The sequence below is a fragment of the Peromyscus maniculatus genome, chromosome 21 (assembly GCF_049852395.1).
Source record: "Peromyscus maniculatus bairdii isolate BWxNUB_F1_BW_parent chromosome 21, HU_Pman_BW_mat_3.1, whole genome shotgun sequence".
Taxonomy (NCBI): domain Eukaryota; kingdom Metazoa; phylum Chordata; class Mammalia; order Rodentia; family Cricetidae; genus Peromyscus; species Peromyscus maniculatus.
The window spans coordinates 41,075,870-41,141,922 of NC_134872.1; the positions used below are offsets into that span (position 1 = coordinate 41,075,870).

Sequence of the window (66,053 nt, forward strand, 5' to 3'; positions counted from 1 at the left end):
CATAATCTATGAGTTGCTTGAAAACTCTAAGGACGCTTCCAACCCCTCACTGGGAAATGTTACTGGTACTTACAATAATAGTTTTTTACTTCTTCCAAGCATTGCTGTAGAGCAGATTAATGATTGAACCACTACCCTTAGAAAGAATTTAGACATGCAGATTATTAGTAAAGTTAGATTAAGATGTTTTTGTTAATGGCTTTGATGTAGAAAATCTTGGGGAACAATTTAAAGTTTAGAAAGGCACACTTTTAATAGCTGAGAGAAGGACTTGTTGAAGTTAAAAAAAAAAAAAGAACAAAGGCAGCGCAGTTATTACTAGCTGACAGGCCTTTCTTGCTAGGATATGTTGATAACCAAAGGCAATTCCTTGTACCCATTTCAGGCCTCCGCTTCCTGATATGACTTAATAAAAAAAATTGGTTGATGAGTGGGTATGTACCCTGAGGATTTAAAATAAAAATGAATTATTGTTTTTCAGATTTTAGATTTGTAATTGTTTTAAGATTTTTCTAGCCAGGCGGTGGTGGCACATGCCTTTAATCCCAGCACTCGGGAGGCAGAGCCAGGAGGATCTCTGTGAGTTCGAGGCCAGCCTGGGCTACCAAGTGAGTCCCAGGAAAGGCACAAAGCTACACAGAGAAACCCTGTCTCGAAAAACCAAAAAAAAAAAAAAAAAGATTTTTCTTATAAGACTACCTTTTGAGATAAATAATAAAATAATTGTTCCTTTCTTTGTAACCACAAAATGCAGCCTGCTAGCACAAGAAATAGCTGAGAAAAATATCTTGCTAGCTTATACTTTGTTGATCTATAACAGGTTACTTGGACATGAGTGCATGTGGGTATTTGGGGATAATTTTTACCTGAAATATGTAAAACAGTTAAGCATATAAGGGTGTTGGGGAACATGCTGTTATTTACTTGAATTTACTGTTATCATTCACTTGAAAAATAGAATGTAACCACATTATAATTTTATAAGTCTTGAAAGATTTTGCTGGGGTATGTGGTGGTATTGTGTTCCCCAAAATATTGTGCACCCTAATAAACTTATCTGGGGTCAGAGAACAGGGCAGCCACAATTTTTTTGTGTGGTTTTTCGAGACAGGGTTTCTCTATGTAGCTTTGCGCCTTTCCTGGAACTCGCTTTGGAGACCAGGCTGGCCTCAAACTCACAGAGATCCGCCTGCCTCTGCCTCCTGAGTGCTGGGATTAAAGGCGTGCACCACCACCGACCAGCTTAGACAGCCACAATATTAAACATAGAGGTTAGGCAGTGGTAGCACATGCCTTTAATCCTAGTATTCCAGAGGCAGAAATCCATGTGTTCAAGGATACAGCCAAACATGGTGACACACACCTTTAATATCAAAAAGTGGGCCTTTAATCCCAGGGAGTGATGGTAGAAGGCAGAAAGATATATAAGGCGTGAAGACCAGAAACAAGAAGCATTTGGCTGTTAAGCTTTTAGGTTTTGAGCAGCACAGTTCAGCTGAGAGCTATTCAGATATGAGGACTCAGAGGCTTCCAGTCTGAGGAAACAGGATCAGCTGAGGAACTGGTAAGGTGAGGAAGCTGTGGCCTGTTCTGTCTCTCTGATCTTCCAGCATTCACCCCAATAACTGGCCTCAGGTTTGATTTTATTAATAAGAACTTTGAAGATTCCTGCTACAGGGGTATATAAGCTATAAAGGAAAAATAAAGTTATTTAGAAGGGAGACTTCAGGAAAGAGACAGAAGAGATACATCAGGAAAGAGGTAAAGGAAGAAATAAAGAAGATAGAGAGATCCTGACATGCTATGTGTGTGTGCATGTGTGTGTTTTCCAGCCTCAGAGAATTAAGTTTTATTCCCTCAGATAAAAAAGTCAGCTGAGTGGTTAGTATGCCAACTCTTAGGGGTTAGTGTATCGTAGGGGTTTAGCAAGTAGTTGTAATTAGTTTTTCATAGAGACGTTTATCCTAGAGAAGAGGATAAGTCTAACAAAATAACTAGTGAAAAATGGGGTGCAACTTTATGAGAATTAGTCCCTATGAAAACAAGGAATTCACTGCCCTGTGTACATTAGCTATGACATTTCTCTAATTCTGAAAGCCATCTAATTATGTTTAATGAAGCTGGAGGTTAACTTACTGTCAGAACCTGAGTACAGGTAAATGTTATCAAATTCTGCCTTTCTTGTCTGTTAAATGTTTATATACTATTCCACCTTAGAATGTGTCTTACAGCTATCCATCTCAGAATTTTTACCTTTCTTCATCATTGTTTTAGTATTGGTGATATTTTTCTTCATTATAAAAAATAGTTAGAGGACCAACCAACTAGAGGACATTTCATCAGGTACTTGCCATCAAGCCCTGAGTTTAATCATGCAGATCCACTTGGTAGAAGGAGAGAACCTAGAAACTTCTCTGACCTGCACATCTGGGTTATGGCATGCACACAAACTCAAAAATAAAGGAATGTAATTTTCAAAAATCAAGTTACAATAGAGTAGATTACATAATGTGGGATCAAAGAATATTCATGAATGGAGTTAGATAAGATTCCATCTCAGGGCCTGGAAGATGACCCAGTGAGTAAGCATGTTTTAAGTAAGCATGAGTAAGCATAAGCATGAACTCTAGAGTTCAAATCGATGGAACTTATACAAAAAGCTGGTCATGTGTATCTATAAATGTGATATTGGGGCAAGGGCAAGAAGCACAAAGATCCATAGAGTTTGCTGGTCACCAGCCTAGCTCCAGTCTCACTGAAATGCTTTGCCTCAGGGGAAGAAGGTAGAGAGAGTGGTAGAATAAGTTTCCCAATGTCCTCCTCTCACCCCAACTTGAATACACAAGTACTCCCCCACCACATACACTCACATTCCCCTGACACACATATATACATGCAAAAAAAATATTCCATACAATTCCAAGGGTTTATGACCCTAAGTCATAAAGTGCTAGTGAGTTATAGGTACTTTTTTGTAGCTGAAAATTTTCCTGGTCTCACCGGGCACCAAGGTCCCAAAGCCATTTATAAAATGCTTGTGTCCCACCTGGTCCTGCAACTGCTCAGACTGAAGTAAACACACACAGGCTAATATTACTTTTAAACTACGGTGATGGCAGGCTTCTTGTTCTTATATCTTAAATTAACCCATTTATATAAATCTATACTTTGCCACGTGGCTTGTGGCTTACAGGTACTTTACATCTTGCTTCTCATGGTGGCAGCTGGTAGTGTCTCCTCTGCTCTGTTTTTTTCCTTCCTCCTCTCTAGTTAGAATGTCCCGCCTAAACCTATTCTGCCTCACCATTGGCCAAACAGCTTTATTTATCAACCAATCGGAGAACACATATTCACAGCATACAGAAAGACATTTCCCATCACTTTTTTAAAAACTATTAACAGGCAAAGGGGTTTAATATACACAACTTTTGATAGCATTTCTCAGAATCTCTTGACTGTCCACATTTTGGGCAATGAGCTCTTCCACCTTTATTTTTTTTCTTTATTAAGAAATTTTTATTTATTTTACATTATGAGTACTTTTATTAAGTCATTAGAAGGGTTTCTCAAAGCATAACATGGAAGGAAGTATCTGTCCTCTATATCTATCTGAGTAGATCTTACTATCTAGTTAAACCTTGACTCCATTGCTTGTGTTGTATCAGTAATGATTTTCAGGAGGTGAAAAGCACTAGTGGGTGCAGATTGGGGGTTTGGGACCACATATTTATTCATTTGTATTCAAATACAAAATAATAGTGTTATCCCATTTCTATTTGTTAAATGTGAGCAAGCTTCATTACCACTCTACCTACCCTTTTAGCAACACTGATCATACTTTCCTGAATTACAGATTTATTGTCAAAATGAGTTAAATGTAACTTGAAAGAAAATATACAAATAATTGTTATTTTGAAATTACTAAATATTTGTATGGTGAAGGAAAAACTCTTATCAGTTAATTTTTTAAAGATTTATATATATATAATTTTTTAAAGATATATATATATATATATATATATATATATATATATATATATATATATATATATATATATATGCCTACACATCAGAAGAGGGCATCAGATCTCACTACAGGTTGTGAGCCACTGTGTGGTTGCTGGGAATTGAACTAAGGACCTCTGGAAAAGCAGCCAGTGCTCTTAACTTCTGAGACATCTCTCCAGCCCATCAATTAAAATTTGGTTATTTTGAAAACAACAATGTATTTAACATAGAATTACTTAGATACATGCTACGTTATTTATACAATTCATAATACTGAACATAGTATTTTGTTATTCTTCAGTGGCTTTTTTTTTTTTGAGACAGGGTTTCTCTGTGTAACCCTGGCTATCTTGGAACTCTTTTTGTAGACCAGGCTGGCCTCTAATTCTCAGAGATTCCCTGGCCTCTGCCCCCAAGCCCTGGGATTAAAGGTATGTGCTACCACTACACAGGCAGTGGCTTAAATTTGTTGGATATTTTCCCTTCAGACTCCCTCTACTGTCTAGCTTTGGAAGCATTATTAGGTTAAGATTTGTTTCTGTAGTTCCTACAGGGATGAGCAGATTCTAAAGTAAGGCACGACCACTTTTTTTTTGGCTTCACTTTTGCTTTTAACACAGATATTATAAGGACTGACTCCAATGTGGAACTTGAGTATTGGAGATCTAAAGTCTATTCTTCAATCTCCTACTTCAAGAATGCTTTCTTCATGCCAGGGTCTAGGAGGTTGGAAATGACTTTGACCTCATCAACTTTAGTCACAACTGACTTAAATATTTTGCTCTAATAACAAAAAGATGTATGCTTAAATGACTAATGTTGAATGTCCTTTGAAGAGGAGTTTGTATATGACAAGATTTGAATAGCTGAATAATAACTAAGACAATCAAAGACTCTTTTGCAGTGTGGTCAAGTTTATTACCTCTCAGACAACTTTGCTCATTGCCAGAAGTCAGGGACATTACAGCTTTTAAGTCAGATACTTGTCTAGAAACTTGGGACAACTAAGTTGTATATGCAAAGGCACATCTACCACTGGCTGCTCTTCCAAAGGACCTGAGTTCAATTTCTAGCACCATCATGGCAGTTTACAACTGTCTATAACTCCAGTTCCAGGGGATCTGACACTCTCATACAGACATACATGCAGGGAAAAATCCCAGTGTATACTAAATAAATAAATAAATCTTTTTAAAAAAAAAAAGGTTTTGTGCCACTTATTATAATTACCTGCTTGAAAGTCAGTTTCTATTTAAAATAGAATATCAGGGCTGGAGAGATGTCTCAGAGGTTTAGGCTAAGGCTATTCCACATGGCACTCACAACCATTTTTCTCTGGTGATCTAATGCCTTTTTCTGGCTTCTTTTGGGCATTGTACTCAAGTGGTACACAGACAAACATGCAAGCAAATCACTCATACACATAAAATAAATTTTAAAAATTTAAATGTCAGAAAAATTTTAAATAAAACTAATTTAAATTTAAATTTTTAAAAATGTCAGAATATCCAGGAGGAGATATTTAATCCTAACATTCTGGCCATTCAGCTGCCAGAACATCAACTAAAACTGGACGTGCCCTTTGTTAGTATTAAAGTTTCCATTGACAATGAAAGTCTATCATCTGGGCATCTCAGACCATCATATGTATTAACATTTTAATTCTTTTTTATATACTTAGGGTATTAAAGATGACTTCTATGCATCACTTTGAGAAATTTGAAAATGAGGAGAAAAAAATGAGGATTTTAAAAGGAAGACAAAGAACTCAAAGACAAAGTGTATAATTCTATAAGTAAAATTTGTATGTTTTCTTTAGCCATACATAAGTAAAAATGGTAATATTTGTACATTATGCTAAAATTTAACATTTAGCTTTTATTTCTGTTCATGTAAACTGTCTGCTTTTATCTTAAAAGCTTAATTTAAAATGACAGTAGAATCCTCCTTTTCCCTAGTTACCAGTATTCCCTGGGTTTGGAGACTTAATTTAGGAATACTTGTGGAAGAGACTGAAGAGACAAAACCCCATAATGGGATTTGGTACATGCAGTTGATAGCTTGCTAATTCTTCTATCAATTGTGAATGTTGGTGTGAACTGGAACATTGAAATTTTGTACCATCCCTGTTTGTGTTCATCTAGTCACTTAATGGATTCTTTAGTAACTCAGCTTCAGTGAGAACTTATGTTTTGTTCTACTGAGATTGAAGGATCACAGATTTTTGGGCTTCCCTTTGATTCACTTCTAGCATGCCATAGAGTTTGTCATCCTTTATAAGTGTAGTTATACCTTCTCTTCTTTACACTGCTATTAGTCATTGTCACTCTCAAAAGTCATATATTTTTTCTAGAAAAGGGGAAAATGCAATAGAAAATGTTAGCTAAATAGCTGCAAGATTCCTAATAGCTTTTCCTTGCCAGGCAGACCCAATATGAAATTGTAACCAGTTGGGCTATATTTTCATGCTATTGTATGTTGCAATAATAATTCAAACAATTTAAACATATATAAATTAGAATTTAATAAAATCTCTCTGTGTCAGATTTTTCTTTCTTAGTCTAACTTTTAAGGTTTTTTCTTGAAGTCATTGAAAGTAGTTTTAATTGTGTTTGTGAAGCTGAAAATGACTTGAAGCAGTTAAAGCTTAGTGGGTGTTGAGGAGACCAAAGTTGCAAGGCTGGGCTCTATATTAATCTGAGATGAGCTTTACTGGGTTTTATAGTGCATACTGCATTTAGTTTTGGCCATGCATTGGCAGATCAAAATGGAGCATGAGGAGAGTTTGGACAGCTCAGTATACTGCATTCTCTCACTATGTAGTTTGTATGTCGGTATATGAGTATGAATGCTGAGGTCAGAGGTGCCCCATCCCCTGGAGCTAGAGTTATAGACAAATGAGTCACCAGTATGTGTGCTAGGAACCAAACTTGGGTTTCTGAAAGAGCAGCAAGTCCTCTTAACCACTAAGCCATCTCTCCAACTACTAGGTGGAGTGAGGGCACAGGTGAACTCACCTAGGAGGACTATGGACTAATTCTGCTGCCTCAGGATCATGGTGAATGTGTTCTCATTCTCAGGAAGCTCAACCAAGTCTACATTCTCCTCCAGGGATCTGTATACACTGCTGGTGTCCATGCCCGAGAGGTACAAAGAAGTGACTCACTTTCTCCTCAGCTGGCTTCCAAAAAGGGGCAGTTCTGCATTCTGGGGACCTTGCAGGGATCATTTAGATGTCAGGATGGTGAGGGGTGATTGCTGATGGTGTGTATGGGCAGAGCTCAGAGACACTGATATACTCTATGGTATGGTGCACAGCACAGCCCATCACAGAGATGCACCTGCTTGGATGCTCATGGTATTAGAGAAGGGCCACCTGTTTACCAATCTATTATCTGTCTGTCTGTCTATCTTATTTCTCTCTCTCTCTCTCTCTCTCTCTCTCTCTCTCTCTCTCTCTCTTCTATCTATCTACCTATCTATCATCATCTATATATCTATCATTTTTTGATTTATCTTTCATCTGTTGGTTTAATTACCATTTATCATCATCTATCAACATATCAACCTATCATCTACATATCAGTCTATGAGCTATGCATCATATTTTGATCTACCTATTGCTCTGTCAATAATCTGTCAATCATCTAGCTCTCTACATATCACCTATATGTCTAACATCTTTTCATCTATCCATTGATCTATCATTTATATATCATTTATCAATCTACATATCATCTATGTATTGATATATCTACTATCATCTATCTACTATCTATATATCATCTATCTATCATCTGTCTATCATATATTGATATATCTATGAACCTACCATCTATCTATCTACATCTGCTATCATCTATCAATCATTACCTATTATTGGTATATTATCTACTCTCTATTTATATTTGTTATGTGTCATTTAACAATACATGTTTCATCTTTCAATCCACATATCATTCATCAGTCTATGTTCATTGTCCTCAGAGGAATTCAGCCAAGTGAGAGTAAGTCCAACTGGAAAATATGTGGGAAATTAATGGCCACCTTAGTGAACTGCATAGCCTTCTTTTGATTTTATTTTTTAATTCCTGAACATGGAGTTGAACAAAGGTTTATCCAGTGTTCATGTTGCAGTAGATCTCAGGTCTCATAGGCACATAATTGTAAGCAAGCAGGGAAATTTGTGTGTAGAGCCTGTCAATACCGTTGATGGGTGAATGGTTGGATAGATGGGTGGCTAGATAGATGATAACTTGTGAGACCAAAATGAGCCATTTTAGAAATAAGACCAAAATGCTTTCACCCAAAAACTAAGGCCTAAGATTTCTCCTTCTAGGAATAGGTCAGTCCAGATTCCAGAAACCAGGAAGTGTAAAAGTACAGAGTCACAAGGTAGTCACGAGATAATGACTGCTGGACTATGGAATGTCCTCTCCCTGGTTTCCAGGGTAATTGACCACAGAAATGCCCCCACCTGAGGGCAGCCAATGAGAAATGGTGGCGGGCAACCACTCCCTTAGAAGTGATTTCTAGAGCTCCCAGCCTGCCCCCGACTTCCCTTCTGGACCAGAGGTGAGTACCCGGGTCCAACCCGGACCCCATCCCTGGGCACCAGCCACTCCGAGAAGACCTGCCCAACTTGGCACCAGGTTCTGGCCACCGGGCAGCTCCCCTTCTAGCCCCACCGGGAGGGATCCCCTTTTCCAAGCCCCCCGGCAGCCCCTGCAATCTCCGCGCCCTGCCCCCACGCACATCTGCCCGAGACCACAGCCACTTCCTGAGACTTAGAGACCGGCCCCCAGCTCCCAGCCTGCCCCCGACTTCCCTTCTGGACCAGAGGTGAGTACCCGGGTCCAACCCGGACCCCATCCCTGGGCACCAGCCACTCCGCGAAGACCTGCCCAACTTGGCACCAGGTTCTGGCCACCAGACAGCTCCCCTTCTAGAACCACCGGGAGGGATGCCCTTTTCCAAGCCCCCTGGCAGCCCCTGCAATCTCCGCGCCCTGCCCCCACGCCCATCTGCCTGAGACCACAGCCACTTCCTGAGACTTAGAGACCGGCCCCCAGCTCCCAGCCTGTCCCTGACTGCCATTCTGGACCAGAGCCTGCCCCGGACATCCCTCCTGGACCAGAGAGTTGGACAAGAGAACTCCCTTTTGGACAAGAGAGAGAGTCTTCCTGAATCTGTCAGCTCTTTGTGAAACAAGTACACTGATAAGACCAAGAAGGAACCACAAGGAGATGGGCAGACGTCAAGGTAGAAGTACATACAACAAAATGAAGAGCAATACAGCATCACCAGAACCTAGCCCGCCTCCAACATCTAGACCTGAACATCAAAAATTGGAAGAAGCAGAAGAAAGTAGCCTTATGAGTAACTTCATGAAGAAGGTAGAGGCTTGTGTAGAGGAAAAGACAAGAAAATTGGAAGAACGCTGTAAACAACTAGAGGAAAGGGCAAACAAATTAGAAGAAAACAATAAAGCCCTCCAAGAAAACAATAAAGCCCTCCAAGAAAACAATAAAGCCCTCCAAGAAAACAATAAATTCCTGGAAGAAAACAATAAAGTCCTGCAAGAAAACAATAAAGCACTGAAAGAAAATCATGAAAAAGTAATGAAACAAACAAAGGAAACAGTCCAAGAACTGAAAAGGGAAATTGAAAAAATAAAGAAGACAAAAACAGAGGGAATGCTGGAAATAGAAAACCTGAGTAAAAGATCAGGAACTTCAGATGCAAGTATAACCAACAGAATGCAAGAGATGGAAGAGAGGATTTCTGGCATTGAAGACACAGTAGAAGAAATAGTTTCATCAGTCGAAGGAAACACTAAAGCCAACAAAGTCATGAACCAAAATGTCCAAGAAATTTGGGACACCATGAAAAGACCAAACCTATGAATTATAGGGATAGAAGAAGGTGAATAATACCAACTCAAAGGCACAGAAAATATATTCAACAAAATTATAGAAGAAAACTTTCCCAACTTAAAGAAGGAAATGCCTATGAAGATACAAGAAGCCTATAGAACACCAAACAGACTAGACCCCCCAAAAAGTCCCCTCGACACATAATAATTAAACAACTGAATGTACAGAATAAAGAAAGAATATTAAGAGCAGCCAAGGAAAAAGGCCAAGTGACCTATAAAGGTAAACCCATCAGAATAACACCCGACTTCTCAATGGAGACTTTGAAAGCCAGAAGGACCTGGACAGATGTAATGCAGACACTAAGAGACCATGGATGCCAGCCAAGACTAATATACCCAGCAAAACTTTCAATCATCATAGACGGAAGGAACAAGACATTCGAAGACAAAGCCAGATTTAAATAATACCTATCCACAAACCCAGCCCTACAGAAAGCACTAGAAGGAAAATTCCAACCGAGGGAAGTCAGATACACACTTGAAAACACAGGCAATAGATAAAGCCACAACAGTAAACCCCAAAGAAGAGAAGTACACACACACTACCACCAAAAATAACAGGGATGAACAATCACTGGTCATTAATATCCCTTAATATCAACAGACTTAATTCACCTATAAAAAGACATAGACTTACAGAATGGATACGAAAGCAGGACCCATCTTTCTGCTGCATACAAGAAACACATCTCAAATTCAAAGACAGACACTACCTAAGAATAAAAGGCTGGGAAAAGACTTTCCAATCAAATGGTCTTAAGAAACAAGCAGGGGTAGCCATCCTGATATCCAACAAAATAGACTTCAAACTAAAATCAATCAAAAGAGATCAAGAAGGACATTACATCCTCGTCACAGGAAAGATCGACCAAGATGAAGTTTCAATTCTGAACATATATGCCCCAAACACAAGGGCACCCACATATGTAAAAGAAACATTACTAAAGCTTAAACCACATATAAAACCCCACACATTAATAGTGGGAGATCTCAACACCCCACTTTCACCACTGGACAGATCTCCCAAATCGAAACTTAACAGAGAAATAAAGGACTTAACTGATGTCATGACCCAATTGGACCTAATAGATATCTACAGAACATTCCATCCTAACAAGAAAGAATATACTTTCTTCTCAGCACCCCATGGAACTTTCTCTAAAATCGACCACATACTTGGCCACAAAGCAAATCTCAACAGATACAAAACAATCAGAATAACCTCCTGTGTCCTATCAGACCACCATGGTTTAAAGCTAGATTTCAACAACAACAAAAACTACAGAAAACCTACAATCTCATGGGAACTGAATAATGCTCAACTGAATCACCACTGGGTTAAGGAAGAAATAAAGAAAGAAATTAAAGACTTCCTAGAGATCAATGAAAATGAAGACACCACATACCCAAACTTATGGGACACTATGAAAGCAGTGTTAAGAGGGAAATTCATAGCACTAAATGCCCACATAAAGAAGTTGGAGAAATCCCACACTAGTGAATTAACAGCACATCTGAAAGCTCTAGAACAAGAAGAAGCAAAGTCTCCCAGGAAGTATAGACGCCAGGAAATTATCAAAGTGAGAGGTGAAATTAATAAATTAGAAACTAAGAGAATAATACAAAAAATTAATGAAACAAAGAGTTGGTTCTTTGAGAAAATCAACAAGATAGACAAGCCCTTATCCAACCTAACCAAAAGACAGAGAGAGAAAATCCAAATCAACAAAATCAGAAATGAAAAGGGGGACATAACAACAGACATTGAGGAAATCCAGAGAATTATAAGGTCATATTTCAAAAACCTCTACTCCACAAAACTGGAAAACCTAAAAGAAATGGACATTTTTCTGGATAGATACCACATACCTAAGTTAAATCAAGACCAGATAAACTATTTAAATAGTCCAATAACCCCTAAGGAAATAGAAACAGTCATTAAAGGTCTCCCAACCAAAAAAAGCCCAGGACCAGATGGTTTCAGCGCAGAATTCTACCAGATCTTCAAAGAAGAGTTAATACCAATACTCTCTAAATTGTTCCACATAATAGAAACAGAAGGAACATTACCAAACTCCTTCTATGAGGCTACAATTACCCTGATTCCTAAACCAAACAAGGATGCAACAAAGAAAGAGAACTACAGACCGATCTCCCTCATGAACATTGATGCGAAAATACTCAATAAAATACTGGCAAACAGACTCCAAGAACACATCAGAACAATTATCCACCATGATCAAGTAGGCTTCATCCCAGGGATGCAAGGGTGGTTCAACATACGAAAGTCCATCAATGTAATACACCATATAAACAAACTCAAAGAAAAAAACCACATGATCATCTCACTAGATGCAGAAAAGGCATTTGACAAAATCCAACACCCCTTCATGATAAAAGTCTTGGAGCGATCAGGAATACAGGGAGCATTCCTAAACATAATAAAGGCAATATATAGCAAACCAACAGCCAACATCAAATTAAATGGAGAGAAACTCAAAGCAATTCCACTAAAATCAGGAACGAGACAAGGCTGTCCACTCTCCCCATACTTATTCAATATAGTACTTGAAGTTCTAGCCAGAGCAATAAGACGACATAAGGAGATTAAGGGGATTCAAATTGGAAAGGAAGAAGTCAAGCTTTCCCTATTTGCAGACGACATGATAGTATACTTGAGTGACCTCAAAGATTCCACCCAGGAATTGATAAAGCTTATAAACACCTTCAGCAACATAGCAGGATACAAGATCAACTCAAAAAAATCAGTAGCCCTCCTATATACAATGGACAAAGAAGATGAGAAGGCAATTAGAGATACATCACCCTTTACAATAGCCAAAAAATGACATAAAATACCTTGGGGTAACACTAACCAAGCAAGTGAAGGACCTATATGACAAGAACTTTAAGTCCCTGAAAAAAGAAATTGAAGAAGATCTCAGAAAATGGAAAGATCTCCCATGCTCATGGATAGGCAGGGTTAACATAGTAAAAATGGCAATCTTACCAAAAGCAATTTACAGATTCAATGCAATCCCCATCAAAATACCAACACAATTCTTCACAGACCTGGAAAGAACAATACTCAACTTCATATGGAAAAACAAAAAACCCAGGATAGCTAAAAGAAACCTGTACAATAAAACAACTTCTGGAGGCATCACAATCCCCGACTTCAAGCTCTACTATAGAGCTACAGTAATAAAAACAGCCTGGTATTGGCATAAAAACCGACATGTGGACCAATGGAATCGAATTGAAGACCCTGACATTAACCCACACACCTATGGACATATAATTTTTGACAAAGAAGCCAAAAGTGTACAATGGAAAAAAGAAAGCATCTTCAACAAATGGTGGTGGCATAACTGGATATCAGCGTGTAGAAGGCTGCAAATAGATCCATATCTGTCACCATACACAAAACTTAAGTCCAAGTGGATCAAAGACCTCAACATAAATCCAGCTACTCTGAACCTGCTAGAAGAGAAAGTAGGAAATAGTCTTGAACGTATTGGCATAGGAGATCACTTCCTAAATATAACACCAGTAGCGCAGACACTGAGACAAACAATCAATCAATGGGACCTCTTGAAACTGAGAAGCTTTTGTAGAGCAAAGGATACGGTCAACAAGGCAAAGCGACAGCCTACAGAATGGGAAAAGATCTTCACCAACCCCACAGGTGACAGAGGACTGATATCCAGAATATATAAGGAACCCAAGAAATTAGACATCAAAAGGACCAACAGTCCAATTGAGAAATGGGCTTTAGAACTAAACAGAGAATTCTCAACAGAGGAATCCCAAATGGCTGAAAGACATTTAAGGAATTGCTCAACTTCCCTAATCATCAGGGAAATGCAAATCAAGACAACTCTGAGATACCATCTTACGCCTGTCAGAGTGGCTAAGATCAAAAACACTGAAGACACTTTATGCTGGAGAGGATGTGGAACTAGGGGAACTCTCCTCCACTGCTGGTGGGAATGCAAGCTTGTACAACCACTTTGGAAATCAATATGGCGCTTTCTTAGAAAATTGGGAATCAATCTCCCCCAGGATCCAGCTATACCACTCCTGGGCATATACCCAAGAAATGCTCAATCATACCACAAGAGCACTTGCTCAGCTATGTTCATATCAGCATTGTTTGTAATAGCCAAAACCTAGAAACAATCTAGATGCCCTTCAACTGAAGAATGGATAAATAAATTGTGGCACATATACACAATGGAATACTACTCAGCAGAGAAAAACAATGACATCATGAGGTTTGCAGGCAAATGGATGGATCTAGAAAAAATCATCCTGAGTGAGGTAACCCAGACTCAGAAAGATAAATATGGTATGTACTCACTCATAGGAAGATGCTAGATGTGGAACAAGGATGACTGGACTGCTACTCACATCACCAGTGAGGCTACCTGGAAAACGGGACCCCCAAAAAAAGACACGGAGAAATGGACAAGATCTACATGAACAGCCTGGTCATGAGTGGGAACAATGAAGGGCGACAGTCGAGGGAAAGAGAGTGGGAGATCCTAGCTGGATCAAGAAAAGAGAGGGAGAACAAGAAATAGGAGACCATGGTAAATGAAGACCACATGAGAAGGTGAGAAGGGGAGGAAGCAGAGAGCTAGGGAGGCCCACGGAGATCCACAAAGATACCCCCGCAAAAGACTGCTGGCAATGGTCGCGAGACGGCAGGAACTGACCTACTCTGGTGATGGGATGGCCAGACACCCAGATAGTGGTGCCATAAACCCCATGCAAGGACTGAGGAATCTGAAGGCAGACATCCACGGCTGGGCCCCTGGTGGAGCACTGGGAGTCTAATTAGTGAGAAAGAAGAGGGTTTATATGAGCGAGAATTGTTGAAGCCAAGGTTGGATAAAGCACTGGGACAAATAACCAAATGAATGGAAGCACAGGATCTATGAACCAAAGGCTGAGGGGCCCCCAACTGGATCAGGCCCCCTGAACGGGTGAGACAGTCATTTGGCTTGATCTGTTTGGGAGGCAGCTGTGCATTGGTGCCAGGTCCTGGGCTCGTTGCATGAGTTGGCTGTTTGAATCCTGGGACTTATGCAGGGACACTTGGCTCGGTCTGGAAGGGGGGAATGGACCTGCCTGGACTGAGTCTACCAGGTCAACCCCGGTCCTCAGGGGAGACCTTGATCTGGAGGAGATGGGAATGGGGGGAGGGCTGGGGAGAGGGGTGGGCGAGAGGGGGAGAACAGGGGAATCTGTGGCTATTATGTTGAACTGAATGGTGTTGTAAAATAATAATAATAATAATAATAATAAAGAAATTGTTCAAAAAAAAAAAAAAGAAGTGATTTCTAAAAGTCCCTAAAAGCGAGCCAATCAGAATTGTACCCATACCAGCACCCCTAAATGATGTAACCTTGTGATTTTTCCCTTTAAAAACTGAGCTTGCAGACAGGCTGGCACTTCCTCCAGACTCCACTCCATTGGATGTATTGGACAAAGTCCCTGCCTAGGCTTGAATATCCAGAATTAAACCTTGCTTTTGCATTCCAGCATGCTTGTCTTTGGTGGTCTCTCTGGGGGTCGCGATCTAGGCACAACAAACTTATTGGGTTTTTTTTGTTTTGTTTTGTTTTTACACTTTTGGCTCTTTACTTTTTTGGGGAGCCCACCATCCAGCTCCCAAATAAATCACAAGGAGGCTTATTCTTACTTATAAATGCCCAGCCTTAGCTTTGCTTATTGCTAGCCAGCTTTTCTTAACTTAAATTATCCCATCTACCTTTAACCTCTGGGCTTTTATCTTTCTCTATATCCGTATACCTTTCTTTACTTCTTGCTCCATGGCTTGCTGTATAACTATGTGGCTGGACCCTGGAGTCCTCTTCCTCTCACTCCTAGAACTTTTCTTTCCAGATTTCTCCTTCTATTTATTCTCTCTGCTTGACAGCCCTTTCTAGCCTTTCTCCTGCCTTGCTATTGGACGTTCAGCTCTTTATTAGACTAGTCAGGTATTTTAGACAGGTAAAATAACACAGCTTCACAGAGTTAAACAAATGCAACATAAAAAAAATGCAACACATCTTTGCATCATTAAACAAATGTTCCACAGCATAAACAAATTTAACCCATCTGAAAATAATATTCCACAACAATAACGTTTGGTTTTTCTCAGTGGTATACAGGTTGGCTGCACTCCTGGATTGCCATGGCCTGTTTTGGGTCCCCTTGGTATGTCTGTTGGTGGTCTCTTCTTGTGGGGCTACAAGAATATATCATAGAGATTCAGCTGTGTATTAAAGCTAAACTTTGACTGGCCAAGGGTCTGTCAAAAGGCAAGCCATGTATTATGAATATTTGGTGTTACCCAGCCTGTCTTCTGCTGTCTTTCAGCTGTCTTCTGCTATGAAATCCTTGCATGCCCAGTCCAATTAGTAACAGTTCAGATCCCCTGACCTGATGAACCTACTAAGTTACTAACTGCCCTGCTGAGTTTAGGAGACAAGCTGGCAGGAGACACCTAATTTTTTTTCCTGTGCTAAAGAAGCTCAGACCATCCTCTGGCCTTGAGGAAGCTTAGTGGTTCTCCAGAGCACTTTGACTGAGAACAAAAGAAGTTTTTTACATATCAAGGTGAGAGATAAAACATTCCTGAGGAGGCAAGGAACTACATGCCCAAAGAAGGAAAAGGCAGGTATTTTCTGTAGATGGAGAGAACAGCAGAACAGCATGGAGAAGAGAAAAGAGAACTAGACGGGGTGCCCTCCTCTGTATACATAATAGATAAATAAATCTTTAAAAAAAAAAAAAAAGAACTGAAGAGCAACAAACTGAAATAGGGAAGAACTAGATTGAAGGGCTAGAAGAGAATACTAAAGGAATGAGATGGGAGATGAGGAAGAGCCAGATGGAAAAGAACAAGATGAGGAAGAGCCAGATGAGAGAGAAGGAGATGGGAGAGGAGCTGATAGGGGAAAGAACTAGATGGATGAGAACCTAGAAGAGACAGAACTAGATGAAGGAATTAAGATAGAACCTAGAGGGGACAGTAGATAAATATAGAGAGAAATTAGGCAAGAAAGGAGCTAGACATGACAGCAGAATAGAAGCTGTGTAGAGAGAAAACTATCACAGAATAATAAAGTGTATGAACTAAGGAGTTTTGTGTACATAGATTTATTTCTTTTTATCAAAGATTAATTATCAGCTGGTTGTAGATTCTTCCCAGACCCTGGGAGGGGACTATCGAGGGGCTGGACCCCCTTACTCCCCGATATTCCCTCTACACTACCTGAATGGCTATTCTCTAAGATTTAGCTGCTTCTGTTGATTTTTTCCTTCAGAATTATTTTATTAAATCACAAATGTAGAATAGCTTCCTAACTCTATACATGCACTTAAAATTTTTAAAGGAAAAATGCTATGTCTTATTACACCATGATTCTGACTAATAGCTTTTCAAAACTTTTGAGAGAAATCTTTAAAAAGGTTCCACATGACATTTGAAACTTACAAATTTAACATTATCAAAGAAGAAATGTTTCTACACTCTGAAAAAAGACCACTAGGAAGAAATAACAATTAAACAGATAAGAAACTCTTTCAAAGGTATTTCTTTACAATCCTTCTTCCACAGTGGGGCAATGTTATTAAATAATCCAACCCAAATGGCTCTCTATATCTGCTCTAGAGTCTTCTGCCATATCACTTCGTATTTATGCATGGCTGAGATAAAAGTTCCCTTTACATTGTTATTTTGATAACCCAAAGCTGTTCTGTTACCTCTGGGTTCTCATCCTCTCCTATTTATACAATAAAGCCCACGGTAAGTAGGAAGAAGCTCAGTATCAGCTCCTCCCACCATAGTTTCCTTCATTATATGATCCTCCCATATTCCTGCTACCACCAAAGTTTCCACTCTTTATTATGCTATAGTTAGAAGGTTGCTGGTTATAATTTCCAAAATCATTGTAATTTTTACATCCATAATTTCCTCCTCCACCTCCATAGTCTGGGCCTGGGCTTGCACCACTGCCCCACAAAGGGCACTGACAAGGCCTTGTCCAAAATGTTGCCAAAGGGTCACTGGTCAGCTGACTGTCCTAATGTCCCAAGTGACATAGGAACGGCAGACGAAGACCACCCTCTGGCTGACTTTCTAGGCTTGGCCTACAGCGAGGACTGACACTGCCTGGTTCCCACCCCAGCCACTCCCATCTCACACAGGGAACCAAGGGTAATAATAAAAGTAAATGGGCACCCCATCTCGTTCCTTTTGGACACCGGAGCTACCTACTCTGTCCTGAGAGAGTTTTGAGAGCCCACCTCTCCTGCTCGTCTCCCTATTGTTGGGCTTGGGGGACAGCCTTACCTACCTCATCAGACACCACCATTAATTGCATTTTCAGTGGCATCCCTCTCACACACACATTCTTAGTGGTGCCAAGCTGCCCTGTAACTTTAATAGGAAGGAATCTTCTAGCTAAGGTAGGAGCATCCATTTCTTTTGTTCCATACATTCACCTCATCCCAGATGTGCCAGCAGCTCCCCTCCTCCTTCTCCTAGCCACTCACTCTACTGACTCTAACAGTTCTTTTCCCCTGCCAGCCTCTCAGGTAGACCCAAAAGTCTGGGATACCCAAAACCCTTCCATTGCTAGACACCATCAGCCTATTATTATCCAGCTACAAAATCTTACCAGATATATCACCCAAGCTCAGTACCCTCTCTCACTCCAGAGCCTAAGAGGAATTAAACCTATCATTTCTGGCCTTCTCAGGAAAAAGCTGCTCCACCTAACATCTTCACCTTTTAACACCCCCATACTTTCAGTTTAAAAGTCTAATGGAACCTACCGCCTGGTTCAAGACCTCTGGCTCATTAACTCTGGAGTGGTCCCTTTCCATTCTGTAGTGCCTAACCCTTATACTCTCCTGTCCACTATCCCTTTGGGAACCTCTCACTTCTCAGTTCTAGATCTCAAAGACACCTTCTTTTCTATTCCTCTCAGTCCTCAGTCTCAAAATATCTTTGCTTTCACCTGGACTGACCCTGACACTCACTGGTCCAGAGAGCTGACCTGGACTGCTCTGCCACAGGGATTCAGAGACAGTTCACACCTATTTGATCAGGCTCTGGCCTCTGACCTGCTTTCTCTGTCTCTCCCTGGCTCTAAACTAATACAGTATGTAGATGATATTTTACCCTGTAGCCTCTCCTTACAGGTTAGCCAAACTAACACCTCTGTTCTCCTAAATTTCTTATCCAGCCAAGGTTACAGGGTATCCCCTTCTAAAGTTCAGCTGTCAACTCCCCAGGTCACCTATTTGGGTCTAACCATTACTCCAACCCACAAGACTATTACTGTAGACAGAAAGTGTCTAATCCAGTCTCTTACAGTCCCTTATACTAAACAAGAGGTTCTTTCTTTCCTAGAAATAGCTGGCTTCCTACAGTCTTAGGTTCCATCTTTTTCTCTCCTTGTTTGTCCATTATACGAGGCAGCTCAGGGCTCACCACATGAGCCCCTCCTCCATCCTGTCACTGAACCTTTCCAAAAGCTCCAACAAGCTCTTCTTCAGGCCCCAGCACTTCATCTTCCAGATTTAACCCGTCCCTTCTCCCTCTATGTAGCAGAGAAAAAGGGATTTGCCCTGGGAACTCTAGGGCATCAGCTGGGACCCTCCATTGCACCTTTAGCCTATCTGTCAAAGAAGTTAGACCTTACCAATCAGGGCTGGGCACCTTGCATCCATGCCTTAGCAGCTGCAGAGCTCCTTATTTGGGAATTAAAGAAGCTAAGCTTTGGGTCATCCATTACTGTTTTCTCTCATCATAATCTGTCCCATCTCTTAACTTATAAAGGCTTACAAACTTTATCTCCTTCCCGGGTTCTTTCTCTCCAGGTGGCATTACTAGAGGATGCCACACTTTCTGGACTTGTCCACCCCTTAATATTTCAAGCCTCCTCCTTCAACCTAATGCTGACTATTCTTCTCATTCCTGCACTGAAACCTTAGAGGAACCTCATCCTTCACACATACAGGAGGGCACATTGCCTCAGGCTACTTATACCTGATACACAGATATAAGTAGCTCCCTTTTATATGAAGGGACCCATAAAGTGGGTTATGCCATAGTGTCAGATACTGAGATAATAGAGGCACAGGCATTACCCACACACACCACTAACCAACAGGCTGAGCTGATAGCTCTTACCCATGCCTTCCAATTGGCATAGGGACAATCTCCAAATGTTTACAGACTTCAAATATGCATTTCATACCCTCCTGTCCAATGCTGCTATTTGGAGGGAGCATGGCCTTCTCACAGCGAAAGGGGGATCCATATCTAACTCAGGCCAACTAATGGCCATGCTGGAGGCTTCACACCTCCCCAAGCCTATAGGAATTGTCCACTGCCAGTCTCATCAGATCAATAGCTCCATCATCTCTAGGGGAAACAAATGGGCTGACCAGGCAGTGAGGACAGCGCCCCTCCAGAGCCAAGTCTCACCTCACCCACCACAGGGAATCCATACAGTATAGCCTACACCCTCACAGGGAACTCCAGACACTAGACAAATTCTGTTCTATCTATACCAGCTCTTTCATCCTAATAGTCTTGCTCTGTCTCAATTTGTAAAAGCCCACCTGCAGCCCAACTCTGAAGACTTACAGTTCTTAAAAACTATTACTGCCTCTTGTGAGATCTGCCAAAAAAACAGATCCCAATACCAAGTATAGGAGTCAGCCTTTTCCCACCTACCAGGCTAGAGGTTCCCTTCCAGGGACTGACTGGCAGATCAATTTTACCCATATGCCCACCATCAGGAAAGTTAAATATCTCCTTGTGATGGTGGACTCATTTTCAAATTGGGTGGAGGCATATCTGGTTTCTAATAAGCGGGCTCAGACAGTTGCAGACCTCCTTCTCCAAGAAATTATTCCTCAGTTCGGGGTTCCTACTTCTCTTCAATCTGACAATGGCCCGGAGTTCACCTCTCAGATTTCTCAGACACTAGCTAAGGCTCTTAACATTCCTTGGCATTTTCATATCCCATACTATCCTCAATCCTCAGGAAAGGTGGAGCATACCAACCGGTCTTTTAAAAACTATTCTTACTAAGACATCACAGGAACTTCACCTTGGCTGGGTATTATTATTGCCTCTAGCTCTTCTCAGGCTCAGGGCTCTTCCTAAAAAGCCTCTTTCAATTTCTCCATTTGAACTAATGTATGGAAGGCCAGTTCTAACACCAGGTCTTTTATTAAACCCTCCAGCTGTTCCAGATAGCCTAGTAACTCCCCTTTTTTTATGTCTCCTAAGGTCTATCCTATGAAGCTACGCAGACTGTTCATTACCTCAGCTGTGTGACAATAATTGTCCACCTCCAATCCACATCGGGGATCAGGTTCTTCTCTTTCCTCCAGGCCAGTGCCCCTCACCCCTTTCCCCTAAGTGGCAGGGGACCCTTCAAGGTAATTCTTGTGACTCCTTCAGCTGCTAAACTGCTAAACTCCTTCAGCTGCTTCCCTCACTGGGTCCACCTGTCTCATCTAAAACCTTTTATCTCACTCCATCCCAGAAAAATCTCTTCATATACAGTAAAACTAACAGGGCCTTGTACTCTCAAGCTCCAGAGGACATCAGGATCCACTGCCTTGTCACCAATTCCAGAGGAATAAGGTATCACTCCTTCCTTTACCAACTAGGGCCACACAGACCCAGAGGCAAAAAGGACCATCAAAAATATCCAGGCAGCAAGGAAAAATATAATACAACAGTCTATCATTGTTCAATACTCAGCAACTGATCACCTGAGTTTCTTAAATGCTAAACTAATAAAGGAAACAGGTGCCTTAAATAAACTACCTCTAATAAGCCCTGTCTCAGATAAAAATTAAGCAGAGTACTAAGGCTAGATCTACCTCAGATAAATGTCACATGTCTCCATCTGGGCAGGCCAGATCTACCTCAGATAAATGCCAACTCCAAAAATAAAATAATAATGATTCTTTTTTCTCTAAGCTTTTTCTATGTCACCAGTATCTTGTCAGACAAAAGGTTCCCAGCCACATCACGAAGGATGGACAGCTGCAGAACAAGGGGATGGCACAACTTCATTCCAGGACCCTCTCCTCCACCATCATCCCAGGACTTCACAGGCTACCCTCCCCATTTCCCCCAATAGCCAACCAACACCCACTATTCAGCTGGAAGCAGTCTTTGAGAGAAACGTCGCCCCATACCCACTCAACCACATTTTTTTTTCTTTTTTAAAAAAGAAGAGTCAGAGATGATAGAGTCACAACACACCCCCATGGTTGGGCATGTCCGGCAAACCTAGACACTTCTGCCTAGGCAGTTCCAGGTCAAAATAGCCATTTCCAGGTCAAGGCATCTCGTGTGACCAGGACCTGTGGCTTTGCATGATTGTGTAAGAGTGCACAACACAACCATGTGATCTACGTGCATGCGTAGAGTAGCCACATGGACCTGTGTATGCCTGCGTGACCCAGCCTTTATAAGCTGGCACCATATTCCCAGCTTCCTTCTTCTTCCCCATGCACATGTCTTTTTAACAGGCCTGAGCACCCCTATCTTTCTCTCTTATCTTAAAACTCTTGTTAGTGGATTCTGTCATGTTTCGTGACATTTCCTCACAGGGTAAGAGCACTGCCAAATAACTAAAACCCACCCTGGTTGCTATATCCATGTCTTCCACCACCACATACTCCTCTTCCACCTCAATAACCAGGGCTACCTCCAAAATTGCCATGTCCAGATCCTCCTCCATACCCATTATAACCATCCCCAAATCCACATCCACTTCTGTATCTATCAGATTCCCCCTTAAAGTTGCTTCCTGGTCCTGGTCCGAAATTGCCACCACCACCCTGAGAATCCCCAAATCCAAAGTTTCCTCTTTTTCCACTCCTAGAACTCCCTGCATTTCTCGTCTAGACAATGCCCTTCTAACTTCTGCATTGTGACCATTGATGATGTGATATTTTTCCAATACAATTTTATCCACATGATAATGGTTATCAAAAGTAACAAAGCCAAAGCCTCTTTTCCTTCTAGACTGCCTATCAGTAATTATTTTGATAGTATCAATTTTTCCATATTGTTCAAAATAATCTCTAAGTTGGTGTTCCTCAGCATCTTCTTGAATTCCACCAAAAACCAGCTTCTTCATAGTCACATGGCCTCCTGGTTTTCCAGGCCTCTTCCCTGCTGTAGCATGCTTTGTCTCAACTACCCTCATGTTGATGGAATAAGGCCTTGTAGCCATGGCAGCATCAGCATCAACCTCAGCCACAGATGAAAAAGTTACAAAACCAAATCCTCTTGACATTTTGCTTGCACATAGTCAGTGAGCTTCTCCCATTGCTCATAGTAGTTTGTCAAACTTTCCTCTGTGGTTTCAAAGTTTAAGCCACCATTAAAGAGTTTACAGAACTGTTCCTTTTCTCTCTTTTTCCTCTCCAAAGGAACAGTTTCTAAAGTTTTCTCCATCATGGGCTCAGTTGCTGCCATCTGATTTCCCATAGCCTAGCAAGATGAGAAAGATCTCCATGTACACACATGCGTGGAACTCATCCTGATACTTTGGTGAGAGCAGCCACTGCTGGAGAAACTGTGCCGCTGTGAGCACCTATATACAGGACCCAGCACCACTGCTACTACCCTTATTGATGTTTTTTAATTAATTTTATCTGACTATTTTCTCCATATTTAAATGAGGTGGTTGCACAGATGAATTTTTATTCTTGTTTTTCATTGCCCCTTGATTAAATTCTTTTTTGGGAGGTGGTACCTTTGCTTGGCCAAACATATTTGTTCATAGAATAAAAGAATGATTAGATTCTAATGAAGATGTAAAATTTGAATTATTTCCAGGGACAAAATTAGATGCCAGGTCAGGGTTAGACCCTTGACCAGCATTCTGTGGGAGAATCTGACTGAAATTTTCAGCACAGTTGTGTCTAAAATGCTGACTAGGCATGCTAATGTTCTTAGTCATTATGTTTGGTGAGTTTCCAAGTCCACACCCAAAGGATTATGAGAAGACACACGTGGCTGATTCCTGAATAAGGACCGCAGTAGGAAGAAGACTTCATGGGGAGATGTGGAGTGATATTCTGAATGTTCTGTAGCTTCCACAACCAGTTCAACCAGGGCTGAAGAATGGATTGGAGGAAGGTAATGGTTTATAGGAAATAGTATTGCAGTGGCAATTGAAGGGATTTGTCAGCCACCCAATGGTCAGAGTTTGGATTTGGTACTGGTGCATACTTAGACAATAGAGGAAAGGAAGGTCCCTACAAAGAGAATGTAAAGGAAAAATAGACCATCTTGAATGTAAGAAGTCAGTATAAATGTGAATATCAGCACCCTTCAAACCTGGCGCTGGTCAAATTTTTCTTAGGTGTTAAGAAAATTGGTATTGTGAAATATTATTTTAACTGGGCAGAGATGTGTTACATTTGTTTGTGCTGCATTTGTTAACTATGTAAAGATGTGTTGCACTTGCATTAATTAAATAAAATTATCCTGGACTCAGAGTGGTGGGGTTAGCAACTGGTTGACAGGAAGTAGCAGGGAGGACTTTAGCATGGGTTTTTTTTAGTTGGGGCATTGTGGAAGGGAATGGTTTCTGGGAATACCAGCCAAGAGGGAAAGTTAGTCAGTTGCTACTCTAACTCTCTGAGCTTACAGGTTTTCACCCTAGCCTTTGAATCTCAAGTTTTATTAGAATGATAGGGGTTTGGTTAGAGCTACCTTTAATGGCAGCAACATAGTCATTGGCTGGGAAATTCCCGCCTCCCCCCGCCCCCAGGTAATGCCATTACCAGTTGGGCTGCTAGTAATTTTTTTTATATTTTTTCATTTATTTTATGTAGATGTAACAGTCTTATTAAATAAGAAACACAGAGCCAAATGCAGAGTTAAAAGTCCAAGAGGTCAGAGCAGTAGCTAGAGCTGAGACTAAAACCCTTTCTTACCCCTCACTGCCGCTGCTGTCCTTCCCCTCTGAAAGAAACCTACTTCCTGTGTATCATTTTATTGACTTTCTGTTCTGCCTTCTCATTAGTTGTAAACCCAACCACATGACCTCCTCATCACTGTCTGTCTATACAGACCTCCAGGTCTTCTATGGTTGGTATTGAGATTAAAGGCATGTGTCTCCATGCTGGTGGTGTCCTTGAACACACAGAGATCTGCCTGTCATGTGATCAGGATTAAGGGCATGTGCTACCACTGCCAGACTTCTGCTATGGCTTGCTATTAGCTCTGACCCCCAGGTAACTTTATTTATTAACATACAATAAAATCACATTTCAGCACAAATAAAATATCACCATGATTTTACATACCAACCACAGTTTCCCCTCCCTCCTCTTGTTCCATTTCCTTCCCCTAACGCCCATTTACTTGCCCCGATCAATTGCTCCTCCATCTCCATTCAGAAAGGAACAGGCCTCCCATGGAAGTCAACAAAGCATGACACATCAAGTTGAGGCAGGACAGAGCTCTTCTCCTTGCATCAAAGCTAGGTGAGGCAACTCAGCATGGGGAATAGGTTCCTAAAAGCTGGCTCAAGTGCCAGGACAGGTCCTAATCCCACTGGTAGGAGCCCCACAAACAGACCGAGCTATACAACTGTCACACACATGCAGAGGGCCTAAGTCAGTCCATTGCAGGCTCCATAGCTGTCGATCCAGAGTCAGTGAGCTCCCAGTAGCTCAGGTCAGCTGTCTCTGTGGGATCTTGACACCCATGGCTCCTACAATCCCTCCTCTCTCTCTTCAGAAGGATTCCTGGAGTTCAGTCTAGTGCTTGGTTGTGGATCTCTGCATCTGCTTCCATCAGTTACTGGATAAATGCTCTTTGATGACAATTAGAGTAGTCACCAATCTGATTACAGGAGAGACCAGTTCAGGTGCCATCTCCACTATTTCTAGGTGTCTTAGCTGGGGTCATCATTGTGGATTCCTGGGAGTTTCACTGACACCAGGTTCCTCCCCAACCACAAAATGCCCACTATCAAGGCATCTCTTTCATTACTCTCCCTCTCCATTCCATCCCAACTTACCCAACTTGATCCCTCATGTTCCCATCCCCAACCCTCTACCCCCACCCCAGTTTATCAAAGAGATCTCTTTTTGGGCCCTCCTTGTTATGTAGCTTCTCTGGGGCTGTGGATTATAGCAGGGTTAACCTTTATTTTATAGCTAATGTCCACTTATGAGTGAATACATACCATGTTTGTCTTCCTGGGTCTAGGTTATCTCACTCAGAATGATTTTTTTTCTAGTTCTATCCATTTGTCTGCAAATTTCATGATGTCATTGTTTTGTTTTGTTTTGTTTTGTTTTGTTTTGTTTTGTTTTGTTTTGTTTTGTTTTACCACTGAGTTAATACTCCATTGTGTAAATGTACCACATCCATTCTTTGGTTGAGGAGCATCTAGGTTGTTTCCAGGTTCTGGCTATTATGAATAATGGTGCTATGAACATCCTTGAGCAAATATCCTCATGGTATATGATTAAACATCCTTTGGGTATATGCACAAGATTGGTATAGCTGGGTCTTCAGATAGAATGATTCCCAGTTTTCTGAGAAACTGCCATTCTGATTTCCAAAATATAAGTTTGCACTCCTACCAGCAGTAGACGGGTGTTCCCCTTATTCTACATCCTCTCCAACATAGGCTATCATTAGTGTTTTTGATCTTAGCCATTCTGACAGGAGTAAAATGGTATCTCAGAGTCACTTTGGTTTGCATTTCCCTAATGGCTAAGGATGTTGAACAATTATTTAAGTGTATCTTTGCCATTTGAGATTCTTCTACTGAGAATTCTGTTTAAATTTGTACCCCATTTTTAATTGGATTATTTGGTATTTTGATGTCTCATTTCTTGAGTTTTTTATATATTTTGGAAATCAGCCCTCTGAAAGATGTGGGGTTGGTCAAGATTTTTTCCATTCTGTAGGCTGCCATTTTGGCCATTTTGTCTTACTGACAGCATCCTTTGCCTTACAGAAGCTTCTCAGTTTCAGGAGGTCCTACTTATTTAACTGTCAATCTCAGTGTCTGTGCCACTGGTGTTCTATTCAGGAAGTTGTCTCCTGTACCTGTGCCTTCAAGGCTACTCCCTATTTTCAATTCTATCAGGTTCAGTGTAACTGAATTTATGTTGAGGTACACTTGAGTTTTGTGCTGGGCAATAGATATAGTTCTATTTGCATTTTTCTACATGCCGACTTCCAGTTATGCCAGCACCATTTGTTGAAGTTGCTCTCTTTTTTCCATTATATAATTTTGGCTTTTTTGTCAAAAATCAGATATTCATAGGTGTGTGGATTTAAGTCAGGATCTTTGATTTGATTCCATTGATCCACTTGTCTGTTATTATGCCAATACCATGCTGTTTTTATTACTACAGCTCTATAGTAGAGCTTGAAGTCAGGGATGGTGATACCTCCAGAAGTTCCTTCATCATACAGGATTGTTTTACCTATCCTGTACACTTTGTTTTTCCATATGAAGTTGAGTATTGTTCTTTCCAAGTCTGTGAAGAATTGTGTTGGGATTTTGATGGGGATTTCATTGAATCTGTAGATTGCTTTTAGTAAGATTGCCATTTTTACTATGTTAATTCTATGGATCCATGAGCATGGGAGATCTTTCCATTTTCTGATATCTTCTCCAACTTCTTGATAATACAGGTCTTTCACTTGTTTGATTAGAGTTACTCCAAGATATTTTATATTATTTGTGGCTATTGTAAAGGGTATTGCTTCCCTGATTTCTTTCTCAGCCCATTTATTTTTTGTATATAGGAGAGCTACTGCTTTTTTGTTTTTTTAGTTAATCTTGTATCCAGCCACATTATTGAAGATGTTATCAGCTGTAGGCAACCCCTGGTAGAATTTTTGGGGTCACTTATATATACTATCATATCATCTGCAAATAGAGAAAGTTTGACTTCTTCCTTTTTAATTTGTTTCCCCTTGATCTCCTTTTGTTGTCTTAATGCTCTAGCTAGAACTTCAAGTATTATACTGAATAGATATGGAGACAGTGGAGAGCTTTCTCCTATTCCTGATTTTAGTGGTATTGGAATCTGCTGATGAGTCAACCAAATAGCTGGGTGGAGGCATGCAGAAGAGACAAGGAGACAGAACAGAGTCAAGAGGACTGCCAGTCAATGATTAACAGCCTCAAGTTTATTTCACATCCAGCTTATAAAGGCAAAACTAGAACAAAGCACAGCACAGGCAATCTAGCCTATCCTTCAGTCAAGGAACAGAGGCATTCATTATATCAAACATGTGCCTCCTGCTAATATCAACAGCCTGCCTAGAATTACACATTAGCTAGATAATTAGTTCTTTCCCATAAGCTAATCAGGACTTTCTAACAGCCCCCGTTCTTTCCCATGGGCTCTAATCAAAGCATTGTTACAGCTCTTAAGGAGACTTGAGCAAGCAAGCTTGAACTCTACTGACTTATAAGTCAGATTAAAACAGAGCTACTGAGTTGACTTGTAGGCTCCCACAAGTGGAATCACTTTAAGTTCCTCTCCATTTAATTTGATGTTGGCTGTTGGCTTGCCATATATTGCTTTTATTGTGTTTAGGTATGTTCCTTGTATCCCTGATCTGTCCAAAACCTTTATCATGAAGAGATGTTGGGTTTTGTCAAAGGCTTTTTCAGTATATAATGAGATGATCATGTGATCATGATTTTTTTTCTTTCAATTTGTTATATGGTGAATTACATTGACAGGTTTCCATATGTTAAACCATCCCTGCATTTCTCAGATGAAGCCTACTTGATCATGGTGGATGATTTTTTTTAATGTGCTCTTAGATTTGGTTTGCTGGTATTTGTGTGTGTGTGTGTGTGTGTGTGTGTGTGTGTGTGTGTGTGTGTAAGCATTTTGCATCAATGAGGGAGATTGGTCTGTAATTTTATTTCTTTGTTGCATCTTTGTGTGGTTTAGTTATCAGGGTAACTGTAGCCTCATAAAGAATTTGGCAATGTTCCTTCTGTGTCTATTGTGTAGAACAATTTGAGTATTTGTATTATTAGCTCTTCTTTGAAATTCTGGTGGAATTCTACACTGAAACCACCTGGCCCTGGGCTTATTTTGGCTGGAAGACTTTTAACTACTGGTTCTATTTCCCTAGGGGTTATAGGCCTATTTAAATAGTTTACCTGGTCTTGATTTAATTTTAATATGTCCATTTATTTTATTTTTTGTCCATTTTTTTTTAGATTTTCCAATTTTGTGGAGTATAAGTTTTTGAAGTATGACCTAATGATTCTCTAGATTTCCCCAGTATCTGTTGTTATGTCCTTCTTTTTGTTTCTGATTTTGTTAATTTAGATATTCTCTCTCTGTCTTTGGATTAGTTTGGATATTTTGTTGATTTTCTCAAAGAACCAACTCTTTGATTTATTCTTTGTATTGTTTTCTTTGTTTCTGTTTTAGTGACTTCAGCTCTCACTTGACTATTTCTTGCCATCTAATCCTTTTGGGTGTGATTTTCAAATTCTTAATGTAGACATTTAGTGCTACAAACTTTCCTCAGCACTGCTTTCATGGTGTCGCATAAGTTTGGGTATGTTGTGGATTCATTTTCATTGAATTCTAGGAAGTCTTTAATTTCTTTATTTCTTCCTTGACCCAAGGTGATTCAGTTGAGAGTTGTTCAGTTTTCATAGTTTGTAGGCTTTCTGTAGTTTGTGTTAGGTTGGGAAACTTTTTTCTATGATTTTTGTTGAATATGTTTTATTTGCTTTTGAGCTGGGATTCTCTTTTTTCTATGTCTATTGTTCTTAGCTTTGGTCTTTTCATGGTGTCTCAGATTTCCTAGATGTTTTATGTTAGGAATTTATTGAATTTAACATTTTCTTTGACCAATGAATCTACTTCCTCTATTGTATCTTCAATGACTGAGATTCTGTCTTCCATCTCTTGCATTCTGTTGGTAATGCTTGCATGTGTAGTTCCTGTTTACCTAGATTTTTTTTATTTCCAGAATTCCCTCAGTTTTTTTTTTATTAGTTCAATTTCAATTTTCAAGTATTGAATTGTTTCCTTCACCTGTTTGATCGCTTTTTCTTGGCTTTCTTGGCAGGATTTATTGATTTCTTCTAATTTTTTATTTGTCTTTTCCTAGATTTCTTTAAGGGAATTTTTTCATTTCCTCTTTAACGGCCTCTATCATCTTCATAAAGTTATTTTTAAGGTTGCTTTTTTTGTGTTTCAGCTGTGTTGGAATTTCTTCCTCTTGTAATGATCACTGCATTCTGGTGGTGCTATATTCCTCTTTCTGTTGTTGAATGTATTCTTACACTGTTATTTATGCATCTGTTCTTCCAATTGATGTGGATTGTGCCTGTGCCTATGTGTCTACTAGGGTTGTAGGGGAGAGCTGGCCATCAGGTGGGTGAGGTTGAGCTGTGGAGTGGGTCTTGGGGGAATAAAATACAGTAGGTGGCAATAGTGGTGGTGCAGCGTGGAGGCAGGTCTCTCACCTACTTGCAGGCTGTTGGGGACTGCAACAGAATAGTGGGGTTCTAACAGAGTTGGGACAGGGCCCAGCTGCCTTTCTGGTACTGAGATGGGAAGGAGAGGGACCTGAGGTTTAGGGTGTGGACAACACTGGGGCTGGGAATCCAGTCACTTGCCTGTTCTTCCAACTGGTGTGGGTTGTGCCTATGCCTATATAGTCTGCTGGGGTTCAAGTCCAACTGAGCCTACTTATTAAGTTCTAGGCCAGCCAAAGTTATATGATGAGGCCCTTAAAAAACTCAAGCAGCTAGTAGTTTAAAGTGCAGTCACTGTAACAAAGGTAAAACAGCATTTTAGTGCTCCAACACATGGGACAACCACACAGAAGGAGGGGAAACACCAGCCAGCTCTGTTCTGTTGATATCTGTGTCTCTTCACCCAAGCACTCAGCAGGTGGCTGCTGCTTGCTGAGACTGTGAACTATAAGCTTGCATTTGGAAAGTGTGAGAGGGCCTTGGCTTTGCCACTGACAATGCAGACAGCTAAAGAACTCAGCAGATTTCTTTGATTTCTTCCAATTTTCTGTTTGTTTTTTCTTCCATTTCTTTAAGGGAATTTATTTCCTCTTTAAGGGAGTTTTTTTTTTCTCTGTAAGGGCCTCTATCATCTTCTTAACATCATTTTTATGAATGATTTCTTCTGCTTCTTCTGCCATGGTATGTTCAGGTCTTGCAGTGTAGAATTGCTAGGTTCTGATGTTGTCATATAGGTCTTTATGTTGCTGCCTGTATTTTTGCACTGGCATCTACTCATCTCTTCCTCTGCTCCGTATGCCCACCAGAAGCAACAAAATTGGTCAAGGAAGAAATAAAGAAAGAATTCCTAGAATTCAATGAAAATGAAAGTACAACATATCCAAACTTATAGGACACTATGAAAGCAGTGCTAAGAGGAAAATTCATAGCACTAAATGCACCCATATAGAAGATGGAGAAATCTCATACCAATGACTTAACAACACAACTGAAAGCTCTAGAACAAAAAGAAACAAACTCACCCAGGAGGAATAGATGCCAGGAAATAATCAAATTTAGGGCTGAAATCAATGAAATAGAAACCAAGAGAACAATACAAAGAATCAAAGAAACAAAGAGTTGGTACTTTGAAAAAAATCAACAAGATAGACAAATCCCTAGCCAACTTTTGCCAAAAGGCAGAAAGCACCCAAATTAACAAAATCAGAAGTAAAAAGGGAGACATAACAACAGACAATAAGGAAATCCAGAGAATCACCAGGTCATATTTCAAAAACCTGACTCCACAAAATTGGAAAATCTGGAAGAAATGGACAATTTTCTGGATAGGTACCACATACCTAAGTTAAATCAAGACCAGAAAAACTATTTAAATAGACCAATACCCCCTAAAAAAATAGAAAGAGTCATTAAAAGTCTTCCAACCAATAACCCCTAAAGAAATAGAAACAGTCATTAAAAGTCTCCCAACCAAAAAAAGCCCAGGACCAGATGGTTTCAGTGCAGAATTCTACCAGATTTTCAAAGAAGAACTAATTACAATACTCTTCAAATTGTTCCATACAATATAAACAGAAAGAACATTACCAAACTTCTTTTATGAGGCTACAGTTACCCTGATACCCAAACCACACAAAGATGCAACAAAGAAAGAGAATTACAGATGAATCTCCCTCATAACATTGATGCAAAAATACTCAACAAAATATTGGCAAACCCAATCCAAGAACACATCAAAACAATTATCCACCATGATTAAGTAGGTTTCATCACAGGGATGCAAGGATGGTTCAACATATGAAAAATTGTCAATGTAATACACCATATATACAAACTGAAAGAAAAAAACCACATGATCTTCTCATTAGATGCTGAAAAACCCTTTGACAAAATCCAACACTCCTTCATGATAAAGGTCTTAGAGAGATCAGGAATACAAGGAACATTCCTAAACATAATAAAGGCAATTTACAGCAAGCCAACAGCCAACATCAAAGTAAATGGGAAAAAAACTCAAAGAGATTGCACTAAAATCAGGAACAAGACAAGGCTGTCCACTCTCCCCATATTTATTCAATATAGTACTTGAAGTTCTAGCTAGAGCAATAAGGCAATAAAAATAGATCAAAAGGATACAAATTGGAAAGGAAGAACTCAAACTTTCACTGTTTGTAGATGATATAATAGTATATACAAGTGACCCCCAAAATTCTACCAGGGAACTTTTACAGCTGATAAACTCCTTCAGTAAAGTGGCAGGATACAAGATCAACTCAAAAAAAAAAATCAGTAGCCCTCCCATTCACAAATGATAAAAGGGATGAGAAAGAAATCAGAGAAACATCACCCTTTACAATAGCCACAAAAATATAAAATACCTTGGGATAACACTAAACAAGTGAAGGACCTATTTGATAAGAACTTTAAGTCTCTAAAGAAAGAAATTGAAGAAGATCTCAGAAAATGGAAGGATCTCTCATGCTCATGGATAGGTAGGATTAACATAGTAAAAATGGCAATCTTACCAAAAGCAATCTACAGATTCAATACAATCCCCATCAAGATCCCAACACAATTCTTCACAGACTTGGAAAGAACAATACTCGACTTCATATGGAAAATCAAAAAACCCAGGATAGCTAAAAGAATCCTGTATAATAAAGCAATCTCTGGAGGCATCATGATCCCTGACCTCAAACTCTACTATAGAGCTATAGTAATAAAAACAGCTAGGCACTGGCATAAAAACTGACATACAGACTAATGGAATCGAATTAAAGACCCTGACACTAATCCACACACATATGAACACTTGATTTTTGACAAAGAAGCCAAAACTATACAATGGAAAAAGAAAGTATCTTCAACAAATGGTGCTGGCAAAACTGGATATCGACATGTAAAAGACTGCAAATAGATCCATATCTGTCACCATGCACAAAACTCAAGTCCAAGTGGATCAAAGACCACAATATAAATCCAGTTACACTGAACTTGATAGAAGAGAAAATAGGAAGTACTCTTGAACACATTGGCACAGAAGATCACTTCCTAAATATAATACTAGTAGCACAGACACTGAGAACAACAATTAATAAATGGGACCTCTTGAAACTGAGAAGCTTTTGTAGGGCAAAAGACATGGTCAATAAGACAAAAAGACAACCTGCAGAATGGGAAAAGATCTTCACCAACCCCACATCTGACAGAGGACTGATCTCCAAAGTATATAAAGAACTCAAGAAACTAGACATCAAAATACTGAACAATCCAATTAAAAAATGGGCTAAAGAGATAAACAGAGAATTCTCAAAAGAAGAATCTCAAATGGCTGAAAGACATTTAAAGAAATGCTCAACATCCTTAGTTATCAGAGAAATGCAAATCAAAATGACTCTGGGATACCACCTAACACCTGCCAGAATGGCTATGATCAAAAACACTAATGACAGTCTGTTAAAGAGGATGCAGAGCAAAGGGAACACTCCTCCATTGTTGGTGGGGGTGCAAACTTGTACAACCACTGTGAAAATCAGTATGGCCGTTTCTCAGGAAATTGGAAATCAATCTACCTCAAGACCAAGCTATACCACTCTTGGGCATATACCCAAGGAATGCTCAATTATACCACAAAGATATGTGCTCAACTATGTTCATAGCAGCATTATTCGTAATAGCCAGAACCTGGAAACAACCTAGATGCCCTTCAACTGAAGAATGGATTAAGAAAATGTGGTACATATACATAATGGAGTACTACTCAGCAGAGAAAAAAAGACAGCATGAAATTTGCATCCTGAGTGAGGTAACCCAAACCTAGGACAAACATGGTATGTACTCCCTCATAAGTGGATACTAGATATAAAGCAAAGAACACAGATCCAGGGAGGCTACATAGAAGGGTGGACCCTAGGATGACTGTAGCTTATAATGAGTTTTGGTTTTACTCCATCATTGGGCAAGCTTCAGTGAAACATTTCACTATTAGGATAAAAATTTGTACTGTATCAAGCTGATAACAGAAAAAATAATAAAATAATTAAAAAAAAGAAATAAAAATGGAAATTCTAAGAAGTAGACACTTTTGTTTAACCAAAATACAATACAGTTAATCATTCTCATAAATCTAAAAGGGAAAATGTCTCAGTGGGTGTTTGCCATAAAAGCCTGATGACCTGAGTTTAATTCCTGGAGCCCATATGGAGAGAACCATGGTCACAAAAGTACTCTGACCTCCACGTATGTATGCCTTTCAGCATGTACACACTAGTGTCTAAAAAACTGGAAACAGAGTTGAAAGTTTTCTGTGACAGTAGATACAGTAATTAGCTGAAGGATATAAAACCTTACCCACAGTCTGTCATTTACAGGTTAGTAAAATGTTATAGATGGCACCACAGCCAGACTTACCCCACAGGTAAAAAATGATGCAGGATCACATGGAGCTTTCTCTGTTCTTGGTAGAAATGTCTGAAGAGTAGCGGCACCCATTGGATGAGAGCTGTGGGGCAGACTAGGCAAGCAAATGCAACCAGGAGCAAGTACTTGACACTAGGAGCAAGGAATGGTTGTTACAGGAAATGGAGCTTCACCTTAGTCAGCTATTTCCACTCTGAGAGAACTGTGGTGTGGGGGCATTTGAGACAGGGTCTTACTTATATAGCTCAAGCTCACTTCATACTTTCAACTCTCCTGCCTCAGCCTCCCAGGTGCTGTGGTTCCAAACCTAGGTAAGCAACAAACCTAGCTTATCACTTTCAAGTAAGAAGCAGAATTTGCTGGGTGGTGGTGGCATACATCTTTAGTTCCAGCACTCCATAGGCAGAGGCAGGCAAGTTTCTGTGAGTTCAAGGCCAGCATGGTCTTGAGTGAGTTCCAGGACAGCCAGGGCTATACAGAGAAACCATGTCTCAAAAAACCAAAACAAAAGTCTATAAAACAGGGAGTTAGAGACCTTGGGCTATAAATTAGCACAACAAAATACCCAGTTCCCCGAAACTTGGAGTCTCCATCTCCTAATTATCTTATGTGACTGAAATTTCCAGAATTACAAAGTGAGGCTCTGTCTTTGTAGGAAAGAAACAATCTTTGTATATGACCCAAGCCTGTCTCTCTCAGTACTTTCTTTCCTTTCTTCTGTGAGGCAGACTCTCTATGTGGCCTTGGCTGTCCTGGAACTTGCTAGTTGGAGGAAGCTGTTCTCAAACTCAGAGATCTGCCTGCCTCAATCTCCCTAAGTTCTGGGACTAAAGTCATGTGCCAGCACATCCATCTTTTAGTATATTCTTTTGAAATCAGGTTTGACTCTGGTGATTTTCTACTATGCGGAGTTTTGGGTTTTATTACCCAAGGTGAGGAGCCGGGCCTGCCCCCCCAAAAAAAAAAAGAAGCAGTGGTTTAACATGGTATGCATTCACCTTTAATAAAACAAATGTTAAATTCATGGTCAACTAGGAACAGAATTATTACACAAGACTGGAAGGATTTAGTTATAACAGTATTGGAAGCTGGTCCTCAGGTACAATGGAGAACATGGTGGAGAGAGGAAGCTAGGGCCATGGAATAACAAGGTAGGGTGAGAGATTATGAGATTTCCCAAGACAAAATTCTTATTGAGGGTCAGTAGGCTGATTTGCAAAGACAGGCTGTATTTAATGATTATACCTTGGTTCTATGCTGGGTAGCAGCTTTGAATGCTATAGACAGGATTGAAGAATCAGGAAAGTGGACTGAGCTATTTACTAAAGTTATTTAAGGCTTGAGAAAAGCCTTCACTGATTTTATTTACAAAGATTGACAATAGCTGTATATAGAATGATATCCAATCTCGATGTTAGACAAATATTAATTGAATCTTTAGTTTTTGAAAATGCTAATTTAGAATGCAAAAGGGTTATTATGACTTTAAAGGTGAGATAAGTACCTATAGTAGAATGGATCAGAATTACAGTTGATATTGAACCCCATAGTTCTAAGCAAGGGAAGTTGGATTCAAGGAATTCTTTCTGAAAACAAATAAAGGGGATATAGGAATGATAGGATAAAAGGGTAGATTATTAAATCTACTTTAAACTAAAAAGCAACTATTAATCTCAACTATTTTACATTGGTATGGATTTTTGTATATTGATATAAAATTAAGGTTATTTTTGTTATAACATACTATATAATACATATATACATGTGTGTATATACATATATATATATATGTTTCTACTCTTGTTTAAGGTATTGTACCTATGCAACTCATTTAAAAATATAATGTAAAGTTCAAGTTCTTAAAGGCTATTATTATAAGCCACTTAGAATAATTAAGAAAAGCAGGTTAGTAGTTAGTCATCTATAATAATCAAACTTGTTATATGTTTTTAAGGTCATACAGAGATATATTTTAGAGATAGATGATCTTCAAACACTTCAAAGTACTACAGAATATGGCATTTAAGATGTTTTAATAACATAAGGCTTTTCATGACAGTGAGACATGTCTGCTCCTGGCAGCTTCAATCTACTTCCAAAAGGATGATGGGTATTGAAAAACCTTCATATGGAGTTTGTATTTATTGTGGCAAAATGACTTAGTTAGGGTTTTATAGGGCTGTGAAGAGACACCATGACCACAGCAACTCGTACAAAGAAAACACTTAGTTGAAGTAGTGGCAGAGATTCAGTCCATTATCGTCATGACAGGGAGCATGGCAGCATGCAGGTTGATGTGTTCTGGTACCTCTTGACCAGAAGATGGCAGGAAGTTGACTGACTGTCACGCTGAGTGAAGCTAGAGAAAAAAAACCTGAAAACCCACCCCCACAGTGACACACTTCCTCCAACGAGACCATACCTCCTAATAGTGCTACTCCCTTTAGGGGCCATTTTCTTTCAAACCACCACACAAAGTTAGGGACTGACCAAGAAACTTGCTTGCCTCAACTGCTCATATTATGCTACCCAAGTTGGATAAGTAGGATACAAAAGAAAGTGACTGCCAAACTTTGCCAGAACAAAGTAGGACACTCCTTCAAAATTCCTGCTTCACAGAAAAGTCTGCCATATATTCTAGGCCTGTAGGCTAAAGATGGATGCCCCAACATTGCATAGGAATCTTAGGTAACTGTCTAGACAGCCAGCTATTTCTGTCACTTATGTAGTTTTGAAAGTTGCTTGCTCTGAACTTCCTATTTACTCAGGTAATATTATATCCTTCTCAGATCTTTAATGGGGTTGAAGACTACATAGCTATAGTTACAGTTCTCCTTGTTACCAAATTCAGAAGAAAAAATTCACAAAATGGGGGTAGAGTGCATTAGGTTGAGAGACAGAAAAGTTTAAGTTGTTTATCTAAGGAAATATTTTTAGGTTTAAAAAGATATATTTAGGATGGTAATAGTAGTTATGATAGAAAGTTGGTTAAGTATAAAAATTTGGACTCACTAAAATAGAATATATAGTACAGTACTTACTCCAAATTTGCCAAATACATATGGACTAGACATTGTAAATGTAATTCTTACATGATTAATGGTCTTACTGTACATAGTTTTACTATGTTAGAATTAAAATCTTCCCTTTTTATTTAGACAAAAGGGGGAAATGTGGGGTGTTTTGATTACATTCTGACACTCCTGAGACTTGCCAATAAAGTTAAACCTTGGATTAAGGGGTGGAACCAGGGACTAGCTGAGCAGAATTGCCCATAAAGAAGACAATAATTTGGATAGAAAGGAAACACAGGAGCCGGGCAGTGGTGGCGCACACCTTTAATCCCAGCACTCAGGAGGCAGAGGCAGGTGGATCTCTGTGAGTTCGAGGCTAGCCTGGTCTGTGAAGTGAGTTCCAGGAGAGGCACAAAGCTACACAGTGAAACCCTGTCTTGAAATCCCTCCACACACACCAAAAAAAAAAAAAAAAAAGAAAGGACACATAGGAAAAAAGGGTGGATACTAGAGTTTGAGCTTCCTCTTGGTTCTGGAACAAGGGAAGTGATGTAGTTCTTGTGGTGTCTCCAGCAAAACAGTAAGGACAGCTAATTGCTACTCAGCTTCTCTGAGCTAGCAGGTTTTCACCCCAGCCTTTGACTCTTGAGTCTTAATTGATAAATAGAACAATAGAGACCTAATTTAAACCTACATATCATGTCCATAGCAGAACCAGGGCCGTGGAACCAGAAGCCTCAGCAGGCTATGGCCTGAGTGGCTAGAAGGGCACTGACTAAGGTGCTATGGGGCCATAGACAAAAATTAAAATATCAGCAAATTCATGTGCAGCTGCTAAGCTGACAAAAAAAAACCAAAAAACATTATAGTTCCTTCATTTATGTGTGCGCATTCTAAAGAGGGAACTCAAACTTCTCACTCTTCAAAGAATACTGTTTTTCAGTAGATTTTTTAATGAACTTGTTACTTTAGGCATGCATGCAGAGTTTTTTGTTTTTGTTTTTGTTTTTGTTTTTTGATGGAAACCACTTAATATCTTTTGTAGGAAAACTGGCCACTTATTTTTAAACTGAATTCAGCAATGCCTATAGAAGCCCATTCTAAACTTAACCATACCCATAACCCTAACCCAGCCTTATCCCTACAGTAAAACACTAACAGTTACACTAACAATATCCCTAACAATACCAACCATAACTGTAACCCTAACCCAATAAAAATAGTATGTATGATTTTCTCTAATAAGCCACTGAACATGTTTCCTTACATGTAAGAGTGTTTTCTAAAGAGCAAATTCAAAATTATTTGTTATGTAAGAGTACATGTATTTCCCTTGGTTTTAACATGCAAGCTTTTCTTAGGCACATAAGCATAAAAGCTCTTTTGATTTGATCAATACATTTTTCATACGATATATTCTAATCATGGTTTCTCCTCCCCCACCTCCTCCTACACCCTTTCCACATCCTCATCCACCCAACCCCCTTCAAAAAAAGAAATACCACATTTAAAAGAAAACACCCACTAGGTCTATTAAGATGGACCACAGTTAAGAGCACTCGCTGTTCTTGTAAAGGACCCAAGTTCAGTTCCAAGCACCCACATGTTGGCTTCCAACCATCCATAAATCCCATCCCATGGGGGTTGATGCCTTCTTCTGAGTCTGCACACACCAGACATGTTGCACATACATACATGCAAGCAAAGCACCATCCCAATTAAATAAACACACAAACACACTCATTTATGTATAAATATATCTATATCATGTTGTGTAAATACACAGACCTGTAGTCAGCATGTCAAATACCTGGCTTCACACTTAACATATTGACCATACTACAGATCAGTTTTTTCATCTGAAAAACCTAGTTTGTTAACAATGAACATCATAGACATATAGAGAAGATTAAAAAAAAAAAAAGCTAATACATAGAAAGCCCAAGCATACCCTGGCACAGAGCATGCTCTTATTAGTATATTATGTATTTTTATGTTGCTGTGATAGAATACATAGCAGAAATAACTTAAGGGAGGAAAGACTTATTTCAGCTCATGGTTCAGAAGTTATCAGTTCATCATTTCAGAAAAGGCATGGTGACAGACTTGGTCTGTGGCAGTGGGAACATGCAGTAACTGTTTGTACATGACACTGATCATAGACAGCTCAGACCTGAAGCAGTACTGGTCTGTCACTCAAACAGCCATCCCCCACTGTCCTACTTCCTCCAGTTAGGCCCCACCTCCTAAGGTTTTACAACCTCCTAAAACAGCATTACCATGCAGAGACAAAGTATTCAAGCACACAGGAGATTTTACATTTAAGCCAAAATAGGAGCCCAGTGTGGTCGCCCAATCCTTTAATTCCAGCACACAGAAGGTAGAGGTAGTCGGGTCTCTGAGTTTCAGGCCAATCAACTCTACTGGTTGGTCGAGGTCTATAGCTAGTTCACGTCAGCCAAGGCTACATAATGAGACCCTGTCCCCCCCCCCAAAAAAAAAAAAACTTAACAAACAAAGCAAAATGTCAGCAGGAGACCATATAATTCAATTAAATGTTTACATTTTTGGCACTTGGCTAAAAAAATGCAGCTATCTAAATAAAGGTATAAATCAAGGTTCCTGAAGGAATTAATATACATTTCTAAAACACACAAATGGGACCTACAAGCAATCTGAAAGTGGCACCTTCCTGAAGACTGTTTATTTACTGTACACTTGAGTAGGTTCTCCATAGCTTGCTTCTACTGAGTGAAAGAAAGGAGTAAGCCAATATAAGTGGGTACCAAAACCTGACTGCAAAACACTTTGAAACTTTGTTGCCTTTTGGTTCTGATATTTCTTAAAACTTTTGGTCACCCAGTTTCCAACATTTGTATGCTATTACATGAATGTACATCACATTACATGATAACTATTAAAGAATCTTTTAGGATTTTTCTTTTTATTTATGTATGCATATATGTACACATTTTGTCTGAGTGTATATCACATGCCATACACAGGTATACTCAGGTGCCCATGAAGAGGGCATCAGATCTCCTGGAGCTGGAGTTACAGGTGGTTGTGAGCAGCCTGACTTATGTGCTAGGAACTAAACTCAGGTTCTCTGCAAGAGCAACAAGAGTTCTTAACCTCTGAATCACATCCACATTTCCAAATGAATTTTCCTTTCTTAAAAAAAAAAAAAAAAAAAAAAGACTTTTTAATGCTGGGCGGCAAGTGACACAAGCCCTTAGTCCCAGCACTCGAGAGGCAGAGGCAGGTGAATTCCAGGACAGCCTGGTCTACAAAGCAAGTTCCAAGACAGTCAAGGCTACACAGAAAGATCCTATCTAAACACACACACACACAAAAAAACAAAACACTTTTAAGCCAAGCATGTTGATGCATACCCATAATGTCAATACTCAGGAAGCTAAAGCAGAAAGATCATGAGTTTGAAGTCTGCTCAGACTGTGTAGAAACTCTGCCTCAACATTAATCAAGGTAGAGAGGGTAGCCCATTTCTTGATTGTTAAATAGCAGATAAAAAAAATTATTTATTTATTTTTATTTTTAGTAAAGGGATGGGCATGGTGATGCACATTTGTAATCTAGCTCTCAGAGGGAAGAGACAGAAAAATCAGAAATTAAAGGTCACTCCGATTTGTGGTGCACACCTTTAATCCCAGCACTCAGGAGGCAGGGGCAAGTGGATTTGTATGAGTTTGAGGCCAGCCTAGCCTATATAGTGTGATCCAAGACAGTCATAGTTACCTAGCGAGACTTCTCTACAACATGAGAAATTAGAGGTCATCCTGGGCTACACAAGACCCTGTCTCAAAAATAAAACAAAACAAACAGAAAACAACTAAAGAAGAGGGCCATGTTGCATGACAGCAAACGACTATAATTCTACCACTTAGTAAGTTAAAGTAGGAACATTGTACACTGAGAGTCAATTTGGGCTACAGGGCTACATAATCAAGATGCTGTCTCAAAACAAAGAGTCTAAAGAGGGGTATTCTGAACTGTCTTTGGTGCAGAATACTGCCTGGCTCTATGACCTACCTTTTCTTGCTCAAATAAGTTGTGTTAAATGTTGGAGGTGAGAGATGGTAGTTTTGGTGACACTTGCTTAGAAGATTAAGGCAGTAGAACCACAAGTTCAAAGCCAGTCTTATTTATATTAAGGCCCTGCCTCAAGAACCCAAGGGCAAGGAGTGAGTCAACTATAACCCAAACTCATTCCTACCAGGGAAAGAAAAATAAGTACCTGAGGAAAGACAAAATTTGTCTCTGTGCCAGTGGCATCATGGGGGAATGTCTTTCTCTATGCTGCGAATATGTGTTGCTCTGAGTGGTTGATAGATAAAGCTGTTTGGCCTATGGTAAGGCAGCTTAGAGGCAGGCAGAAAATTCAAGGAGAGAGAGAGAGAGGAAGAAGGCTGGGAGAAACGCCAATAAGCTGCCCAAGGTGCAACATGTAATGGGACGCAGGTAAAGCCACGGAACATGTGGCGATACACAGATTAATAGTTATGGGCTAATATAAGATTTAAGAGCTAGCTAGCAAAAGGCTTGAGCCATGGCCATGCAGTTTTAATTAATATAAGCCTCTGTGTGTTTACTTGGGGTACTTGAGTGGGAGAGATTTGTCCTGACCACCTGCAGGCCGGGACACAGGAAAATTTTCAGCAACAGTGGCAAACTAGGCAGCTCACACTGATGAATTTGTTGACTATTCCTCAGGCCTAGAAGGCTGGGATACTTTCACTCCTGGCCCCAATTTACAGGTAAGGTAACTGAAGCATGGAACAGTAATGAAGCCGTTTGCACAATGTATTAGTTTAGTTGGGAACATATTTCAATGATAGAGTGCCCACCCAGTTTGTGTGAGGCTCTAGGCTCAATCATTAGTATCAGAAAAGGAAACAAACAAACAAGAGCTGCATACATAAACTAGTCATAGGGTGCTTATCCAGCATACACAGAGCCCTGAGACCAAGATAAAGTTAATTACTATAAAAAAAAAGTTAGATAAGCCCTTGTCCCTGAAGTTGCTAGTTCTTGATTTTTAGCTTTGCCTAAACAGCAGTCAATGGACATCCTTCATCAGAATTATCTATTTGAAAACACCAGATACCTTGGCAAAGGATGTAGCTCCATGGTGGAGTGGAGTGGTATGTAAAGGAAAACCTTTATGTCTGGCTTTAAGTAAAATGTGTGTGTGTGTGTGTGTGTGTGTGTGTGTGTGTGTGTGTGTGTGTGTGTGGCTTTGAGAGTAATGTTTCAGCTAAGCCTTTGCTATGTTTACGTTAACTAGTAGAGGCTGATAAATTGTTCTGAGACTGTTTAAACCTTGAAGAATAGTTTCTCTGGAGAGTCTGCACTTGGTACTATGTAAGACCTTGCAAATGCACTGACCTTGGCCCTAAGACACTCCTGGCAGACCTGGCAAGCCATAATCAAAAAGGACTGAGATTTGTGTGGATTGTCATCTCTCATGGGCAGCAAGAGCAAGATGACTTTGGTAACTGGAAACTTTCCCAGCCCCAATTAAGCTTGCAATTGTTTGAATAAAGTTACTAGAGTGAGCTAGCCAGGTAGCCTTTTCCAAGAAGGCTGTACCCCTCTGCTCCTTTAGTAAATGAAGGCTTAGTATCTTGGTGAGCTCTCTCTGCTACAGTACCCATGACCCAACATCAAACAATAGTGGAGTGCTTGCCTCACATACTCAAGGCCTAGTGTTAGATCACCAGCACCAACAGCTACCTGAAACAGCAGAAAAGGTGAATTAGAATCTCCTAAGCTAACATTCCAGGACTGTGCTCCCTAGGTGATTCTTACAGATCAAGATGTCCTACACTAAGAGTACTTGCATAATCATCTTCTGTTTATCACAAGTGAACTTCGAAACTGTTTATTTCCTTCATCTCAATCCCCCAATACTTGTTTGCTTATTGCCTCCCATGTGCCAGTCATTATCCAGTCAAGTTCAGCTCTAATGTGTTTCAGACATCCTGGTAACTTCCTGTGACATCAGAACTTCTAAGTTTGCTGACAGTTGGAAAATGGCTGGATAGATTTAAACACCTTCAAAGGACATAGATTCACAGTTGGTGCTACATTTCCTATCATTTCAGCAGGGAACTGAGAAGTGATATGACAGATGAATGTGACCACATGTCAATGCTAATTATTCACATTACTGGTTTTAACTGAAGCCTCCGGTACTTTGTTCAGAATTATGATGGCTCTTCTTGGTTTAACTAGAGTTCTGTTTGGTTACTAATAAGGATATGACTTATGAAGCAGATTACCCAACTGTTGAGGCTTCAAATTTCTTGCTTGGGGTTCCCTGCTGCCACATTCCTCCTCCCTCCCCTTTTCTTTGTGTCTCCTGATCAAGAATAACATACTACATCTACTGATGTGTGGCCATGCTGCACTTTTCCCAGCATGCCTAAACCCAATTCCTTAACTCTTCTCAGGAACTTATAAAGACGTTTAGATTGTTCTCCAGAAAGTTCTTTTAAAAACCGATCCTGGCCCTGAGCCAACATTCCTTAACTTCTTATGTAAACTCAATCCTCTGCCCCAGCCAATGCTGCTGCACTTTAATGTCTGTTCTGGGGGTAGGCTGCAGTCGGTTGTAAATCTCCTCAGTAAATGTTTGGGACCGGATCAGGCTCTCACTTGGAGTTTCTTCCTTGAATCAATTTGCAGAACTCTACTGCGTTTTCCCGAGGCAGGCCATCTCTCACATCTGCCCTTAACTGGTGTGCGGCATGCTGGCTGGACGTTTGCCACAAGGGGGCGCCCCCAAGCGCGAGAGCGGCAAGGACCGGGGCGCACCGACAAGCTATACCGGGGTCTGTTTCGATCTTTAGCGCTCCAATTCAGGTTTGCCTCGAACTCGTCATTCTCCAGCGCAGTCTCCACAGAGCTGGGCTCTCAGATCTGCGTCAACACCCCGGCCTAAAATCGGAAGTTATGAACGCTTCCAAGATCGAACCTCAAAGGTCCGGGTGACCCCGCCTCTCGACAGCCCGCGCGGAGCAAAGGCCCTTCCCCTCCGCCCCACCCCAGCCAAAGCTGCGCGCGCAGGCACGTCACATGATAGCGCTCAGGGGCGGGGCGCTGTGTCTCCGGGAGAGACGCGTTGCGTGACGGCCTCCGGCCAGCCAATAGACGATCGCAACGAGGGATTTCAAATGTGGCCGCGGTAGTTGTAGCCTGCTTGGCCGAAAGGGAGGCCGAATAAGCTCGCCCGGACTTGAGCGGCCAAGGTACGGTGAGGGACGGGTGGTGAGTGGTGAGCGCCGGGGGACCCGACGGGAAGAGGCCTTCGGCTGGAGGGAGTGCGCAGCCCGCAGAAGGCAGGGCTTTTGCTCTAGCACACATCTTGTACGACTTTAGCTTGCTTAGTTATGGTAGAAAACTTTAGATAGGGCTTTGTTTTTAAAGTATCTAATAGGGGCTGGTGATGTGGCTCGCTGACAGAATTTTGCCTAGCATGCACAAGTTCCTGGTTTAATTCCCTCAGCGCGCGCACACACACACGCACAAACTTTAATTTACTTTGACTCCAACAGTTATTCAATCTGTCTTGCACTCTGACATCTCCCATGCAAATTTTAAAAACTTGGTAGTGATAGCCTGGCTGTCTTACGCAACCCATTCGTACTTTAAAAAGGTAGTTACACTCTCCCTTCAATCTGTCATACATAAATTGGTAGAAATAAAGATGAGATCTACATTACGTATTTAAAGCCCCAGATATGCATGGAGGAAAATAAGTCCTGGAGAAAATACTCAAGAAAACACTTAACTAAGAGATGAATGAAGATAGTCCATTGTGGTGAAAATTATGTGTACACACTGTAGGTGGCAACAGTTTGCAGTTGTGAGATCTGGAAGTTGTAGTCTAGGATACAAGCTTAACGAAAAGTAGCCTACCATGCTAAAGCATGTCTGTTTTGCTTGAAGCACATTGATGTTTTAATATGAGTACATGCTTTCTTTGCCCTAAATTAATAGCGAAAAGATGCCAAACAGAAACCCAGGTATACATATAATTGCTTCTTAACTAATACTGTAATCCTAAACACTAAAGGTTTGCCATAAACATTGTAAGAAAAGTATACCAAGTGTGTAGCTCACACATGTCCCAGATACTCAGGAGGCTGAGAACATCAGAGCTCTTAAGTTCAAAACCAGACTGGGTCACATAGCAATACCCTGCCCCAGAATAATAATAAGCAGTTCCCATAAAACATTGTACACCTCCAATGAGGATTTACTAGAAAGTGAATAGTTGACATTTTCTGGAATCATTTACTACTTTCCTATGAAATGGCAGAAGATAAGATCATGTTAGAAACATGAATGACATTTTATAGGATTTTTTTCTTATGATGGGCTTGATTCTAACGTCTATTTTTATTTTTGTTGATTTGTTTTTGAAATGAGTTTTACTATGTAGCCCAAGCATGAATTTATGATCCGAGTGCCTTAGCCTTAGTAGCTTGGATTATGCCACACCACCTGACTATTAATAATATTTTAAAGCTAAAAAATCAAAATTGCCTTTTTTGAAGTAAGTTTACAATTTAGTCTTTACTTAATTCCTTCTTTTTTGAACAGCCTGTGTTTTCATTTCTAAATTTTATATTTGAAAATAACTGAGAAATGTTAATTTTTTTTAAATTCATAGACAAAGATGGTTAAGGAAAGGTGTCAGAAAAAGTCCTTTCAAGATAGTCTTGAAGACATTAAGAAGCGAATGAAAGAGAAAAGGAATAAAAACTTGGCAGAGATTGGCAAACGCAAGTCCTTTATTGTTGCACCATGCCAAGTACCCAGTAAGAGATTTCTGTGATGTCTTTTTATAGCGTTCTTATTTTGTGTGTTAGTGTGGCATTTGTATGTGTAGTGTGCATTCTTCTGTGTGTGGGGGGTGGGGGGTGGGGGGGGTGCTGGAGGAGCCCTGCTATTACTCTCTGTTCTATTCCCCTGCGAAGGGTCTCTTACTGAACCAGAAACTAGACTGGCAGCCAGTCAAGCCCCAGAGATCCTCCTATCTCCACACCCTCCAACGCCTTACCTTCCTTCCTGCCACCCCCCACCCCCCCAGTGATATGGTTACCTGTGTGCATGGCCACACCTGGCTCTTTATATGGGCTCTGGGGATTTGAACTCTGAGCCTCATTGGTTGCTTAGCAAGCATGCCTATCCATTGAGCCATCTATCTCTCCAGCCCATTTTACCTTCTAGGTTTAATTGAAATTTTTATCTTATAGCTAACACTTCTACACTGCTGAAAAATTACCAAGATAATAACAGGTTGTTAGTTTTGGCTTTGGAAAATGAAAAATCCAAAGTGAGAGAAGCCCAAGATATCATCCTACAGCTGAGAAGAGAATGTTACTACCTTGCATGTCAGCTATATACTGTGAAACAGAAGCTAACTTCCCAACAAAGTGAAGAAACTGATCAGGTATGTTCATTACAAAACTTTTCTAGGCAGTTTTGCTGTATGAAGTGCAGCTTTATAAGACTTTATATGGAAAGTATTCTAAGTTCTCTTTGGAGAATCACTTTTTAAAAAATAATTTATTACATTTATTTATTCAGGTGTGTGTGTGTGTGTGTGTGTGTGTGTGTGTGTGTGTGTGTGTGTGTGAAGTTTAAAGGACAACTTTCAGGTGTTATATAGACATGTGACATACATATGTGTACCCTCACATATAATATGTACATAGTAGACAGTGCAGAAAAATAATTGCCTTTCTAGCAGGTACTATTTCTTCTTGGGTGTCGTGCACACCTGTGATCTTGTGATTCCAGAATTCCAAATGCTAAGTTAGAAAGACTCAAAGTTAAAGGCGAATCTGAGCTATACAGTGAGTCCTTATCTCTGAAAGAGATTTTTTAACATTTAGATTACATTTTAAAGATTGTTTTCCTTCAACATTTTAAGTCCTTTTTTCCTCTTATTCCGTCACTTTACTAGAGGCTGCCTATTGGCATCTGAATCTCCCTGTTTTCCAGTGTTTTTAAATAACAATTCTTTTTGTTTTTAATCATATGTGTCTGTGTGTATCTGGGCATATGTATGTTAGTGTGGATGACATAGAGGCCAGAGGCGTTAGATCCTCCTGGAGCTGTAGTTACAGATAGTTTTAGGCCCCTTGAAATGGGTGCTGGGAACCAGACCTGGGTTCTTCCAAAGAGCACCACACACTCTTACTGCTGAGGCAGATCTCCAGCCCCCTACTTTCCAGGGTGTTTGCTGAAATTATAAGAACTAATATTTAGTGGCTACTCAGTGGCATAAACCCCAAACAGTAGGGAGAAAATTCTATTATTGTAGGCCCTTTAATGCCTACTGTCAATGTTTTTCAGTTAAGTATGTTGTTACTAGTTACTGATATGTTCTTAGCATTTAAAAGAAAGCATTTGTTTGTTTTTTTCTGTCATATTATCTATGTGTGTCACTTGTTCTGAACCACTCTATACTTGTTTTTCATTGTTCAAGGTTGATTTCTCAGTAGTAGAGAGCTTAAAGTGCTTTTTCATCTGTATGTTTGTTTGTTTGTGATAAAGTCTTGATAAGTAGTCCAGCCTGGCCCCAAACTCACAGAGATACACTTGCCTCAGCCATACAAGTGCTAGGGTTAAAATGTGTGGGCCACCATGCTCAGCTTAAGATGTTTTAGATGTTTTAGTATAAGAAGGTTTTCTTGCCAGGTGGTGGTGGTGCACACCTTTAATCCAGCACTTGGGAGGCAGAAGCAGGTGGATCTTTGTGAGTTCGAGGCTAGCCTGGACTACAGATTGAGTTCCAGGAAAGGCGCAAAGCTACACAGAGAAACCCTGTCTCAAAAAACAAAAAACAAACAAACAAACAAAAAAGTTTTTCTTGGCTGGGTCTGTAGCTTAAGGGAAGAACACTTGTCCAGAATGCATAAGGTCCTGAGTTCATTCATCCCCAATGCTGCAAAATTAATTGTGGGAAAAAAAAGTGAAGATTTGGAGCCAGAGACACTGGGTAAAGATGTTAGTCACTTGTTGATGAAAGCTTGGCTAACTGAGTCCAATCATTGGGACCCACATAACTTGCTCACTAACATTTCCTAGTAGTTCCTGTGTTTTATAGTCTTTTTTTTTTTTTCCGAGACAGGGTTTCTCTGTGTAGTTTTGGTGCCTGTCCTGGATCTCGCTCTGTAGACCAGGCTGGCCTCGAACTCATAGAGATCCACCTGCCTCTGCCTCCCGAGTGCTGGAATTAAAGGCGTGCGCCTCCACCACCCGGCAAATCCTTGTATTTTTAAGATTTATTTTTAATTATGTATGTGGAGGGGGTTATATACATGAGTGCAGGTGCCCATAGAGCTCAGAGGCTTCAGATCAGGCAGTTATGAGCCAACCAATATGGGGGCTGCAGACCAAGCAGTGAGTGCTTGGCTCCTAGCCACTGAGCTCTCTCTAGCCCTATAATTAATCTTTTCAATTATATTGCTACTATACAACTAAATATTCTTTTCTCTTTTATCTTGAATAATGAATGTTACTACTTTCAAAGTTAGCTATTTGATATCAAATTAAAAACTTTCTTTCATAAGAGCTCATTTTCATCAGCAGTTTTATCCTGTTTGTTATTAAATCAATGTATGTTGAGTTAGGATCCCACCCCACCCAAGCCGGATGTTCCACAAACGCCTGAAACTCCAGCTGGAAGGGATCTGTTGCCCTTTCTGGCCACATGTGTATACATTCAACAGATACATGCACATATGGAATAAATAAAAAAAATGTAAAATAAAAATAAAACCACGCCGGGCGGTGGTGGCGCACGCCTTTAATCCCAGCACTCGGGAGGCAGAGCCAGGCGGATCTCTGTGAGTTCGAGGCCAGCCTGGGCTACCAAGTGAGCTCCAGGAAAGGCGCAAAGCTACACAGAGAAACCCTGTCTCGAAAAACCAAAAAAAAAAAAAAAAAAAAAAAAAATAAAACCAGTATGTGTTCATTAAATTCAAAAGTCAATTAAATTTGATTAGGAACTCTTCTTCTTAGTGTCCCATCTGCGACTCACTTTTCTAACAGAAACGTGCAAACCTGCTATGTGTGCTTGTACTTTCCCTATTTTCTCCTGCTCTGGTTAAAAGCTCTCCCCCACCACCCCGCCCCTCAGCATCATATCTCATCTCACCTTCATGAGAATGTGGATCCTCAGTATCTGTTTTCCTCCCTGTCTCTCTATTGGATTAGTACAGCTAGCTGTAGTGTCTATAGTTATCTACCTATCTATCTATCTATCTATCTATCTATCTATCTATCTATCTATCTATCTATCTAGATGAAACCACCCCTGGTCACGTTTCCATCCCTTTGTTTCCCCCTCACAACACAACTTAAAAAAAAAAAAAAAAAAACAGAGAAAGAAAAAAAAAGCCAGATGTGGTGTTCACACCTTTAATCCCTCTATCTCTGTGAGTTCAAGGCCAGCCTGGTTTGTATAGTAAAACCCTGTCTCATTTAAACTATTTACATAGCTTCTGTCCTTTCCCTTCTCTATTGCTATGTCAAGATCACCAAAGCTTGCATGCTGCCAGGTTTGGTTTGCCCTTGTTTTGTTTGTTTTTTGAGACAGGGTTTCTCTGTATTTTTGGAGCCTGTCCTGGAACTCACTCTGTAGACCAGTGTGGCCTTGAACTCAGAAATCTGCCTACCTCTGCCTCCCGAATGCTGGGATTAAAAATATGTGCCACCACTACCCAGCTTGCCCTTGTTTCTTAACTTTGCAGTGATATTCAAGAGAAGTCTCTTTACTTGAAAACATTGATCTCTTAATTTTCTCGACATCATACCCACCCTAAGTTTTCTTCCTACTTCCTTGCTGTTCCATGTTAGTCTCCTGTGTTGGCAGCTTCTTTATTGGTGAATACCAGTTGCCCTAGACAGATGTGAAATCCCCCCATGGTTATATAATTGTCTTCTGGTGACTTTCAAATTTGTATATCAAAGCTTAAACAAAGATGCAAATATATATTCTTAGAACTACTACTTGATTTTAGAAAGCATCTCAAACAGATTTTATATAAAGCACAACTCCTCACTTTCCAATTCTCAAGTATATTGTGTACTTCTGCCTTCTTCCATAATTCTTTTTCTATTTATTTACTTATTTATTTTTGTTGTGGTTTGGGTTATGGTCTCTATATAGCCCAAGCTAGCCCAGAACTCAGTCTGAAACCTGGCTAGCATCTCATTGATTTTCCTCCTGCCTCAGCACCAGAGTGCTGAGATAAATACCCTGCTGTGCCCAGATCTTTCTCCAGTTAACTGCTACTCATCTCAGTAAAGTAGCCTGCTCACTCATTCATTCCAGCCAAACCTACTCCGTTATCTCCCCCATCTTCAATCCTTGCACATGGTTGGAATTTTCTTTCCAAGTGTTCTCATCTGCTAAGTGTTAAGAATGATGGAACCCTTGACAGAAACTCCATGGCAGGTTGCTTAACTCTGAATATACCATAGACTCCTTGGATTATGCGTGTTTTAGTAATGGGGCCACCCCATAGGCTTTACCATCACAGCCACAGCCCCTGTCCTACCTAGTTTCATATCTTTATTTGCTGTGATGACCTACTTTTTCCACTCTAGATCCCTCTCAAGCCATGCTTTGTGTTGGCCAGACTGATCTTTTTACTCCCTTACTTAATATTTAAGTGAGTTTACATCACACTTAGACTAATGTTTCCATCACAGTCATTGCTCTCAAGGCTCTTTGCTAGCTGGCTAGTGTATGCACACTTCCTGCATTCTCAATTCCTGTGTTTCAACTATATTGGCCTATTCTCTTAAACACAGCTATGACTTTTCCTGTTTCACAACTTTTGTATTTGCTGTTTACACTGCTTTTTCTTCCTCCTGCTCAATAGCTGATTAGTTCTTATATTTCAGATCAGAGTCACTGTGTAATAGAGCTCTCCAGCTTAGTTGCTCTCGATTCACTCTGATTGCCTTCATAGCACTTTTAATTGTGTGGAAATCAGACACATGTCTCTCTCTTCATTGGGAGGAGGGGCACATGTGCTACCACAGTGTGCATGTAAAGATCGAGAACAGCTTTCAGGTGCTGATTCTTTCCTTCCACCATGGGTTCCACAGATCCAGGGGAGATTGAGGCTTGCATGGCAAGGGATCTTACCTGTGAGCTATCTTGGTAGACCCTTTTTAAAATTTCTTTCTATACACTAGAATGTAAGCTTTAAGAGGCAGAGTGGGATGTATACTAGAATATAACCTCTTAGAAGGAAGTATATTATATATACTAGAATATAAGATTTAAGAGGCAGTGTGTGATAAAGACTAGAATGTAAGCTATAAGAGAGCAGTGGCAGTGTGTGATGTTTCAGCTCCTGGAATCCTAGCTCCTGAAACTGCATGGCAGTGCTGTAGACTGTCAGCAAATGTATATTATTGTTGCAGGCATATATGTTTATTTAGCAATACATTCATAATGCAGAATGCATATACATACTTCATAGCAGTAAATGATTATAATAGTATTTTCTTTTGATTTAATATATTAACAGAACCAGAAAGGATGTCCCTCAGAAGTGGTCTCCAGTAGTGACAACACCATCGGGGACTTGTCTGTGAAGACCTTACAGTTAGTGCCAAGTTCATTATTATTTTTATTACTACTGATCCATTTGTAAAAGGAAATTGACATCATTTGTGTTTACAGTCTGAGGCTTTTTCTACTGGGAGTATACTTAAGAGAATTTAATATTAAAATACTGTTGTATGTGGAACATTAGAACTTTCTTTTTCTACTGTTTAGTTGTTTTAATGACTAAGAGAAACTCACCAAGGATTTTAACTTTTCTTTCAGTCAGGTTTATTTATTTATTTATTATTGTTATTTTTAATGTCATGTTTTCATTCTGGTAAGGCATCATTATTAAAACTAATATTTTTTTCCAGGCCTAAAATCTGTCTAATTTATCAGGAGAGGGGGGTGTGAACTATCACATTTTAATACCTCTGTTTGATTGATCAGTTCTGATCCAGATGCCCTCTTTCCCTTCTCTTTGATTATGTATGTTTTAAGTTCTTTCATGAACTATTGGGATTTAATTATATATACCAAAATACCCAGCTCCTTTTCATTAAAATTTTTTTCATGCAATATATTTTGATCATTTACCCCTGCCCCAACTCCTAGGTCCTCCCTCTCAATCAACTTTATGTTCATTCTCTCAAGAGAGGGAAAAAAAAAAAAAACAAGAAATGCAAAAATGAAAATCAGAACAGTCAAAAGACCAATAAGACAAAAAAAATGCCCAAACAAAGCAAAATAAGAAGTCTACAGAAATACCACTGAGTCTGTTTGGTGTTGGCCAACTACTCCTGAGCATGGAGCCTGACTTGGAGTGTAGTTGATATACCCAGTGAAACTTCATTGGAGAAAATTGATTTTCTCTTTGCCAGCATGAACTATCCAGCTCTTAATTACACAATTTAGTGAGTTTGACTTAACATATATAGCTATAGATCCAAAACTTGGGAGGCAGATGTGGGAGAAGAATCATTCAAAGATTGCCTGGGCTACATGGCTAAGCCTTGGCTTGTAAAAAACCAAAAACCTAGAAAGGCTACAGAAAATGGTTTCACTCTGCCTAGATCTCAGCCTTGGCAGTGCTGGTACTGAGTTGCGACTGCCGTGTGCAATGATGTTGCAGTTTCTTGGCCTCTTGGCCTGCACCACTGTGCCAGGAGCCACTCCTTCCCCAGCTGTGAGGACAAACAGTGCTTCCAGATCTTGGCAGTTAGCCTCAAGAGTGCACTTACTGCCATAGACAGTGCTTTGTAGTCCTCTCACGTGTCCCTTTCTTTCAGAAGGGGCCATAAATATTATAACTTTCTAGCCCCACAGGTCACTATTAACCTTCAGTAGTTTTAAAACGGTTGGATTTTAAGATCTGACAAATGAAGTTAGATGAGGTGAGGTAATCAGATTTTTATTACAGTTCAAAATAATCAGTACCTCCCTCTACTCTATTATCAAACCTATATTTTATTTTTTATAACATAAAGTGAAAAACTTTTGCCGACGTCTGTGGTGCACACCTTTAATCCAACACTTGGGAGGCAGAGCCAGGCGGATCTCTGTGAATTTGAGAGGACAGCTAGGACTGCTTCACCAAGAAACCCTGTCTCGGGGAAAAAAAAAAAAAAGAAGAAGAAAAAAAGTGGAAAACTTTTACAAAGATAAAAATTGCAAATTGTCAATAACAGGTTTTGAGTGGAAGAAAACTTTGTTAATGAAGCAAGAAAAGAATGCAAGTTTTAAAGAAAACAAAGGGAGCAGGAGAATCTATAGTTGGTACCATTAAAGCATGGCTCACCACCAAATGATAGCCCCCCGTAGTGATATCAGGTCCTGAAGAGCTGAGTGACCAAACTTCATTTTTAAAAACTTTGAGGCAGTTTGGATTGACTGTTCCTTCTGTGATGTGAGGTTAGATTAAAGACCAGACCTCATGTAAGCAGCATTTGGTTTTCTGAGATAAGGAACAAAGTATGTGGATTTGGACTGGAATTGTAAAATGATATAACAAGCTTATAGCCTGGGAAAATAGTGAATTTGGGGTTTTCTTTTTACATAATTGCTAAGATTTCTGTTTTTCATTGTTTTTCTTTAAGGCAAATTGCTCTTGAAGAAAATGATTGGCTATTCCAAACCAAAGGTAAGTTGGGTAGAAAATCAAAAAATATTGATCATTGTGAATAAGTAACCTAATGAAATTTTTTTTATTTTCTTCCTTTTTAACTTTCAAGTCTGCCTGTTTTTCTGCTCAGAGTAACTTTAATTTACATAGACTGATAGAGGAATAAAAAATCCATCCAAAGCATGAGTGGTAGCTTATACCTGTATTCCCAGCACTCAGGAGGATGAGTGTCCTAGTTAGGGTTACTATTACTGTGATGAAACACCATGAGCAAAAGCAGTTTGGGGATGAAAGGGTTTATTTCATTCACAGTTCCATGTTCATCATCAAACACAGGGCAGGAACTCAAACAGGGCAGGAGCTGATGCAGAGGCCATGGAGGAGTGCTGCTTACTGGCTTGCTCCTTATAGCTTGCTCAGCCTGCTTTCTCATTGAACCCAGGACCCAGGGATGGCCACACACACAATGGTTGGGCCCTCACACATGAAGCACTAATTAAGAAAATGCCCTCCCACACAACCCAAGTCAGAAGCTCATTTTTTAATAAAAGGGGGACCTGCAGGGCCCTGGCCCCCGTTTTGGGTAACTGTTGCCTTGCTTGCGGCCCTTGACCTTGATATCCTCCCAATGCTAATTCCCTTCCAGGTTCCACCCTCCTGAATGCTTAAGGGGAGTTCCTTGTCTGTGTATCCTGAATAATGGGCATTAACAGCTTAGATGCAAGATTGTAAACATCAGTAGCAAACTTCTGCCCTCTGGGGTCCTCCCATTGTGCTGTAAGCCTGTATTTAGGACCTACCCCCTTCAAGAAACGACATTCAACATTTAAAATTAATAATTGAATGAATACTGCGAATGTAATCTATGAATAACACAAATGTGATTAATATCATGAGTGTAATTTAAAAAATAAATTAAAAAAAAATGAGGAAAAAAAAAAAGAAAATGCCCTACATGCTTACAGCATGATCTTCTGGAGGCATTTTTCAGTTGAGGCTCCCTCCTCTCAGCTGACTCTGGCTTGTGTCAAGATGACATAAAACTAGCCAGCACAGTGAGGCAGTGGAGTCAAGAGTTCAAGGCCATCAGAGTACATAGCTGAGACCCTATCAGGAAAAATAATAGCAACATACCTATTCATTGTGCCAAGACTATAAGGAGAAATTCTGGTTGTATCTGTAGTTGCAGTCAACTGCTATATGCTATAGCATTTTACATAGATTGTCTTAGTTAACCCTGTTGTAGCCTAGGAATGTAATCCATTTTCTGTAGCCTCAGAGAAAGTAAAGCATCTTACCAGAAGTGATTGAGAAGGAACTTTGACACCCAGGACCGTACTTTTTTGTACTAGGCTTCACAAAATGGATGGAATTTGAGTTAGCAAAACCAGGTGAAATCCCTGCTTTCCCTATAAATACAGATGATATTTATCTGAAAGGCCTACCTAACAATTATCCAAATCTTAGTCACTTTCAAAAAATAATTTTTTTTTAACAACATACATTTTTTAATTTTTTTTTTTTTTTTTTTTTTTTTTGATTTTTCGAGACAGGGTTTCTCTGTGTAGCTTTGCGCCTTTCCTGGAACTCGCTTTGGAGACCAGACTGGCCTCGAACTCACAGAGATCCGCCTGCCTCTGCCTCCCGAGTGCTGGGATTAAAGGCCGCCCGGCATCAAAAAATAATTTAACTTATACTTTCATAGTATATTTTCTCACTTCAGAATTTGAAGTTCTCTTCTTCTCTGTGCTCACAGATTAAACAGAGAGGCTATTCCTTTTTCTTTAAACATTTGAGCCAGAGGCACATAAAACCCTCTTATATACATAATTAGTATGTATTTGCTTATGTTGAGGGGGGGTTGTTTTGTTTTTTGAGACAAAGTCTCATATATGTAGACCTGGCTTTGAACTCAGAGATCCTTTGCCTTCTGAGTGCTGGGATTAAAGGCTGACACCAGACTTCAGTTCTTGTGTTATTCTGAGACAGTGTCTCAGGCAGTCCTAGAGCTATGTGCCACATGCTGGACCTTGCTTGATCCTCTTGCATCTGCCTCCCAAGTATGAGTTACCACACGTGACTTTTCATTCCCACAGTATTTTTAAATGCTGATGTAAGCTGTTGGTTATTCAATGATGAGTAAATAGATGGCATTATTGAGCTTTCTCAATTTGTTTCTATGTTTTATTTACTTATAGTAAATACAGGGAAACTAATGAATAATTACTGTAACTTCTAATGTTCTTGGAATGCAAATTTCTGAAGCATAATACTGTTTCCCTAATTTGTTTCTTAAATGTTCAGAACCAAGTCCTACTGTTTCTCCAGACACACTGGGGAGTAATTTTGATTCAGGTAAAGTCAAGTCTACTAATGATGTCATACCTAGAACTGTGTCTTTCCGTCGCCACTTAAAGAAAGATTTTAATAATGTAAGTTGCTCCACTGCTTTGGAGGATTGTGAATCCAGTCATTGGGTGAGACAGTCTTTGGAAGTTAGAAGAAGTGGATGTAGAGACCCAACTGTAACTCTGCACAAACTTGAAAATGTAGAACAAAATGTTTGTCTGTGGAACAAGGACCAAATTAACTTATCCCCTAAACTGACGTGCCCAGAAAAGAATGCTAAAACAAAAGAAGTCATTTTACCATCTAAACCTGAACAAATGAAAAGTATGCATAAATGTGCACGTAAAAGAAGAGCCAACCAGAGATGCAAATCAAAACCCTCATTGAGGTATAAGGGCAACAAAAGCAAAGATAAGCAGACTTTACACCCCACAAAATTGAATGGGTCTATTAGTTCCAGCGATGCTTATGATTTTAATCTCGAAGAGTGTGTTCACCTCTCCCCTTTCCGACAAAAAATGAGCAATGGCTGCAGTGGAGAAATCAACAGCAGGGACTTGGAAGAGAGTGCTTTTGAACTGAGTGCCTCTGAGGATGAGTCTGATGACCTCTACCTGCCTCCTCACAAGCACTTGCAAGACCACACCAGAGAGTCAGACACAATCACCAGGCCTCGGCCTAAAAGAGGACTCCAGTACACGGATGAAAAAGACAGAGAGAGGGCGCCACCAACCAGAGCTACTACCGGTAAGCAGTGCTTATTTGCCTGGGTTTTGTATGTTTCTGCTAACTGGTTGCCCCTGATGCTTATGTATTGTTAGATACTGTACCTGCCATCTGTTACTCTGGGGGAGTCTAGATACTTCCCATCTGTGTTCTCTGTATGGGAAGTATAGACTGGTTAAATAGTAGGGGCAGAAAATGGAAACATGGCTGTGTTATTCTGACTTAGAAGCAAATAGGACTCTTACAGGATTATTACTTCTCAAAGTCTGATTCCTGTCAATAGAGGAGACTTGAGCAGGGTGAGGAGAGGACAGATTGTGGTTGGATTGAATTAAAAGATCTTCTTTACGCTTGTGATCACCTGGAAAATGAAAAACACAACAACAACAACAAAAACCTCTCATTTTAATGGACTTGCTATATATTTAATTTAACAGGAACCATGGCTTACTTTTCTAGTTGAAGGTGAGTTTATGAGAGCAAGAAGTTCTTTTCTCATTTGCTGAAAACTTTAGCTCAGAAACCCTGCTTTTATTTTATCAAAAATGGTCAGTATTAGTCATCAGCCTGCACCTATTCACAAAGACTCCTTTGGGAGTTTGATTCCTGTGGCAATAGCTCCATGCTGTCAGGGTCAGAGTGTTGTCACATTCTAACAGCTCAGTCAGCATGCTTGATTTGCTTAACTTGGGATATTAAAGCCTGAAACAATGAATCAATTTCCTAGTTGAACAGCTGGACAGTGTAGCTTGCAAGAATCTATTTTTAAACTATGTATGATGGGTATTCCCTCTGCTTTCAGTAGCTGTTTCTCTTTTTCTTAATAAATCTGTTTGCTCTACTCTAAACAAAAATATTTTAATGACAGAATAAATTGAGCAGGATTGGCAAACTGTTGATAATTAATTGAAATTGAGTAACATGGAGCTTAAATGAACTCTTGTTACTACTTTTCTTGTTCTTTTGAAAACAATGTTTCAAAAAGAACAAACACAAACACTGAAATAGTTTGACCCCAGACTTCCACCAGCAGCATTGCATGAAAACAGTGATAATAACAAGTTTTGTCCTGTCCCTTGAGTTAGAATTGGATTATTTTTATAAGTTCCCCTAGGAGTTTATAAACACTTATGGTTTGGGACGCATTCTAGAATATAACAGCTGGTCTAATCCTGTTGCTTGGAGATAGTCTACACTATTAATACAGGATGGTTGTATATATTTATGGTGACAGGAGAGTACTCTATACTTAAAAAACTGTTGGAGAAGATTGTCTTTCCGTGTTCTCACTATACATAGGTACTTTCCTCCCAATATAGATGTAGATGAGAGCTAGAGGACCTAGGTGTTTATGGTGGAAGAGATACCTGGATCTCAGGGATAGAGGGACCAGATGTTTCTGGTGTTGGAGACATCTGATTTTTGTAACATTAGAACCAGTGGGAACACATTATATCCTGGACTTCACGGACTGATTGAAAGTTCTTGTATGTTTAATGGAATGAATTGAAGGACCTTTGTAGTCAGTGGGCCTCCAACAGTATTACAACTTTGGTGTTGAATGACACTGGAGCCTTGATGATTCTAAGTATTAAAGTGTGACTAAAATGCAATTTCATACTTTAAACCAACTCATAACATCTAAGCTATTGGGGGAAAAGGTTAAGTTTTAGTAAACATTTCTGTTGTAGCCAGCAGTTCTTTATATCTGCCATAGTTTTTACATTATCTGGCTTGAAAGGAAGAAAAAGCAAGAGCAAGTTTTTAAAACATAGATCATGAAGTGCCAGGTATTTTGTGTATTTAAAATACATAATTGACCATAGCTTTATTTCTGTGGTTTTTAATTCCTTGGATGGATATTTAATAAACACTGTACTATAGGTATCCCACCCAAGAATCAAGAGTCACCTGGTCGTAGCCTAAAGGATGTCACCAATATCCTGCTGCACCCTGTAGTGAAAATCAGGAAACTTTCTCTGTCTCCAAAAAGGAATGAAGACAGCCCGGCAGTGCCTCTGCCTAAGCGCAGGTGCACCACCATCACAAACTATAAAGAGCCGACCCTCGCTTCGTAAGTACTGTGTGGACTCATCTATAACAACTCTTATGGGAGGGCTGAAGAAGGACTTTAGTCATGAATGGATCATATTTGAGGATTAAGACTGGCATATTTTTAGGATAATCCTGTGCTGAATTAATGCTGATCTATTTATAATCCTGCCTAAAATTTCTTTTTTACCTACAGGAAACTAAGAAGAGGGGACCCTTTCACAGACTTGTGTTTCTTAAATTCTCCTATTTTCAAGCAGAAAAAGGATATGAGACGTCCTAAAAGAAGTACAAAGCAAACACAGTAACTCCTTTTGTTGGATGCTGTTGAAGATGATCCTTCTCTTTTACCCAGTAGATTCCGTGAGACAGTGTGCAGTGGGCAGAACCATCCCTTATCAGGATATCCCTTGGATCTATACTTTGTAATTGTGTGAATTGCTACCAACATCTAAAATTTCTCTAGCATCTTTACTTTTTTCCTTAAGCAGGGGGAATTACAGAGTTGACAAGAAGTAAAGATAGGATATAAATCTTTCATAAATCCTTGACATCACAGTAAGACATACCGTAAGTTGCTGAGAATCCCTTATTCTACTGTCATACTGGTTCTTTGGGTGAAACATATATGGAATCATGATAAAGAGAACTGATGGTTTTGGTTCTGGGACAAGATAACTGTTGTGAACTCTCGGTGTGTGCAACATCATTCTTCAGAATCAACATGTCATGTACCTCAGGCTAACTCTTCATGTTGTCAGAAGTTCACAAGTATAAAGATGTGAATAGTAAGGGTTTCTGGTTTTGATTTATGTACAAAATGTAAATAGTCCAGTTCAGAAAGTTGAACGTCTATGGGTGTGTATAAATTTCCTTAAATTTAAATCACTATAAGTGGTCCATTTTTTAAGAACAATGAAGTCTGGCCATGCATATTGGTGGCCATTATGTTTTCTTTCTGCTCTTAACTGTCAAGTCATCTTGATTATCTTCCTCTCTGGCCTTTACCACTCCCACCTTAGCTGTTTCCTCTTCTGTTGTCCCTGTCAACTTTTACCTCCCTTCACATTGGATTTGTCTTATCAAGTCTTCCCACCTGCAGCTAACATTAGGCCCCAAATCAAGACATTTCAATTTGAGGCTCAGCAGTAGAACACTTGCTTCATATGGGTAAGGCCCAGGAATAAACCCCACTGCAAACAATAGATTTCTAAAATTTCTCAGAAGGGCTTTCTAGTGTTCATCTCAGACGTTACCCACATCTCCATGAATTCCTGCATTTCCCTTCAGTCACACTAGCAGCTCTTCTCGTCACTAATGTGCATCCCACTCTCCCATCACAGGTTTATTTTTCCAGCCACTCTTTTTTTCAGTGCTGAAGACAGAACCCAGGGCCCTGTATGTGATAGGCACAGCCACAGCAGTGTACAACCACTCTGTTTATCTTTGTAATATCATTGTACCTTGAGAGTGACAGTTTTAGCTAAGAATATATACAAGTAAAAGTCCAGTTTTGTTTCAATGGGCCTCACATGGACGTGATTACTATAGTGCAGCGTACCCAGAGGTAGACTGTATTCTGATCAACACTGAGCAAGCTGGCATGTGGACCATGTTTTATACAAGCTAAGTATAGATGTAACTGTCTTACTAAATAAGAAACACAGAGCTAATACAGAGATGAAAGCCAAGAGGTCAGAGCAATAGCTAAGAGCTAAAAACCTTACCCTTCACTGTCACTGTTGTCCTACCTCTCCGAAAGAGACCTACTTCCTGTGTGTTTGTGCTTTTTATTGACTTTCTATTCTGCCTTCTCATTGGTTGTAAACCCAACCACATGACCTCCTCGTCACTGCCCGTCTGTACAGACCTCCAGGTCTTCTATGGTTGGTATTGAGATTAAAGGCGTGTGTCTCCATGCTGGCTGTATCCCTTGAACACAGAGATAAACTCTGCCTCCCAAGAGCTGGGATTAAAGGCGTGCGCCACTAACGCCCGGCTCTGCTATGGCTTGCTATGTATGAGCTCTGACCCCCAGGCAACTTTATTTATTAACATACAAATACAACAGTGACAGTGAAGGATAAGGTTTTTAGCTCTTAGCTATTGCTCTGACCTCTTGGCTTTCATCTCTGTATTGGCTCTGTGTTTCTTATTTAATAAAAACGTTACATCTACAGCTAAGTTTAGTTTTTATGTATTTAAAAAGTTGAAAACAAATATTTGGATTAAATTTTGCTACTTGGTCTACAGAACCCAAGATATTTATTTCCTGGCCCTTTTTCAAAAAATTTTTCATAGCCTGGTGTGATGGTGCATACCTGTAATCTCAGTACTATACAGGCTGAGGCAAGAGGATCCTGTTTTAGACCAGCTGTGCTACATGATCTCAAAAAGCAAAAAAAAATATTTTTCTACTTCCTTCTGTAAACATCTGAATGTTTACTTCAAAGATTTTTGTGTCTTATGTCAACCTGATCTACACTCCATGCCGGTCACTATTATCTTTCCAATTTTAGTATGTGTGCTGCCAAAGCGAGCACCAGTCATTTATCTTAAAACTGCTATGAGACTTTCAGTCTTTTTCATGTTTCTGTATTCTTGGTGTAGTGTTTATTCATAGGCTGTTAAGGGTTTTGTGTCAACATTTTTATCTGATATGCACTGTATTATATATATTGTATATTACGATTTATAATTGACTTTGGAGTTTGAAACTTACCATGTTGGTAGATAAAGGTTATTTTTGTTGTACAACATCTTAGTAATAAACCAGACTTAATGCCTCTTTTGAGAAATAGCCAGTTGCCACTTTCTTGTTATTTTAAAAATTACAGCTGCAATTAATAGTCTTTAGCTCTCCAGGGCCTTCTGTAAAGGCCAGGCCCCTCATCAGGATGTTTCATGATCCTCTAACACATCAGCTTACACCCCAGCCTCACATTAATGTCTTACTTCTGAATTCCTTGGTGTTCTATTCCTTCTCCAATAATAGTCTTAAAAGCTAGCATTTAACTGTCCTCGTTTTATTACAATGTAAAAGGTATGAAGAGGAGCAATTCTAGCTGGGAATGGTGGTGCACGCCTTTAATCCCAGCACTCGGGAAGCAGAGGGAAGTGAATCTCTGTGAGTTTGAGGCCAGGTACAGAGCAAGTTCCAGGACAGCCAGGGCTACACAGAGAAACTGTCTCGAAAAACAAAAAATAAAAAATAAAAAAAGAAGAAAGAAAAGGAGCAATTCTACAAGGTGGTACATGTAACAAATAGATGAAGCAAAATATATTCTGGCTTTATGTTTCTAGAAAAGATGGCGAGTTGTGGCTTGATGGAAGATTCGTTAGGTGTTCTACAACCACATGACAACCCTCATTAGCTCTTGGTATCAAATCCTGTTCAGTAATTGATCAATAAAGAGTATCTGCCAGAGATGTAGAGTGGTAGAGCATGTGTGAGACTCTTGGCTTCAATACCCAACACCACACCAAAAAAGTAAAACTAATATGGAGAAATGTAAAATAAATGAGTGAATGAGTAAATGAATGAATAAGCAACTGAGACCTGGAGAGGAATGGAGACAATGACTACTAGACTCAAGCCAGTGAAATGGCTCATTAACAGCACTTGCCAGCAAGACTAATTAAGTTTGATCCATAGAACCCATATGGTAGAAGGAGAGGACCAACTCTACAAAGTTGTCCTCTGGCACATACAAAATAAATATTAAAAAAAAAAAAAAAAAAAAAACATTCACAAGGAGCCAGTCTTGGTGGTTCAGTTCATGTCTTAATCCTAGTATTCAGAAGCATGAACCAGGAGGATCTAACTTTGGGGCCAGCTTATACCACAAAATACAGTTCTGTCTCAAAGATAGGTATGATAGGAATTCTAACCACACCCCCACGGTCGCATGCCCTGCCCTGTGGAACATTTAGTCATTTCCGTCTAGTCATTCCCAGTCATACATTCTACTTAACCCTTGCCCCATGGCTGCATGGTCACATGACCACGCGGGTGTGACCACATGATCTATGCGCATGCGTGGAGTAGCCACGTGGGCCTATGTGCACAGGTGCGAACTTGCCGTTAAAAGGCAGGCTCCATGTTCCCCCGCCCCCTTTTCACACGTGTCCTTCCACAGGCCTGATCACATCTATCCCTTTCTCCTTGTCTTAATAAAACTCGTTAGTGGATTCTGTCATGTTTTATAACTTTTCCTCGCAGGGTAAAAGCGCCGCTAGAAACCATCATTGGTACTATGCACAACAGCCACTCTCGGGCACTTTGTGCCTGGAAACCTGTACCCAGGGAGTCTGCTCCATCCATGACAGCCCACTGTCCATTTGCCTGGCCGTGGGATCCAACACACAACACTGGCTACTTCGACTTGGTGAGTCCCCCACTTTTCAGCCAGCATACATAGTCTCCTGGATCCATGGGGATGACCATTGAATGTCTGGCACTCCACTAGTGTTCTTAAGACTGGAGGTACCCCCTGACCATGGTCTTCACTGGCTACAGTCGGTCCCTATCACAAGCTAAAATTTCTAGCCATCTCCCACATCTGCAGTTTGAGATAATTCTCGAAGTCGGACCCCTGTCTTCAGGTGTGTCTTCAGGCTGTGTAAGGTCGACACATTTTTCTGGCTTGATGAAGCAGTAAGTGCTGTCAGACTCCCGGGGAGTCTTTGCCTTCACATGCCTTAGGCCCCTGCCTTACGTCTGACTAGTCCTTTGGTGGTTTGTGCCTGGTACAGATCCATCTTTGGACTTAGGGACGTCTGGGGCCTTGGCTTGGGATCACGTTTGGTTTTTTATTTTTTTTGTTTTTTGCCTCTTTGCTGCAGACATGGGAAATAAGGCTTCCAATCCCATCAGTCCCATCTCTCCCCTAGGATGTCTTCTGGAAGCTTTAAAACTTCTCAGCTCAATGCCTTGCTTAAAGATTCCTAAGCTTATCCATCTCTGTACTAAGAGATAGCCTAAATATGCCTTAGAAAACAAAAAAATGGCCGCCTTAGACCCTGATATTTTATGGGAATTATCTAACTTCTGCCAGCTAACAGGCAAATAAAAAGAGTTGCCCTACATTATAGCTTTTTTTCTATGTAAGTTCTAAGCCATCCCTTCTGGACTCCTTCTCTCCTGCTCATATGCTCTTAGCTATGCAACCTGAACCTGAGGATTCTCTGACTCTAAAACCTCTAGCTCTAGATCCTACAAATGAACCTCTGCCTATCCGACCTTCCGCTCCCACTCCTGCTCCCAGGGTGCCTGTCCCTTTGGCTCCTCCTCTGGCTTCCTCCTCCTCTTCAACAGCAGCCATTTCCAAAGGCCCAGCTCTGGCTCCAACCTTTATGCCTCCTGCTACCCGCTCTCAGACTGCTAAAGGGTCTGACCCTAGACATTCAAACCCACCAACCATACTCTCTTTGTGAGAGATGGCCAGAGTGGATGGACTGGTTAAAGTCCATGTCCCATTGTCTCTCACAGAACTCTCTCAGATAGAAAAGAAACTGGGTTCTTATACCTCTAATTCTGCTTCCTTTATTAAACAGTTTCAATATACCACTCAATCTTATAGTCTCACCTTTCATGACATATATATGATACTTGCTAATAATCTACTTCCTGAGGAGCGCAGGCGGGTTTGGGAGCAGGCTAGGACGCATGCCGATGAGGTTCACCAAACTAACCCTGCACACCCTCTAGGGGCTGAGGCAGTTCCTGATCAGGACCCACGTTGGGATTATAACACCCAGGGTGGGTCTCTACCCAGGGATAGGTTTATTACCTGTCTCTGGGCAGGCCTCTGTAAGGCTTCCCTAAAACCAGTAAACTATGAAAAACTAAAAATGATAATTCAAGATAAGGACAAAAATCTGTCTCATTTCTTAGAACAGCTCACTAAGGCCCTCCTTCAATACACTAGCCTAGATCCTGAAAGCCCAAAGGGCAGGCAGCTCCTAATGACCCACTTTGTCTCACAGAGATTCCTCGACATAAGGGCAAAACTTAAACACTTGGAGAAAGGCCCTCTAACCCCACAGAGGGTCAGAGTTAGCGGTGACATTTAAGGTGTACCATGGAAGAGATGAAAAAGCCCAAAAAAGAAACTGCCAGATGCTGGCCCATGCTGTCCATCCGGCTCCCCCAAAGCTGGGTCCCTGTTTCAAGTGCAGGAAAGATGGCCACTGGGCCAGGGCTTGGGGCACCTATAGGGCCTTGCCCAAAATGTTGTCAAAAGGG

General features: G+C 40.2%; 1 protein-coding gene and 2 pseudogenes across 1 annotated transcript; 1 reads left to right on the plus strand and 2 right to left on the minus strand.

Moving 5' to 3' along the window:
• Nucleotides 1–22,155: 22,155 nt before the first annotated feature.
• Nucleotides 22,156–23,570, minus strand: LOC102920291 (heterogeneous nuclear ribonucleoproteins A2/B1 pseudogene; annotated as a pseudogene).
• A 63-nt stretch (nucleotides 23,571–23,633) lies between these two features.
• Nucleotides 23,634–45,338, minus strand: LOC121824662 (pygopus homolog 1-like; annotated as a pseudogene).
• On the plus strand, nucleotides 45,063–60,689 carry Sgo1 (shugoshin 1). Its single transcript, XM_006995331.4, has 8 exons — nucleotides 45,063–45,223; nucleotides 46,651–46,798; nucleotides 47,237–47,433; nucleotides 52,538–52,614; nucleotides 54,654–54,697; nucleotides 56,984–57,775; nucleotides 59,639–59,828; nucleotides 60,003–60,689. Exons 2-8 carry the CDS (start codon nucleotides 46,657–46,659, stop codon nucleotides 60,112–60,114), a joined length of 1,554 nt encoding a protein of 517 aa, XP_006995393.3. The 5' UTR covers nucleotides 45,063–45,223; nucleotides 46,651–46,656; the 3' UTR covers nucleotides 60,115–60,689.
• Nucleotides 60,690–66,053: the final 5,364 nt, after the last annotated feature.

Bases quoted from the DNA above. Each gene is read 5' to 3' on its own strand.
- Sgo1 (XM_006995331.4), top strand. From the start codon at position 46,657: ATGGTTAAGGAAAGGTGTCAGAAAAAGTCCTTTCAAGATAGTCTTGAA. The intron at 47,434-52,537 runs GTATGTTCATTA...ATATATTAACAG, and splicing joins AAAGTGAAGAAACTGATCAG to AACCAGAAAGGATGTCCCTC. The intron at 52,615-54,653 runs GTTAGTGCCAAG...TTTTTCTTTAAG, and splicing joins TTGTCTGTGAAGACCTTACA to GCAAATTGCTCTTGAAGAAA.